The sequence below is a fragment of the Tachyglossus aculeatus genome, unplaced genomic scaffold, assembly GCF_015852505.1.
Source record: "Tachyglossus aculeatus isolate mTacAcu1 unplaced genomic scaffold, mTacAcu1.pri scaffold_108_arrow_ctg1, whole genome shotgun sequence".
Lineage (NCBI taxonomy): Eukaryota > Metazoa > Chordata > Mammalia > Monotremata > Tachyglossidae > Tachyglossus > Tachyglossus aculeatus.
Genome location: NW_024044845.1, coordinates 709,278 through 781,366, shown reverse-complemented (window position 1 = coordinate 781,366; position 72,089 = coordinate 709,278). Strand labels below are relative to the sequence as shown.

Genomic DNA, 72,089 nt, shown 5'->3' with positions numbered 1-72,089 from the left:
ATCCACATGTATATCAATATACCTGAGCAATTCAGACAAATGTTAAGTTTGGAGGGTTTCCATCTGAATTATCTGGATAACTGTGTAGACCTCTCTGTATATTTCAAGAGGATTTATCTCTGACCTGAAAACGCCAATTTATTTTTGTATGGTGCTACCTGGAAAATTCAAAATCAAATTTACTAAGCTCCCCACACTTCTCAAAAGAGATTGTATTTTTTCACAAACTATTCAATAATCAATAAGAATATTAATTAAACATCTAGAATTGCAAGAATTATAATATTAAGCTCGAGGAAGAAGACAGATAATTTCAGACTTTGGCCCTGCCCCTCAGAAGACTTAGAATCTAAACAAGGGAGGAATTGTATTTCAGTGTCTGTCTCCCCTGTAGACAGTGAACTCCCTGTGGGCAAATATTGTGTCTACCAAAGGTGTTGCATTGTACTTACCCAAGTGCTTAGAACAATGCTCTGCATACAGGAAGCATTCAATAAATATCATTGACTGATTTATTTAAAGACACAGATGGAAAAAAGGTAAAACCAGGACCAACAGTAAAAGATTACTTTTCATGCCTCATCACCTCACCACTCCTCTCTGAGCCCCCCTGTCTAAATGCAACAGTGTTTCCAATATTTTCTATGTTGAAAAGACAGAACTTGTTCCTAGGGGAGGGGAGGGAGAGGAGAACAGCCAGAATGTTCCATATGGGCTGGGACTTGAGGGTCTGAAGGACCTGGGTTCTAAGCTGGATCCACCAGTTTTTCTGCTGTGTGACTTTGGGCATGTTGATTCACTTCTCCGTGTCTTAGGTATTTCAGATGTAAAATGGGGATTAAGACTTTGAGCCCCTTGTGGAACATGGACTGTGTCCAACCTGATTAGCTGGTATCTACCCCAGCTCATAGTACAGTGCCTGGCACACAGCAAGCACTTAACAAATACCATTTAAAAAAAAGAAATTTGATGTCTCGCTGAAGAGAGGCAGGGCCCTGGACTGCCCCTATGAACCCAGTAATTTTGGTAGTGGGGGAGTGCCAAGCCCCTTGTGGAAAAGCAATTTGAAAGGCAAAATGTCACTGTGATGTAACTCGATTTCTCAAATAAATCTGAACCTGGCTTATGTTGCCCTATTGCCCAATGTAAATATAGTAGTTCTCATAGATTCCAATTATAATAATCACATAGTGCCAGAGCATCAAGGAACCCACCTATTAACATCTCAGACTCAGCAAAGAATAAACTGCAAAGAAGCAGGCATCCATTGAATGACATGATTCTCTTCTCACGGAACAAATCTGCAGGAGAAGCAGTGTGCCTAGTGGAAAGAGCCCATGTCTGGGAGTCAGAGGACCTGAGTTCCAATCCTCCATCAATCCCTGCTATGTGAACTTGAGCAAGTCACTTAACTTTTTTGGGCCTCTGTTGTCTTATTCATAAAATGGGGATTAATTAATCAATCAATCAATCAATCGTATTTATTGAGTGCCTACTGTGTGCAGAGCACTGTACTAAGCTCTTGGGAAGTACAAGTTGGCAACATATAGAGACAGTCCCTACCCAGCAGTGGGCTCACAGTCTCAGCGACTAACAAGGACTGTGTCCAACCCGACTATCTTGTATCTATCCCAGCGCTTAGTACAGTGTCTAGCAGGTAGTAACCACATAACAAATACTATATTTTTAAAAAATCTGTCCTAACTAAGGAGAAACACAAGTTTATGAAGGAGAAACAGCCAAGAAAGAAGGACGTGGTGATGGTGATACAAATGATCAGTTTCACCGGACAAATCCAGGCTTAGATGTGACAAATAATGATTTTGAACTAGAAAAGTGACTTTTGTCGCTTCGGAAATCAGGAAAATTCCCGAAGGTTAGACTCAGTTTCATGGCTGACAACTTCTTCAGGAGAGAAAGTGTGGAAAGAGGAGGAGGATTTTAGCAGATAAGCAAGCAGATTGGGTTTTGAGAATAGCAAGGACGTTTAGAAGAGCTAACATGTCAAAAAGATGATGGACATTTTAAGCCCGATTTAAAAATTCTGGGTCTTTTCAACACTGCTTAAGAGGAGTCGGGACTTGTCGGAGCCCTGGGTTGAGGGAACCTAAATGTCCAGCCCAAAAAGTTGTGCAGGTGCAAACAACAGCTGGATACCCCCACAGCTGAAAATCCATTGGACCCCTTCCCTTCCCATAGTATCTATGTTCAAGTTCATGAACGGAAATACACATTTTTATTTTAAAACTAATTAACAAAATTCCATGAGCAACCCAGAAAAGTGTCATTTGTCGCATTCTAGAATAATGACCCCATCCTATCTCGTTGTAACTTCCCAATTCAGACTTCCACCAGGAATCAACCCCTCCATCGCAAAATCACAATAGTCTACAGGCAGAAGAGCTACCAAAAATGATTTCTCATCCATCTCAACCCACATCCAACCTTACAGATGCACAAAGTGAAAGGTAGTTTTACCTGGAAAATCTTGGTCCCATTTCAGTTGTTATATGTTGCCAACTTGTGCTTCCCAAGCGCTTAGTACAGTGCTCTGCACACAGTAAGCACTCAATAAATATGATTGATGATGATTTCAGGTGAGACCAGATAAGCCTAAATTTCTCAGAAACTGTCCTTTTGAAGATGTCCCAGGAAGTCATTCCTGGGTCAAAACATTTGAAGAAAGGATTGGACCATTCATTCATTCAGTCGTATTTATTGAGCACTTACTGTGTGCACAGCACTACACTAAGCTATTGGGAAGTACAAATTTGCAACAGATAGAGACAGTCCCTACCCAACAACGGGCTTACAGTCTAGAAAGGGGAGACAGACAACAAAACAAAAGAAGTAGACAGGTGTTAATACTATCAGAATAAATAAAATGATGTCTATATACACATCATTGCTAAAATAGAGTAATAAATATGTACAAACATATACAAATACTGTGGGGAGGGGGCGGGGGGAGGGAAGGGGGCGTTGGGCAGAGGAGGAGGAGGAGATGAAAAAGGAGCATAGAACCCACATGACGGGTAACACATCTTGCCCTGGCATATTTGTTCCAAATCCATTGAAACATTGGCAAAAGTTAAGCCAAAACAGTTTCACTTGGAACCATCAGTTTCATTTGGTTTCACCATTCCATGGAAAAGTTTCAAAGCCACGGCCTTTATACCAGTTCAGGAAACCATTATTTGTGTTTAGTTTTGAATCTGTTAACTGACAATTTCTTTTTAACGGTAAAGTTACTGGTGGAAACAAACATGCAGAGCACCAAAAGGCCAACCCCTTCCTCACTCTGTTCCCTACCTGAATCTCTCTCCCCTTTAAAATATTCCAAGATACACGTCTTCCCATCTTCAAAATCTTGCTAATAATTCCCCAGGAAGCACTTTTCGGCTCCATAATTTTCCCATGGCATTTTTCACCTCTGCGGTCCTCAGAGTGTAGATCAAAGGGTTAAACAAGGGAGTAACGATCATATAAAAGACTGACACCAATTTATCCACAGAGAAGGTGGTTTGGGGTCGGGCGTATATGAATATACAGGGACCAAAGAATAAAGTGACCACAAGAATGTGGGAGCTGCAGGTGGACAGGGCTTTACGTCTCCCTTCAGCCCCCTTGGACCTCAGAGAGTACAAGATGACCACATAGGATGCCATAAGCACAACAAAACTCGAGGTACAGATGGCCCCACTGTTGGAAACGAACAGCAGGTTCGCCAAGTGAGTGTCGGAGCAAGCGAGTTTCATCAAAGGCTGCACATCACATAAATAATGATCGATCACATTGGGACCACAGAATGGTAGGCTCAGGGTGAAGAAAAGCTGGGCAGAAGAATGCAAGAAAGACACTACCCAGGCTAAGCCCACCAGAAAGCCACACAGATACTGATTCATGATGGTGGTGTAGAGGAGGGGCTTACAGATGGCCACGTAGCGGTCATAGGCCATCAGAATGAGGACTAGGATTTCCATGCAGCCGAAGAAATGGAATGCAAAGAGTTGGGTCATGCAGCCCCCAAAAGTTATGGTCTTCTTATTTGGGAGAGAGTCTACAATCAATTTGGGGGCCGTGGTAGAGGAGAAACAGGCATCTGAAAATGACAAATAGGCCAGGAAATAGTACATAGGTGATTCAAGAGTTGGGCTAGTCTTGATGGTGAACACAATGAGGAAGTTTCCAAACAGTGTAGCCAAGTAAAGTATCAAGAAGACAGCAAAGATGACGTTCTGCTTCTCTGGATCCTGGGTCAGTCCCAACAGTACAAATTCTGTAACATTGTTTGAGATAGCCATGAGTTCGCTATCCACAGAGCACCTCTGGGTGAAAACTGGTGTTCCTACAAAAATAAGAAAGAAATTTGCATGAGCGCTACCTTGGGGCTGAGGAAGGATCTTATTGGAAGGAACAGGGACTGGTTCTCCCCTATCCTGGGGAGATGGTGAACTAGTAGAGAATAGCATGGTCATGACTTTGTAAAGTGAAAGTTTCTCCTTGAGAATATTTATATTTTCATTCCAGTCTGACGTTCTCATTGAAGAGTGTTTGGAGATCCCCTAAACTTAGCAGCGTGGCTGAGAAGCAGCGTGGCTCAGTGGAAAGAGCACGGGCTTGGGAGTTGGAGGTCATGGGTTCAAATCCCGGCTCTGCCGCTTGTCAGCTGTGTGACTTTGGGCAAGTCACTTAATTTCTCTGTGCCTCAGGGCCTCAGTTCCCTCATCTGTAAAATGGGGATTAAGATTGTGAACCCCACGTGGGACAACCTGATCACCTTGTATCCTCCCCAGCGCTTAGAACAGTGCTTTGCATATAATAAGCGCCTAACAGATGCCATCGTTATTATATTATTATTAGCATGAGACAGAAATCTAGTTGCAGAAATGACTAGATCTGCAGGCCAGGGGTACAATCTGTTGTACACCTGTAGATCTGTTTCTTGGAAAATTGGTTCATGTTCTTCTCTCAGTTCACATTGTTGTTGAAATATTATTCATGTCACCCCCATTTTAATTTATGACTATTGAGCATTGTTAGAGCATGGGCCTGGGCGTCAGAAGGACCTGGGGGTCTAATCCCAGTTCTGCCACTTGTCTGCTGTGTGACTTTGGTCAACTCATTTAACTTCTCTGTGCCTCAGTTACCTCGTTCATAAACTGGGTATTAAACTGTGAGCCCCATGTGGGAAATGGACTGTGTCCAATATAATTAGCTTGTATCTACCCCAGCACCTAGTACAGTGCCTGACATTTAGTAAGCACTTAAATATCATTTTAAAAAGCAGTAGGAAGGTTCTAACCCTGGCTTCACCACATATCTGCTGGGTGACCTTGGGTAAGTTATTTAACTTATCTTTGCCTCATGTCCCTTATCTGTAAAATGAGGACCTAATACCTGTTCTCTCTCCTACTTAGACTGTGAGCCTCATGTGGGACCTGATAAGTTTATATCTACGTCAGCACTTAGTACAGTGCTTAGCACACAGGTATAACCCCAATTGTTATTACTATTATTATCATTATTATTAAGGCAGAAGAATGGATGAAGTGAATGACTTGCAGAGATTTCTCATATTTTGATTCTATGATTCTATAACTTGGTCTTCAGCTACTCAGTATAACTACTGCACACATTTTGATGTATTTGATTTTGTAAAATTATATCATTATCTGAATTGGTATTTCCCCACCCATTCTGCTTGGGAACTTCTCTCAATTTCCCAGATTGCCATTCATCACCTAAACAACTGTTTACAGTACCTGTACTGAAAGAGCCAGAAAAATAACAGAAGGAGGAGAGCTTATCAAAACTGAGTTCAGAAAGTTTCAAATGTGCTCTACAGATAAAATGAAAAGAAACAAAAAATAGATAGCCTGGAAAACTGATTTAAGGAAATAGGATTACATGAGCCACGTGCCTAATCTAGAAGTCTGTTTCCATTATTAACACCAAAGAATGCTTATAAAAATAGTGTTAAGATTGCCTTCCTTGGCATCCATCGTTATGGTTACATTTCCCTCTAATAACACATCATGGATCTATTGTCTATTGCTACAATCAATCAGTAGAACTTTATTTATTGGGTAGATACTCCGTACAGAGCCCATACAGATTGGGAAAGTGCAATCGAGTTAGTAGACACAATCTCTGCCCTCAAGGAGTTTGCAATCTATTTATGGAGACAGGCACTATAATAAATTACAAGTAGGGGGAAACAAACCGCTCAGGGTCACATACTGAGAGTTTCCAGTACTCTACCAATCTCGATTATTCATTCATTCATTCAATCATATTTACTGAGCACTAAATCATCATCATCATCATCATCATCATCAATCGTATTTATTGACTGAATGTGTGCAGAGTACCGTAATAAGCGCTTGGGAAGTACAAGTCGGCAACATATAGAGACATTTCCTACCCAACAACGGGCTCACAGTCTAGAAGGGGGAGACAGACAACAAAACAAAACATGAAGACTGGTGTCACCATCGATAGAATAAATAGAATTATAACTATATGCACATCATTAACAAAATAAATAGAATAGTAAATATGTACAAGTAAAATAAATAGAGTAGTAAATCTGTACAAATATATACAAGTGCTGTGGGGAGGAGAAGGAGCCTGCTTTTGGGTAGGGACCATCTCATTATGTTGCCAACTTGCACTTGCCAAGCGCTTAGTACATTGCTCTGCACACAGTAAGTGCTCAATAAATGCGATGGAATGAAGGAGGTAGGGCAGAGGGGGGATGGGAAGGAGGAGAGGAAAAAGGGGGCTCAGTCTGGGAAGGCCTCCTGGAGGAGGTGAGCTCTCAGTAGGGCTTTGAAGGGAGGAAGAGAGCTAGCTTGGCAGATGTGTGGAGGGAGGGCATTCCAGGTTAGGGGAAGGATGTGGGCTGGGGGTCGACGGCGGGACAGGTGAGAATGAGACACAGTGAGGAGGTTAGCGGCAGAGGGAAGGAGGCAGCAGGCTGGGCTGTAGGAGGAGAGAAGGGAGGTGAGGTAAGAGAGGGCAAGGTGAGGGAAAGCTTTGAAGCCAAGAGTGAAGAGTTTTTGCTCGATTCATAGGTTGACAGGCAACCACTGGAGATATTTTAGGAGGGGAGTGACATGCCAGAGCGTTTCTGTACAAAGACAATCCGGGCAGCAGAGTGAAGTGTAGACTCAAGTGGGGAGAGAGAAGAGGATGGGAGATCAGAGAGGAGGCTGATGCAGTAATCCAGTCGCGATAGGATGAGAGATTGAACCAGTAAGGTAGCAGTTTGGATGGAGAGGAAAGGGCAGATCTTGGCGATGTTGTGGAGGTGAGACCGGCAGGTTTTTGTGATGGATTGGTTGTGTGGGTGAGTGAGAGAGCAGAGTTGAGGATGACACCAGGGTTGCGGGCTTGTGAGATGGGAAGGATGGTAGTGCCGTCTACAGTGAGGGGAAAGTCAGGGATAGGACAGGGATTGGGAGGGAAGATAAGGAGTTCAGTCGTGGACATATTGAGTTTTAGATGGCGAGGAAACATCCAGATGGAGATATCCCAAAGGCAGGAGGAGACACGAGCCTGGATGGAAGGAGAAAGAGCAGGGGCAGAGATGTGGATTTGGGTGTCATCAGCCTAGAGATGATAGTTGAAGCCGTGGGAGCAAATGAGTTCACCAAGGGAGTGAGTGTAGATAGGGAACAGAAGGGGACCAAGAACTGATCCTTGAGGAACCCCTGACCCTTAAGGAACCCCTATGGGAGGGACTATGGGAGGGAGAGTCAAGCAGAGGCATATCCATTCCATTTCTATTTTATACAGTGGCTAGCGAGTTGAAGGCAATCTGCTACAAGTCAAAACTCACCTGTGCTGGGCAGCAGCAGCATAGTAGAGAGTTGAGGGCAGAGACCCAGATTTACTGCACGGAACGAGGCAATGTTAAACCGCTTCCATATTTTTACCAAGAAAACTCTATGGATGCACTACCAGAACGATTGTAGGTAGAGGTGGGGCATTCTGTGGGAGACGTGTCCATGGCATTGTTATGGGTCATATACAACTGGACAGCATAAGACGAAAACAACAACAGCGGGAAGCAACACAGTTTGAAGGCATGCATGTGATTAACAGATACATAAGGAGGAATACCCAAGTGCTTGGGTAAATGTGGAAGTGTTGATGTAGCTGTTGGTGGAGACATAGGCTGGAGAGGTGAGAGATTTGTCAGGGAAGGCCTCCTGTAGGAGAGATTTCAGATGTTTGAAGATGGGAAGAGCAGTGACCTGCCATATGTGAAGGGGGAGTGAGTTCTAGGCAAGAGAGTAATTATTAGCAAGAAATCAACAGCGCTATCTTGATCTCAGCTGCCTTCGACACTGTGGACCACCCCTTACTCCTCAACAGGCTATCCGACCTTGGCTTCACAGACTCCGTCCTCTCCTGGTTCTACTCTTATCTTTCCAGTCGTTCATTCTCAGTCTCTTTTGCAGGCTCCTCCTCTCCCTCCCATCCCCTTAATGTGGGGATTCCCCAAGGTTCAGTGCTTGGTCCCCTTCTGTTCTCAATCTACACTCACTCCCTTGGTGACCTCATTCGCTCCCGCGGCTTCAACTATCACCTCTATATTGATGACACCCAGATCTACATCTCTGCCCCTGCTCTCTCCCCCTCTCTCCAGGCTCGCATCTCCTCCTGCCTTCAGGACATCTCCATCTGGATGTCTGCCCGCCACCTAAAACTCAACATGTCCAAGACTGAACTCCTTGTCTTCCCTTCCAAACCCTGCCCTCTCCCTGACTTTCCCATATCTGTTGATGGCACTACCATCCTCCCCGTCTCACAAGCCTGCAACCTTGGTGTCATCCTCGACTCCGCTCTCTCATTCACCCCTCACATCCAAGCCGTCACCAAAACCTGCCGGTCTCAGCTCCGCAACATTGCCCTTTCCTCTCCATCCAAACCGCTACCCTGCTCGTTCAAGCTCTCATCCTATCCCGTCTGGACTACTGTATCAGCCTTCTCTCTGATCTCCCATCCTCGTGTCTCTCCCCACTTCAATCCATACTTCATGCTGCTGCCCGGATTGCCTTTGTCCAGAAACGCTCTGATCATGTTACTCCCCTCCTCAAAAATCTCCAATGGCTACCAATCAATCTGCGCATCAGGCAGAAACTCCTCACCCTCGGCTACAAGGCTCTCCATCACCTTGCCCTCTCCTACCTCAACTCCCTTCTCTCCTTCTACAGCCTGCCCCGCACCCTCTGCTCCTCTGCCGCTGATCTCCTCACCATGCCTCGTTCTCACCTGTCCCGCCATCGACCCCTGGCCCACGTCAAACCCCCGGGCCTGGAATGCCCTCCGTCTGCCCATCCGCCAAGTTAGCTCTCTTCCTCCCTTCAAGGCCCTACTGAGAGCTCACCTCTTCCAGGAGGCCTTCCCAGACTGAGCCCCTTCCTTCCTCTACCCCTCGTCCCCCTCTCCATCCCCCCATCTTACCTCCTTCCCTTCCCCACAGCACCTGTATATATGTATATATGTTTGTACATATTTATTACTCTATTTATTTATTTATTTATTTTACTTGTACATATCTATTCTATTTATTTTATTTCATTAGTATGTTTGGTTTTGTTCTCTGTCTCCCCCTTTTAGACTGTGAGCCCACTGTTGGGTAGGGACTGTCTCTATATGTTGCCAACTTGTACTTCCCAAGCGCTTAGTACAGTGCTCTGCACACAGTAAGTGCTCAATAAATACGATTGATTGATTGATTGATCCTTCTTGAACTTTCAAATACCCTGACTTTGCCTCTAATAATAGTGATGACATTTGTTAAGCGCTTATTATGTGTCAAGCACTGTTCTAAGCGCTGGAATAGATAGAAGTTAATCAGATCAGACACAGTACCTGTTTCACATGGAGCTCAGAGTCTAAGTATGCGGGAGGATAGGTTTGAATCCCCATATTACAGATGAGGAAACTGAGACACAGAAAGCTAAGTGAATTGTCCGAGGTCACATAGCAGGTAATTGGCAGAGCTGAAATTAGAACCTAGGTCCTCTGTCTCCCAGAACTGTGATCTTTCCACTAGGTCACATTGCTTCTCTGCTTCTCTAATAATGAGTAAGCTATCATCCATAATTTTTCCAGAACTTTCTGATTGCTTTTGGTAATTTCTGCCTTCACAACTTCCTTTAGTAACAAATTCCATATCCTTACAACTTCTCTGTGCAGTTTCTGTTTTAAGAGCAACTGATCATGCCTAAAATAGTCTTCCACTGTTTCAATGACACTGTGCTCTCTACAGTTTAAATCCTCTGAATTATACAAAATGGGATCAGCAGTTATAGTTAAGAGTTCCAAATCTTACCTTGGACTCTGTCCTCACCAGTCTCCTTGCATTAGTAACTGATCCAAGAAACATCCAGCAGTCAACAAATGAAAATTCAGGATGGTTTCCCAATTCTCGATGTGAAATCATAGAGAGAAGAAAAGAAAATTTCTGCTCTGAGAAGCATTATGGCCTAAAGGAAAGAGCTCAGGCCTGGGAGCCAAAAGGGACCTGGGTTTTAATTTTGACTTCACCAATTACCAGTTCTGTGACTTTGGGCAAGTCACATAACTTCCTTGTACCTCAGTTTCAATTAGACAAATGTATTATTTCATTCATTCATTCAATCATATTATTGAGCACTTACTATGTGCAGACCACTGTACTAAGCACTTGGAAAATATAAATGAGCAATAAAGTACAATATAGCAAGCACTGTAATAAGCACTTGGGAGAGTACAATACAAGAGAATTAGCAGACACATTGCCTGTCCATAACAAGCTCATCTATAAAATGGGAATTCAATACCTGTTCTCCCTCCTATGTAGACTATCAGAGCCTCATGTGGGATTGGTACTGTGTCTGCCTTGATTATTTTATATCTATCCGAGTGCTTAATACAGTGCTTGGCATATAGAAAGCGCTTAACAAATACCACAGTTACTATTGTTATTCTTATTGGTGATGGTGGCAAAAAGCCTTCTCAATAACTAGTCCTTTGCCACCTTCCTCAAACACAGTCCTTCACTTTGTACTTTTAAAGGCAAAGTTCTGTTCTTTGTATTCCACTGGATATTTAAAGCCATCCCTTGAATGTTCAGAAATGTGTGTGTCTCTCTGTCAGCCTCTAGGGGCTAGAGATTTCCCCAGGCAAAAGAGATTGCCAAGGAAGTCTAATAATTTATTTTCATTTGGTCAAATTCTATGGGTCTGATTATGAAAGAGGTAGATGGAAGGAACAGAAGAGGGTGCAGCTATGTTTTCCAATTCTTTTCTTGGAGCTACAAAGAGAAAATAAGAGCATGAAACTTCAAAGGCAAAGCTAAGAGAAAGAGCAGTTTTCTCCACTCAAAGTCCTCACAGTAGTTAACTCCCCTGTTTTCCTTAATGCCTGTGTCCCATCCTCAATCTCTATATTCTATCCACCTTTGAATTTCCTGAATATAAATAGCCATTCATCAAAAACTTGGGATCACAGAGGTCTTCTTGTGAGATTCCAAAGGACTTAGACAGGAGACTGTCCAAAACAGCACAGGATCTCATTTTACCTTGACTACATCACATTCCAGAGAAATAATTTTATGCTCTGTTCTTTCAGATGGAGACATTTTTTCAGCCAACTCAGGGTACAAAGCACTGCCTTGGGCATAAAAGGGCAGGTGCAACTGCCAGCCTGGGCTGAATTGGGGTCAGCAGTAATCAGTCTATCAGTGGTATTTATTGAGTGTTTACTACATGCAAAAGCACTGTTCTAAGAACTTGAGAGAGCACAATATAATTAGCAGAAATAGTCCCTGCCCATAATAAACTTGCATTCTAGAGGGAGAGACAAGGTCCCCAACTTCTGGGTCCCCTGAAATTGTTTCCCTTTCAACAGTTTTTGTCACTGAATGTTACGTTCTTCAAAAATGTTCATCAAATTATTTAAAGTGCTTTTAAATCAAATCACATTAAAAAAATAAACTTTGCCACATTAGATTTCAGATGTTAAATTACTTGATAGTTTTCTTTAAATTATTTCCCAAAGGTCCCTATGTCTTTTTCCTGCTTTAAACCAGGACTCCAAAGCAAACACATGTACACATGACAGTTACAGGCAAATCAACTTGTGAAGAAAACCCAGTTTTGCATTGAAGAGGATGACTGTACTCCTGGGGCTTTTAATTTGAACTATGACCACCTCAGCCCCCACAAGACTAAGTAAGCTGAATATCTATGGATTTGACCAGTCCTCCCAAACTTCCTAAATTCAAAGCCCATCACAGCCCTTCTGGCCATCAGAAAAGTCAAGATTCTACACACGTGGTCTGTTTAAGCACAGGTTAAGGGGGACTTGAGCACACTTTTATTACCTGAAACTTGCTCAGTAAATCATTGGCATTTATTGAGCACTTACAGAGTGTAGAGCACTGTATTAAGCCCTTGAACACTGTACTAAGCATTCACACCATTGCTATGGCCTGAAACTCTTTCCCTCCCCTATGAAATGTACCAGTCCACTAATCCCTCCTTCATTTCATCTTCTCCAGGAATCCTACCCCAAGTAAGGATCCTATGCAAGTTCTTCCATCCCAAAGCTCCTTATTGAGAGCTTATTGTGTGCAGAACACTGTACTAAGCACTTGGGAGAACATACGTCAATGCTTAATGCATATATCAATATACAGATTGGTGGTATACATTGATCTATACACACTGCTGATGTATTCTGTCTCTATATGTTGCCATCTTGTACTTCCCAAGCGCTTAGTACAGTGCTCTGCACACAGTAAGCGCTCAACAAATACCACTGATTGATTGATTCAACTACATATTAACCTCTCATTTTATACTCTTGCCATTATCAATTGCATCCTGGTTCTTCTTTCTGCTCTCACTATTGGAAAATATATGTGTCCTCCCAACTCCCCCATTACATGTATATGCTCCTAGGGGCAGTGAACGTTTGATCTGCTGCATAGTTGTCTGCACACAGTAGGATCTCAATAAATACTATTGACTGATTGATTGAGCCACCCAGTTCTGTTAAGAACTGCAGCTGCAGTTAAGCGAATAATGGGTACCTACAGAAATGCTGAGTTTATAGAAACTCAAACTGATTAGCAGAAAGTTCACCAGAGCTCATGAAAATCATGCCTCTGATAAGTCACAACTTGGCCTCTTACATGGGTGTGTGGGAGAGAGAGAAAAACTCTCCACACTTAAATCATTACCAAAAGCTTTAAAGCACTCATTCACCTGGTCCTCTCCTACCTCACCTCGCTGTTCTTCTACTACATCCCCGCCCACACACTTAGCCCCTCAAATGCCAACCTACTCATTGAATTTAGATCTCATCTATCTCATGGCCGACCTCTCGCCCAAATCCTTCCTCTGGCCTGGAACACCCTCTCTCTTAATATCCGACAGACAATTACTCTCCCCACCTTCAAACCCTTATTGTAGGTAAATCTCTTCCAAGAGGCCTTCCTTGACTAAGACCTCCTTTCCTCTCTCCCACTCCCTTCTGGGTCACCTTGACTTGCTCCTTTTATCCATCCCTGCTTCCATCCCTACAACATTTATGCACTTATCTGTAAAATTTTATTTATATTAATGTCTGTCTCCCCCTCTACAATGTGAGCTCCTTGTGGACAGGTAATGTGTCTGTTTGATTGTTGTATTTTACCCTCCTGTGCGCTTAGTACAGTGTTCAGCACACGATAAATGCTCAATAAATATGATTGACTGACTGATTCAGAAGGGAGAGAGGCACACACAGATGAATTTCTCCTGAGGGCCTTGATAAGGTCCCAGATTCCTGGAGCTCAAGATGGAGTTGGGCCTTTGATGGGTTGTGAAGAGAGACTCTCAGACCCTGGATAAGACACACATTCATTCATTCATTCAATCATATTTATTGAGCACTTGTGTGCAGAGCACTGTACTAAACACTTGGACGTACAGAGCGCCTGACCATAAGCACCAGAGCTAAATCAAGATCGAAACAACATGGAACCCAGCATCGACCTTCTTGAGCCTTGGGAAAATAGCCCAGACTTCCCATACTGGGGCTATTACAGTGGTGGCCCTGACCTACTTTCTTCCAACAGACTACTGACCCACTTCCCACAACTAATCTGTCCTTAACTCACCCTGCCCCCACAGTCTTCCTCTCTACTCTTCCCTCTGAGATTTTTTTTAAATTGTATTTCTTAAATGCTTATTAAATGTCAGGTAATATACTAAGTGCTGGGGTAGATAGAAGATAATCAGGTTGGACACTGTCCATGTACCATGTAGATCTCACACTCTAGATCCTTGAAACTGAGGCACAGAGAGGTTAGGCGACTTGCCCACGGTCACACAGTAGACACGTGGCAGAGCCAGGATTAGAACGTGGATTCTCTGACTCCCAAGCCTATGCTCTTTCGACTAGACCACCCTGTTTCTCAAAGTTTTATCAGCAACTTCAAAGTCTTTCTTCCTTCACTGGAGATTGGGAACACATCTTTCTTTCTGACTGGTCGCTTCACTTGTGGCAACCCTGAGATAAGCTTACTCTACAGGATCTCCATGGAGGAGTGGAGCAAGACGAGAACAAGCATACCATGCATCCCACCATGGAGGGACACATCTTCCCCCCAGGAGGACCCCTCCCATTAGTCTCAGCGCTAATTTTTCTGACATGGAGATGGCTTTGCTTTTTCTGTCTTGAAATTGTTAAATAAGATGGAGAAATCCAGCCTTACTTTGGAGACCATCTTGCCAAAATCAGCTTGTCTGGTCATTTTACTTCAGGCCTGGTAGAGCTACACTCATTCATTGTTCGTTTAGTCACAACTAGAAAGGGTCTCGGTAACACTTTGCTCTCCCATGCTTCTAGCATCCAAATCCTATGGACTGACTCAAATCATCCCAAGCACCCCAGACCCCCAAATGTCTTAGCTCTACTGAGCCACGTAATTCCTAATGTTAGCAAGCATTCCACTGAATCTTCAAGCCACTCACTCATGTCTCTGGTTCCCACAATAGCATGAGATTAGGATTCAAAAGTGGGTCCTGCAAGATGAGTTTGACTGTGAGAGCCATGAGGTTCACAGACTGATTCTAACTGGATTATCTTGTATCTACTCCAGTGCTTAGTACAATGTTTGGCATTGACAAATACTACAATTTTTATTACTATTGCTGTTGTTGTTTTAAGAGAGTCCACACCATGAAAAACATATTCCAAGTAGTAGAGAAGGTGAATTGAACAGCCCAGTCCTTGCCCTTTCCCTTACTTGGAAATGTCTTTAGGTCAATGCCAAAAGCTCCACACTTTGAACAATGCTCGGCACATAATAGCCGCTTAAGTAGTACCATAATTATTATCTGAGGGCCCTAGAAGCAGAATTCCTTGCTCCCCAATCCCTAACACCCTCCCTCCCCAGCCTCTCTCATCCCCTATCCCTCACACACTGCCAGGGAAAGCCCAGGGGATGATTAACAAATTCTAAGATTAATCAAGGTCACTTTCCTGGAACAGCAGACCTTGATTTGATAGACGGAATGGTGAACAGGGAGACGATTCTGATCATGAAGTCTGACTAGAGATAAAACTAAACCTAGAATCACTATTATTCACCCTGGGGTTCGCTCATCAGTAATTCATTACAAAATGGAATGGATTTTTGCAAGATCAGGAATCTTATTAACTTCAAACCATTTTTCTTAATGGTGGAGAAATGTGGGATCATCATCATCATCAGTCGTATTTATTGAGCGCTTACTATGTGCAGAGCACTGTACTAAGCGCTTGGGAAGTACAAATTGGCAACATATCGAGACAGTCCCCACCCAACAGTGGGCTCACAGTCTAAAAGGGAGAGACAGAGAACTAAACCAAACATACTAACAAAATAAAATGAATAGAATAGATATGTACAAGCAAAATAAATAAATAAAAAATAAATAGAGTAATAAATATGTACAAACATATATACATATATACAGGTGCTGTGGGGAAGGGAAGGAGGTAAGATGGGGGGATGGAGAGGGGGACGAGGGGGAGAGGAAGGAAGGGGTTCAGTATGGGAAGGCCTCCTGGAGGAGGTGAGCTCTCAGTAGGGCCTTGAAGGGAGGAAGAGAGCCAGCTTGGCAGATGGGCAGAGGGAGGGCATTCCAGGCCCGGGGGATGACGTGGGCCGGGGGTCGATGGCGGGACAGGCGAGAACGAGGTACGGTGAGGAGATTAGCGGTGGAGGAGCGGAGGGTGCTGGCTGGGCTGTAGAAGGAGAGAAGGGAGGTGAGGTAGGAGGGGGCAAGGTGTTGGAGAGCCTTGAAGCCCAGGGTGAGGAGTTTCTGCCTGATGCACAGATTGATTGGTAGCCACTGGAGATTTTTGAGGAGGGGAGTAATATGCCCAGAACGTTTCTGGACAAACATAATCCGGGCAGCAGCATGAAGTATGGATTGAAGTGGAGAGAGATACGAGGATGGGAGATCAGAGAGAAGGCTGATGCAGTAGTCCAGACGGGATAGGATGCGAGCTTGAATGAGCAGGGTAGAGGTATGAATGGAGAGGAAAGGGCGGATCTTGGCAATGTTGCAGAGCTGAGCCCGGCATGTTTTGGTGACGGCTTGGATGTGAGGGGTAAATGAGAGAGCGGAGTCGAGGATGACACCAAGGTTGCGGGCTTGGGAGACAGGAAGGATGGTAGTGCCGTCAACAGAGATGGGAAAGTCAGGGAGAGGGCAAGGTTTGGGAGGGAAGACAAGGAGTTCAGTCTTCGATATGTTGAGCTTTAGGTGGCGGGCAGACATCCAGATGGAGATGTCCTGAAGGCAGGAGGAGATGCGAGCCTGGAGAGAGCAGGGGCAGAGATGTAGATCTGGGTGTCATCAGCGTAGAGATGATAGTTGAAGCCGTGGGAGTGAATGAGGTCAACAAGGGAATGCGTGTAGATCGAAAACAGAAGGGGGCCAAGCACGGAACCTTGGGGAACCCCTAGAGTAAGGGGATGGGAGGGGGAGGAGAAGCCTGCAAAAGAGACTGAGAATGAATGACCGGAGAGGTAAGAGGAGAACCAGGAGAGGTCGGAGTCTGTGAAGCCAAGATCAGATAGCGTGTTGAGGAGAAGGGGGTGGTCCACAGTGTCGAAGGCAGCTGAGAGGTCGAGGAGGATTAGGACAGAGTATGAGCCGTTGGATTTGGCAAGCAGGAGGTCATTGGTGACCTTTGAGAGGGCAGTTTCCGTGGACTGTAGGGGACGGAAGCCAGACTGGAGGGGATCGAGGAGAGAGTTGTTGTTGAGGAATTCTAGGCAGCACGAGTAGACAACTCGTTCAAGGAGTTTGGAAAGGAATGGTAGGAGGGATATGGGGCGATAACTAGAAGGTGAGGTGGGGTCAAGAGAGGGTTTTTTTTAGGATGGGAGAGACATGGGCATGTTTGAAGGCAGCGGGGAAGGAACCAGTGGAGAGTGATCGGTTGAAGATGGAAGTTAAGGAGGGGAGAAGGGATGGAGCTAGAGATTTCATGAGATGAGAGGGAATGGGGTCAGAAGCACAGATGGCCGGAGTAGCACTTGAGAAGAGAGAGGAGAGCTCCTCTGAGGATACTGCTGGGAAGGATGGGAGAGTAGCAGAGAGTGTTGAGAGCCGGGGGGTTGGAGAAGGGGGGGAAGTGACTTTGGTGAGGTCGGACCTGATGGATTTAATTTTGTTAATGAAGTAGGAGTTCAGATCGTTGGGGGTGAGGGAAGGAGGAGAGGGAGGAACCAGGGGCCTGAGAAGGGAGTTGAATGTACGGAAGAGCTGGCGGGGGTGATGGGCATGGGTGTCAATAAGGGAGGAGAAATAGTTTTGTCTGGCAGAAGAGAGGGCTGAGTTAAGGCAGGAAAGGATAAACTTGAAATGAACGAGGTTGGCATGGTGTTTAGACTTTCGCCAGCAGCGTTCGGCAACTCGAGCATAAAAGCGAAGGAGGCGAACAGTGGCAGTGATCCAGGGAGGGTTTTATGCTGTTCAAATCACAGAGCTAGAAGGAACCTTACGTTCTCTGCTTACTGGACATATTACACACTCAATAAATACGATTGAATGAATGAATGAATGCCCTTTTGTGTAATCCCCGCCCTTTCCTGACTAAACTATCCAAAACAGATGAGTGTCTAGCAAACCCTAGGAGGGAAATATATTGTTCAGTCTTGGAAATTCAGTCTCTTTCCCTTTCCTTTCCCCTCTTTCCTCAGCTAACTTGAGTGATATACTGTGAGCCTGCTGTTGGGTAGGGACCGTCTCTATATGTTGCCAACTTGTACTTGCCAAGTGCTTAGTACAGTGCTCTAAACACAATAATCACTCAATAAATACGATTGAAAGAATGAATGAATATACTGGTAGTAGCAGGTTGTTATTTTTTGTGGGGTCTGGGGGGCTGGCTGGAGGAGGAGTTATGGTATTTGTTATGTCCTTACTATATACCAGGCACTGTATCTACCCTGTATCTTCCCTAAGGTTAAACACATCAGGTTAGACACAGTCCATGTCCCACAGGGGGCTCACAGTCTTTATCCACATTTTACAAATGAGTTTACTGAGACACGTAGAAGTTAAGTGACTTGGCCAAGGTCATCATTTCAGAATGAGCTTCTGGCTTTGGGGAGATTTTCAATGGGTTTTATATGTAAGCTATTTTAAAGAATTGTAAAAAAAATACCCAAATGCTTACGATTGGGAACAGACCTGGCTAACTGGGAAATGCACTGTATTAAGCACTTGGGAAAGTAAAAACGAATCACTAGACTAAACCTCAACCCTCAAGAAAGCTTCCAATCAAAGGGAGCAGAGAGACACAAGTTTATTTACAGTTAGGAGGAGAAAGGGAATCGAAAAGATAGATAGGATAAGCAAGTGCCAAAATAGTACAGTCCACAAAACTATATCCATTTGTGCTATGAATTGCTGCAAATAAAAAAAATACTGTAGTTTGTGGTTGAGAGGATATGACCCGATGCAAGACATACCCTTGGAGAACTCGTGATTTTCCTCAGTGTCACTAATGGACTCAACATATTTGGTAGAAAACAAACCAGAAACTTCTTAATTTGGAGGAAAAAAACGAAACAACCCAATGAAGGAAGGTTGGACTGTCCTCTCTATTGCCATTTTATTCCCTTTGCACTTCACTGTAGGTACTGAATAAGATCCCATTTCTAAACAACTCAGGGTGTGTATTGCAGTTTTCCTTGAGTCCTCTGGTGAAATCTTCACTGAGGGATAGGATAGGCCTAAGTTAATAATAGCATCTGTTCCTCTATTCCTTCAATAGCTTTTCTCAAGCAACTACTTTGTGCAAAGCACTGTACTACGGGGCTGGGAAAACACAAATATAATAATAATAACAATAATAATAACAATAATAATGGCATTCTTTAAACACTTATTATGTGCCAAGGACTGTTCTAAGCAGTGGGGTAGATGCAAGATAATTAGGTTGTCCCTCAGGGGGCTCACAGTCTTAATCCCCATTTTACAGATGAGGTAACTGAGGCACAGAGAAGTTAAGAGACTTGCCCAAAGTCACACAGCTGACAAGTGGCAGAGCCAAGATTGAAACCCACAACCACTGACTCCCAGGCCCATGCTCTTTCCCTTCGGCCACATTGCTTCTCCTGAGAATGTCTTGAGATGAGAATTAGACACAGTCCCTTCCCCTCTAGGGGCTCTCAATCTAAAAATGAGTAGGGGTAAGCATTAGTCACAGACAGTTTAAGTAAAGATGAAACAATAAAAACACAAAACAACAGCTTATTTATTGAACACCTACTGAGTGCAATGCATTGGGTTAAGCTCTTGACAGTGAACAAGAGAAATAGTACTTAGACTGGAGTTGAGAATGACATAGTGCTCTCTGAAGAGATGGTGGAATAGGAAGCTGTGGATTAGGATTGTTTCAAGTCCATCAGGGTTAGTTCATTGTGGGCAGGGAATATATCTACTGACCCTATTGTACTCACCCAAGAGCTGAGTACAATGTTTTGCGCACAGTAAGTACTCAATAAATACAAATTATTGAATCATCGGTTGTCTTCCCATCTTCCAAAGTACTACATGATAGTGTACTCGAGCAGCCCAACCCTGCATGACACTTCTCCGACACCATTTCTCTCATTTCAACTCTTCCCAGTTATAAACTGACAAGTCACAATTCACACGAGTCTAAACATTTCTAAACTGGGGAAACTATGAAAATATGCTATTCTTACTTTCTCCTTCTCAACAACTGGGATTCCTGTTAAACAGATAACAGTTAAGGGATTACAGGAAGCATTAGAGGGTCAGAGAAGAAATAATTGGAGATCTCCCAATCCAAACCAACATCAAAAACCATTACTCCACAGAAAAATGTTCATTTGCCCCTGGGAGTCACTCTGTGGCTCCATACCTTCCTCATGGCATTCTTCACTTTTGTGTTCCTCAGAGTGTAGATCAAAGGGTTTAACAAGGGAGTAACAATTGTGTAGAATACTGACACTGATTTATCCACAGAGAAGGTGATCTGAGGCCGGGTCTATATGAAATTGCAGGGGCCATAGAATAAGGTGACCACAAGAATGTGGGACCTGCAGGTGGACAGGGCTTTGCATCTCCCGTCAGCCCCCTTAGACCTCAGTTAGTACAAGATGACCGTGCAGGAAACCATGAGCATTACAAAACTCAAGGTACAGAAGCTACACTATTAGAAACAAAAAGAGCAGGTTTACAAACTAAGTGTCAGCACAGGCGAGTTTTATCAAGGGTTGAAAATCACAAAAAAAAAGATCGATTACATCAGGGCCACAGAAGGGTAAACTGAGAGTGAGTAAAAGCTGGGTAGAAAAATGCAGAAAAGACCCAAACCGGGCTATTCCCACCAAGATGCTACAGACACGCCTGTTCATGATGGCTGTGTAATGCAGGGGTTTGCAGATGGCCACATAGCGATCGTGCGACATCATAATGAGGATCAGTGTTTCCAAGCAGCTGAAGAAATGGAGGGCAAAGATCTGGGTTATACAGTCATTGAAGTAGATGGTCTTTTTCTCAGAGAGGGTGATGACGAGCAATTTTGGGGTCGTGGTGGTGGAAAAGCAGGCATCGTAGAAGGACAAATAGCTCAGAAAGAAGTACATACGAGATTCAAGAGTCTGACTGGTTTTGATGGTTACTATAATGAGTAACATAGTTGCAACGTAGAGAATTATGATCTGCTGGATCATCTGTCAGCCCCAATAAAATGAATTCTGTCACACTGTTTTTAATCAACATGACTTCTGTGCTCAGGGAATGCACCCAAATGAGAAATTCATCACCTACAAAAAGCAAATACAAGAATGAAGATGAGTACAGATTGTAGTAGCATGAGAGAAGAATTGTGGCCTAATGGAAAGAGCACGGGCCTGGGAGTCAGAGAACCTGGGTTCTAATCCCATCTCTGCCACTGGTCTGATGTGTGACCTTGGGCAAATTACTCAACTTTTCTGTGCGTCAGTTACCTCATCTGTAAAATGGTGAATATGACTGTGAATATGAATATGACTGTGAATATGATTGTACCACGTGGTACAATCTGATTCCCTTGTATCTACCACTGCTTAGAACAGTGCTTTGCACATAGTAAGCACTTAGCACCATAATACCATCATTATTATTATTATTCTCTGTGTTTTAGTTACCTCATCTGTAAAATGGGGGTGATGACTGTGAGCCTTACGTTGGACACAGTGAGCCCTATGTTGTACATTGGCTGTGTCCAAACTGGTTAGCTTGCATCTACCCCAGGACTTAGTGCAATGTCTGGCACATAGTAAACACTTGACAAATACCATTAAAAATAGGTAGCATAATGATAATAATAATTACAATTATCACTATAGCTTGATTTTATCATGTTAATCAGCCAATCAATTTCATAAGAAAACTAAGTTCAATACATATTAATTGCTACCAGGCAATTCAGCAGTGGGTTTGAATATGACTCTCCAAAAGAAAAACAGTAGAACTTTGATGTTAAAGGCTCTCTTAATAAACAACAGATGTGCAGTGACCAGGTAGACTTCAGAACTGAATGCATGCAAAGGGATGGATTAATGCTAGCAGCATTCTCTTCTCTCCTATATGCCAGTGGTCTCATAAAAAAATTGTTGGGTACAGGATCAATCAATCAATCAGTCGTATTTATTGAGCGCTTACTGTGCACAGAGCACTGTACTAAGCGCTTGGGAAGTACAAGTTGGCAACATATAGAGACAGTCCCTACCCAACAGTGGGCTCACAGTCTAAAAGGGGGAGACAGAGAACAAATCAATCAATCAATCAATCAATCAATCAATCATATTTATTGAGCGCTTACTATGTGCAGAGCACTGTACTAAGCGCTTGGGAAGTACAAATTGGCAACACATAGAGACAGTCCCTACCCAACAGTGGGCTCACAGTCTAAAAGGGGGAGACAGAGAACAGAACCAAACATACCAACAAAATGAAATAAATAGGAAAGAAATGTACAAGTAAAATAAATGAATAAATAAATAAATAGAGTAATAAATATGTACAACCATATATACATATATACAGGTACTGTGGGGAAGGGAAGGAGGTAAGATGGGGGGATGGAGAGGGGGACGACGGGGAGAGGAAGGAAGGGGCTCAGTCTGGGAAGACTTCCTGGAGGAGGTGAGCTCTCAGCAGGGCCTTGAAGGGAGGAAGAGAGCTAGCTTGGCGGAGGGGCAGAGGGAGGGCATTCCAGGCCCGGGGGATGACGTGGGCCGGGGGTCGATGGCAGGACAGGCGAGAACGAGGTACAGTGAGGAGATTAGCGGTGGAGGAGCGGAGGGTGCGGGCTGGGCAGTAGAAGGAGAGAAGGGAGGTGAGGTAGGAGGGGGCGAGGTGATGGAGAGCCTTGAAGCCCATGGTGAGGAGTTTCTGCCTGATGCGCAGATTGATTGGTAGCCACTGGAGATTTTTGAGGAGGGGAGTAATATGTCCAGAGCATTTCTGGACAAAGATAATCCGGGCAGCAGCGTGAAGTATGGATTGAAGTGGAGAGAGACACGAGGATGGGAGATCAGAGAGAAGGCTGGTGCAGTAGTCCAGACGGGATAGGATGAGAGCTTGAATGAGCAGGGTAGCGGTTTGGATGGAGAGGAAAGGGCGGATCTTGGCAATGTTGCGGAGCTGAGACTGGCAGGTTTTGGTGACGGCTTGGATGTGAGGGGTAAATGAGAGAGCGGAGTCGAGGATGACACCAAGGTTGCGGGCTTGTGAGACGGAAAGGATGGTAGTGCCGTCAACAGAGATGGGAAAGTCAGGGAGAGGACAAGGTTTGGGAGGGAAGACAAGGAGCTCAGTCTTCGACATGTTGAGCTTTAGGTGGCGGGCGGACATCCAGATGGAGATGTCCTGAAGGCAGGAGGAGATGCGAGCCTGGAGGGAGGGGGAGAGAGCAGGGGCAGAGATGTAGATCTGGGTGTCATCAGCGTAGAGATGATAGTTGAAGCCATGGGAGCGAATGAGGTCACCAAGGGAGTGAGTGTAGATTGAGAACAGAAGGGGACCAAGCACTGAACCTTGGGGAACCCCCACAGTAAGAGGATGGGAGGGGGAGGAGGAGCCTGCAAAAGAGACTGAGAAAGAACGACCGGAGAGATAAGAGGAGAACCAGGAGAGGACGGAGTCTGTGAAGCCAAGGTCAGATAGTGTGTTGAGGAGAAGGGGGTGATCCACAGTGTCAAAGGCAGCTGAGAGTTCGAGGAGGATTAGGACAGAATATGAGCCGTTGGATTTGGTAAGCAGGAGGTCATTGGTGACCTTTGAGAGGGCAGTTTCCGTGGAATGAAGGGGACGGAAGGCAGACTGGAGGGGGTCGAGGAGAGAGTTGTTGTTGAGGAATTCTAGGCAGCGCGTGTAGACAACTCGTTCAAGGAGTTTGGAAAGGAATGGTAGGAGGGATATGGGACGATAACTAGAAGGTGAGGTGGGGTCAAGAGAGGGTTTTTTTAGGATGGGAGAGACATGGGCATGTTTGAAGGCAGAGGGGAAGGAACCAGTGGAGAGTGAGCGGTTGAAGATGGAAGTTAAGGAGGGGAGAAGGGATGGAGCGAGAGATTTCATAAGATGAGAGGGAATGGGGTCAGAAGCACAGGTGGCCGGAGTAACACTTGAGAGGAGGGAGGAGAGTTCCTCTGAGGATACCGTTGGGAAGGATGGGAGAGTAGCAGAGAGTGTTGAGAGCCGGGGGGATGGAGAAAGGGGGGAAGAGACTTTCGGGAGGTCGGACCTGATGGATTTAATTTTGTTAATGAAGTAGGAGGCCAGATCGTTGGGGGTGAGGGAAGGAGGAGGGGGAGGAACCGGGGGCCTGAGAAGGGAGTTGAATGTACGGAAGAGCTGGCGGGGGTGATGGGCATGGGTGTCAATAAGGGAGGAGAAATAGTTTTGTCTGGCAGAAGAGAGGGCTGAGTTAAGGCAGGAAAGGATAAACTTGAAGTGAACGAGGTTGGCATGGTGTTTAGACTTTCACCAGCAGCGTTCGGCAGCTCGAGCATAAGATAGAAGGAGGCGGACAGTGGCAGTGATCCAGGGCTGTGGGTTAGTGGTGCGAGAGCGGCGAAGGGAAAGGGGAGCGAGTGAGTCTAGCTGAGTAGAAAGGGTAGAGTTGAGAGCAGTAATCTGATCATCAAGACTGGGTAGAGAGGAGAGGGCGGCGAGGTGGGGTGTGAGGCGCTCCGAAAGATGGGTGGGGTCCAGAGAGCGGAGATCTCTGTGAGGGAGTAATACGGATTTACAGGGGAAAGGAGTGTGAGTGAGGAGGCAGGTGAGAAGATTATGATCAGAGAGAGGGATTACAGAGTTGGTGAGGGTGGACACAGTGCAGCGGTAGGAGATGATGAGGTCGAGGGTATGACCAAGTTGGTGAGTGGGCGAGGTGGGGTGGAGGAAGAGGTTGGCAGCGTCAAGGAGAGATAGAAGGCGGGCGGCAGAGGAGTCGTTAGGGATATCCATGTGGATAACAAAACCAAACATACTAACAAAATAAAATAAATAGAATAGATATGTACAAGTAAAATAAATTAATAAATAGAATAATAAATATGTACAAGCATATATAAATATATACAGGTGCTGTGGGTAAGGGAAGGAGGTAAGATGGGGGGATGGCGAGAGGGACGAGGGGGAGAGGAAGGAAGGGGCTCAGTCTGGGAAGGCCTCCTGGAGGAGGTGAGCTCTCAGTAGGGCCTTGAAGGGAGGAAGAGAGTTGGCTTGGCGGATGGGCAGAGGGAGGGCATGCCAGACCCGGCGGATGACGTGGGGCGGGTGTCGATGGCGGGACAGGCGAGAACGAGGTACGGTGAGGAGATTAGCGGCAGAGGAGCGGAGGGTGCGGGGTGGGCTGTAGAAGGAGAGAAGGGAGGTGAGGTAGGAGGGGGCGAGGTGATGGAGAGCCTTGAAGCCCAGGGTGAGGAGTTTCTGCCTGATGCGCAGATTGATTGGCAGCCACTGGAGATTTTTGAGGAAGGATGAAGCACACTGGGAAACACATGCAAGAATTTTGCCCAAAGTGACCTCCTCAAGGTGTCAGTGCTGTGCTGTAGCACCACAGACTACCATGGAATTTTCCAGGGCTGCCATCACAGGAGCTTCTGCAGGTTTCTCTACCCAGTTGGCCAGGGATTTTCAGGATTCCTGCTGAGCCTGTCCACCACATGAGATGTCCCCTTTTCATGGTGTTTGTTAAGTGTTTACTATGTGACTAACATTATTATAAGTGCTGGGGTAGGTACATATTAATGAGATAGTTCTCTGGAGACAAACCTTCAATATTGATGGAATTAACCCAGCAAACATTCTGCTGCTTCAGCTGTTACAACCTCCAACCACAGTGAGATATCAAACTATGATAGAAACATGCAAAATGAGGGTAAAGAGATAGCCTGAAATTCGAGAATTTAGAATTCCTCACTCAATCATCATGGATGCTGGTTTCCTTCGGTAAATACAGAACTTCACAAATGAGGAAAATCTGCAAAGAAATCAGAACCAAATATTCCAGGCAGGCCCTTTCCAAGCGTCAACCCGTCACAAATAGTGACAAAGTCGGATGCCTTTTCGACCCTTAATGACAGTCTAATTATGACTCTAATCAAGCAGCGTGGCTCAGTGGAAAGAGCACAGACTTTGGAGTCAGAGGTCATGGGTTCAAATCCCGGCTCCACCAATTGCTAGCTGAGTGACATTGGGCAAATCTCTTAACTTCTCTGTGCCTCAGCTACCTCATCTGTAAAATGGGGATTAAGACTGTGAGCCCCCCGTGGGACAACCCGATCACCTTATAACCTCCCCAGAGCTTAGAACAGTGCTTTGCACATAGTAAGCGCTTAATAAATGCCATCATTATTATTATTATTATTTTCCATTCTATGAGAAGGCAAGAGCATGGCCTAGTAGAAAGAGCATGAGCCTGGGAGTCTGAGGACCTGGGTTCTTACCCAGGCTCCACCACTTATGTACTGTGTAACCTTGGGCAAGTCACTTAACTTCTCTGTGCCTCAGTTCCCTCATCTGCAAAATGGGGATTCGATACCTGTTCTCCCTCCTACTTAGACTTTGAACCTCACGTGGGACCTGATTCTCTTATATCTACCCCAGTGCTTAGTACAGTGCTTAAAACATAGTAAGCGCTTAACAAATACCACTATTACTATTATTAGGGAAGAGATAAATTCTCACCATTTTACTTCTTATAAACATAAGAAGTTTTACCCAATTCCTGCTCAATTTAAGAGTTGGGGGAATGACTAGTCTCTGTTGTATTAACATTTCTTAAAAAGCATTCCTCATTTCCTTATTTGTCTTCAAAATGAAACCCTCCTACATATCTATAAAATGGGAACAAATTATAGTCACCCTGAATAAAAATAATCTAGAAGAGCCAAACAGTATGAAGAATATTTTTACGATTTTTTAAGCGCTTACTTTGTGCCAGGGTAATCAATTTGGGCACAGTCTACATCCCAGATGGGGTTCACAGTTTTAATCCCCACTTTACAGGTGAGGTAATTGAAGTGCAAAGAAGTTAAATTAATTTCTCAAACTCACACAGCAAAGTGACAGAGCAGGAATTAGAACACAGGTCCTTCTGACTCCCGTGCAGGTGCCCAATACACGAAGCAACATTTCTTCTCCTATCTCAATTTAGTAACTAAGTTCCTGTATTCACAGTGGTCAATTGTTGTTTTTGGCTAAAAATGTCTTCACAGTACATCTATGCTCTGATATGGACTAGGGATTTGGCAAGTTTAAGAGTAAGTACGTCTTGGTGTTTTGCCATCATAACTGCCATTAAGAAATGATGTCTCCTTTCTTCAGAGGAGATAGTTTGGGAACAGAGTAGGAAGGCTGAAAAGAAGGGAGGGCTTGTGAAAATAAGCACCCACTTTTGAGAAGTTGCAGACTCTGGACCATTCACTGAGACTGGAGGATGCTGGAACAGGAAAACCTTTTAAATCAGCTATTTCAGTCCTAGCCTTTAATGACTAAACAACTAACACTGATCGAGAATTGAACTGTGTATGACAGCAGCATGCAATTCATAGGAAGGATGTGCTGGTTTAAGAAAAAGGAAGGTAGCTATTGAGTGGGAAGCATTAAAGTGCTTTCTTTTCTAGACTTAAGCTCATTGTGGGAAAGGAACATGTCTACCAACTCAGCTGCACTCTCCCAAATATAGTACAGAATAGTATTCTACACACAGTAGGAGCTCAATATATATCCCTGATTGTTTGATTGATTAATTTTCTGAAAGAATGGGGATGGCCAAAATGATCTCCAAAGCTCCTTTTTGGATTTGGACTCTCTACCTACTTACCCAGAAGAGGATAACCCTGTGTATTTTCAAATAATTATATCCTGAATTTTAGTCCACATTTTACCACAAAATTCTGGTATAGAAACCACTTCTATTTTCTCTGCTGGAGAAGAACAGTCAGAGTGAGTCAATGAGAAGCAGCCCAGCCTAGTGGAAAGAGAACAGGCCTGGGAGTCAGAGGTCCTGGGTTCTAACCCCTGGCTCTGCCATTTGTCTGTGAGGTGACCTTGGGCAAGTCACTCCACTTCTGTATGCCTTAGTTCTTTTATCTGAAAAATGTAGATTAAGACTGAAAACTACATGTGGGACATGAACTGTGTCCAATCTGATTATCTTACACACTTAGGACAGTGCCTAGCACAAAATAAACATTTAACATATACCATAAAAAAATTGTCAACAAGTGGCAACATTTCTACACTCTGAAAGGTGTTGGGTGCTCGACAGCTTCAGGATCCAGAACAAAAGGGACACATTGAAAAGATAAAATAATAATAATAATAATGGTATTTGTTAAATGCTTACTATGTGCCGAGGACTGTTCTAAACCCTGGGATAGATACAAGGTTATCAGGTTGTCCCACCTGGAGCTCTCGGGCCTTAATCCCTATTTTACAGATGAGGAAACTGAGGTACAGAGAAGTTAAGTGACTTGCCCGAAGTCACACAGCTGATAAGGGGGGAGCCAGGATTAGAACACATGACCTCTGACTCACAAGGCCATGCTCATTCCGGTCCTATGTGGGGCTTACCATCCTAAGTAGGAGTGAGAACACATAGTGAATGCCCATTTTTCAGAAGAGGGAACTGAAGTGCAGAAAAGTTGAATGACTCACCCAAGGTCACACAGCAGGTATGTGGAGAAGCCAGAATTAGAATCTATGTCCTCGCACTCTCAAACCCGTGCTGTTTTAACTAGTCCATGCTGCTTCACTAACAAAATGATGGTGAGCCTTAAAAATCCACATTATTCTCCTCCAGCCCAGTCCCCACTCATATTCCCTGGCCAACTGATGGATTTTGAATTAACTAGAGTAGCCAAGTTCTTGGAAGTCATCTCCTTAAGCACAGTGTCTCTAAGTTTGTCCAAAATAGAGTTTCAGGGGCTGGGAAAATGCATCATGAAAGAGTGAGGGGGACAAAAGGAAAAGCATTTCTGAAAATTGAGTTTAGGGAGATATTCTAATTCACTCTGCCGACCAGTAAAAAATGTAATTGTGGCAAGGTGAAAAATTTCAGATCTGGAGTCTTAGCAGTTAGCCTATCAAATCCAATAGGCTATTTGTATATTTTGTTCACCTCAAATTTTCTACGTTGCCTAATTCTTTTCGACTTCCACAGGCTAGAAAATCTGAATGATTCAGCTGGGAAGTGACGGACTTGACTTCACTGTAGAAAATGATGTTGTCAGTGCTCTTTAGTTTCCTTCACTTTAAGTAAATACTCTTATACTCTACTATTTCTCCTTTCTGTAATTTTTCTTAATCTCTCTCTCCCTGCCTTGACTATAGGCTCCTTGTGGGCAGGGATAATGTTTACCAACTTTTTCATGGTATAAGTGCTTATTATGTGTCAGACACTATTCTAATCACTGAGATAGACACAATCTAATCAGGTTGAATACAGTCCAGGTCCCACATGGGCCTCACAGTCTTATTCCCCAGTTGACAGAAGAGGAAACATAGGCCCAGAGAACTGAAGTGATTTGCCCAAGGTCACAGAGCAGATAAGTGACAGAGATAGTATTAGACCTTCTGGCTCCCAGGCCCATCCATGCTCTTTCCACTGGGTCATGCTGCTTCTCTGTTGTTCAGTACAACTCTATTATATTGAACTTTCCCAAGCACTTAAGCTCATTGTGGACAGGGAATGTGGCCGTGCATTGTTGTATTGTACTGTCCCAAACACATAATACAGTGCTCTACATACAGTAATCACTTGAAAATAGGATTGACTGACTGACTTAGAATAGCAGTCTGTGCACAATGTGCCCAATAAATACCATTGGTTGATTGATGATTGATAGAATCAAACACCTAAAGCTTCCTAATAGGAAAAGGCAGTGATTGGTGGCTCAAAGGTGAGAAGGAATCTACAGTGTGTCGTTGTTCCAAACCTAAAGTGCGGCTTGGGTTCATGTTCTCAACCAGGAAGCTGAGTGCTCAGAGTTTCAAGACCTGGGTTGAGGGCCTCTGAGAGAAGGGGAAAATCTGATGCAGCAAGGCTACAACTTTGAGGAAAGAAACTTCTGTGAGAAATCAATCAATCAATCAATCATATTTGCAGAGTGATTACTATGTACAGAACACTGTACTAAGCACTTGGGATGGTTCATTATAACAGAGTTAACACATTCCCTGCCCACAACAAGCTTACAGTCCAGAGGGAAAAAAGGTCAAGCCCATTCTGAGGTAATTGCTCTCCCTCTTAATTTAGACTTTGAGCCCCATGTGAGATAGGGACTGTATCCAACCCAATTGACCTTATTACCCAGTGGTTAGAACTGTACTTGACACATAGTAAGTGCTCAACAGATACAAAAATAAAAATACTATTATGAGATTTCCTCTACTGAGGCACTTTAAATTGGATTGGTTAGTAACTTCCCCTGTAACCAAACACAGTCCTGACTGGAGAAGAGAAGCAAGCAGTTATAAGGTAAAATACCACAAAGATGATCCAAAGCCCTGCCCACAGGTAGCTTTTATTAATGTTGTTGACTGACCAAAAATGAACATAGAATGGGACATGTGTAATCGGCTTATATCTTTATTATGCCTTGGCTCTGGTCAGTGGTTGAACTGGATGGTGGTTTAGTAGCAACGGTTTTTCTTAGGTGCTAACTCTGTACATAACACTATTCTAAATAAATAAAATCCAGACAGAGCAAATAGAAAGATGTCTGAAAACCTCACATAGGAAGGAGAAAGAAAAATGAGGGTCAGGTAAATCAAAATATTTTGAAAATATGTTTCAAATTTTCAAAAAATTCAAATATTTTTTAAAACATTCAAAATGTTTCCAGATGAGAATTTGCATCAGAATAGTATTCATTCTATTCCAGCTGTACAACTGTTTTTTACCTGGGTGCTGGTTTCATCAAAATAGTCTGAATATAATTCACTGAGAACATGTGATCGAATGGCTTCCAAACACTGAGGCCTCCTCCAGTTAATTTCTGTTTTCTTCAGGTTATTATAACCCAACTACCATTTTATCATTTCTGAGTCATAATGTAGGAGACTATCAATAGGAAAAAGTTCACAATATAAATTGTCAGCAATGACCAAAAGCCCAGAGATATGCTGAAGAGTGCATGCAAATGTCAGCAAGGGACACAAATCCTGCATAAAATAGGTGATCACACTGCGGCCACTTGTGTAACTCACAACTCCCAGAGCATTTCTGTATATATATATCTTTCATTTCCTATTACCAGAGAACAAACTCATATACATGCCCACTTTTCCTACTTCCTGCTATGTTAAAATTATTCTAGCGTTAGTCTCCTTAACAAACTCATAAGTTCTTTGAGGCCAGGGATCATATCTACAAAATCTACTGTATGACCTTAGTGCTTGATATAGTGTTCAGTAAAGAGGACTGCTTGAGTCAGGGCTTTTTTGAATCCAAGAAAGCATTAAGCATGTTTGAAGGCAAAAAGGAAAAGCAACCAGAGAGAAAGAGACTGAAGAGGATGGTAAAGATCAGAATAAGGATTAGAGTAGGGTTTTTTTAGAGGATTAAGGGGTATTAGGCGAACCTAAGACTGTATGCTCCTTTTGGGCAGGAAAAGTATCTACCAACTCTATTGTTTTGTACTCTCCCAAAAACTTAGTATAGAGCTCTGCACACAGTAAATGCTCAATAAATAGAATTGATTGATTGATTGATTGAATTGAGTCTGAATCACAGCTAGATGGGGTGGTTTCTGAAAAGAAGTAGAGACCTCCTCTTGAGAGATGGCTAGGGAGGATTAGAGAGTGAATGTTAGGGAAAGAGAGAATTTTAGGGTGAGTAGCACTGTATGAACCACTCACATTATTAATACTGCTACTACTACTAATAAATTGTTAAGCACTTACTAAGTGCCAAGCACTGTATTAAGCACCAGTATAGATAGAAATTTCAGTCTGACACAGTCTCTTTCCCAAGGGTCTCAAAATCTAAGTAACAAGGAATAGGATCCCTATTTTACAGATGAGGAAATAAAGATACAGTTTAAGTGACATTTAAGTGACTTGTTCATGGTCTATTATTTATGTGTGCATTAAGTTTTTATTATTATGGTATTTGTTAAGTGCTTACTATGTGCCAAATACTGTTATGTGTACTGGGATAGATACAAGTTAATCAGGTTGAACAGAGTCCCAGTTCCACATGGAGCTCACAGTCTAAGTAGAAGGGAGAACAGCTATTGAATCTCTATTTTACAGCTGAGGAGACTGAAACACAGAGAAGTTGTCACTTGCCCAATATGACACCTCAGACAACTGGCAGAGCCATTACTAAAACCCAGGACCTCTAACTTCCAGACCCGTACTCTTTTTACTAGGCCATGCTCCTTCCTCTATAATTACTTTGCAAGGCTGTTAATTCTGAGATCTCAAAATTGAGGCTTGTCTGTCATTCTCAACAGGAGACTCCATCACTATTCTTCAGCCAGAAATGGAACTAGCCTGCTAATTAAATCATTCTTCTAGCCTTTTGGATGAAAATTACCCATTTTCCTCAATATATTAGCAAATCTCTTGCACAGTATCCTTTTCCATCCCTCAAAATAAGAGACTTTATTTCAAACCTATTTCCCTTTCAGAAAAAAAAACATTGTTCTTCTCTACAACTTCCTAATGGCACATTTCAAAAAGTTTAGATCAAGATGTTTAACAGGCGTGTTAAAATGGTGTAAAGTACAGCCACCGTTGCATCAAAAGAGAAGGTGGCTGGTGACCGTGTATATATGAAAATACAGGGAATGAAGAAGAAGATGACAACAGTGATATGGGCACCACAGGTGGCGAGAGCTTTGTGCCTCTCTTCAGAGCTGTGAGACTTCAGGGAGCCTAAGATGACACCATAGGAGATGATCAGCAGTGAAAGGTTCACGATACAAATCATCCCGCTGTTAGCAATGACCAAAAGCCCTGGGATACGTGTCTCAGTGCAGGTGAGCTTCAACAGGGGATACAAGTCACACATGAAATGGTCGATCACGTTGGGGCTGCAGAAGGGTAACAGGAGCACGAAGAAGAACTGAATCATCGAATGCAGGAAACCCCAGCCTAGGCCAGCCCCTCCAACCCACCATAGGTCTACCGGTTCATGATGGTCACAGTGCAGAGGTTTACAGATGGCCACATAGCAGTAGTAAGTCATCATCATGAACACAAACACCTCCACCCTGGCAAAGAAATATTCTGCAAAGAACTGGGTCAGCCTCCATAAGGGATGGTTTTCCACTCCTGGAGGGAGTCTACGATCATTTTGGGGGTGATGACCGAGGAGAAGCAGGTGTTTAAAAAGGATAGGAAGGCCAGGAAGTAGTACATAGGAAAGCCAAAGAGGCTGTGGCTGGTGATGATGGTGGTCACGATGAGCATATTCCCTCCCACAATCACAAGGTACACAAGCAGAAACACCACAGATATGATTTTCTGTATCTCTGGCTTCTGAGACAGTCTCAGGAGGATGAATTCAGTCAGGTTGTTTCTACTGCCCATGATTTCTGTCTAGGATGGTGAACTCACAAAGGAGAGCCAGAGCCCTGCAAGCAACAGAGAGAACATACATCAGCCCAGGTGGTGGTGCAGCTCAATCCCCAAGGTTATGGAACTACTCTCAGTCTCGGAGTTCATTTTCATAAGGAAAATTATTACTCCATTCTTTGGGAGGAACAGGCAACAGTTTCCTAGAACGGGCATCCTTTCCAAAAGGAGGCTTTCTGTAGAAAATTCACTTATTTGGCCAGAATACTTCATGAGCGAACGTAAAATTGGATGCTAAATAAGCATCAGAAGGCAAGCAAAGCACCACTCACCTCACCAACCCCCAACCACACCTCCAGGCCCCTGGTAGCAACACTTCTGCCGCTTGCCTGCCCTGTTCCTCCACTTGCTGCCATGTTGATAAGAGGCAGCACTCCCACCCGCAGACAAGGTGGGGCAAAGTGAAGTGAGTAATGCCCAGGATCCAGCCTGTGCTCAATCAGGTGGCATGTCTGGACCCCAATTTCCTGGAAAAATAATCTGGATTCTCCAGCTTCAGGGCCCCTTAGCTTTCTACAGGCTAACTGCAGCAAAGGCTAACAAGCACCATTAAAAAAAGGGTACTAGCTAGCTGCCCTGAATATTAGTGGATGAAAATGGCAGCTGCCACCTGAGTGGGATAGGCACAGATGAATTCATTTGAATAATTTCCACCTAATATTTGATTTGCCCCTTGAATTTTCAGGTCCAGTTTTGATTGCAAGTTATTTTCTACACCTACACACACACACTAATACACACATCCACAGTCAGTCAGTCAGTCAATCGTATTTATTGAGCGCTTACTATGTGCAGAGCACTGTACTAAGCGCTTGGGAAGTACAAATTGGCATCACATAGAGACAGTCCCTACCCGATAGTGGGCTCACAGTCTAAAAGGGGGAGACAGAGAACAGAACCAAACATACCAACAAAATAAAATAAGTAGGATAGAAATGTACAAGTAAAATGAATAAATAAATAAATAAACAGAGTAATAAATATGTACAACCATATATACATATATACAGGTGCTGTGGGGAAGGGAAGGAGGTAAGACGGGGATGGAGAGGGGGACGAGGGGGAGAGGAAAGAAGGGGCTCAGTCTGGGAAGGCCTCCTGGAGGAGGTGAGCTCTCAGCAGGGCCTTGAAGGGAGGAAGAGAGCTAGCTTGGCGGATGGGCAGAGGGAGGGCATTCCAGGCCCGGGGGATGACGTGGGCCGGGGGTCGATGGCGGGACAGGCGAGAGCGAGGTACAGTGAGGAGATTAGTGGTGGAGGAGCGGAGGGTGCGGGCTGGGCAGTAGAAGGAGAGAAGGGAGGTGAGATAGGAGGGGGCGAGGTGATGGACAGCCTTGAAGCCCAGGGTGAGGAGTTTCTGCCTGATGCGCAGATTGATCGGTAGCCATTGGAGGTTTTTGAGGAGGGGAGTAATATGTCCAGAGCGTTTCTGGACAAAGATAATCCGGGCAGCAGCATGAAGTATGGATTGAAGTGGAGAGAGACACGAGGATGGGAGATCAGAGAGAAGGCTAGTGCAGTAGTCCAGACGGGATAGGATGAGAGCTTGAATTAGCAGGGTGGCGGTTTGGATGGAGAGGAAAGGGCGGATCTTGGCAATGTTGCGGAGCTGAGACCGGCAGGTTTTGGTGACGGCTTGGATGTGAGGGGTGAATGAGAGAGCGGAGTCGAGGATGACACCAAGGTTGCGGGCTTGTGAGACGGGAAGGATGGTAGTGCCGTCAACAGAGATGGGAAAGTCAGGGAGAGGACAAGGTTTGGGAGGGAAGACAAGGAGCTCAGTCTTCGACATGTTGAGCTTTAGGTGGCGGGCGGACATCCAGATGGAGATGTCCTGAAGGCAGGAGGAGATGCGAGCCTGGAGGGAGGGGGAGAGAGCAGGGGCAGAGATGTAGATCTGGGTGTCATCAGCGTAGAGGTGATAGTTGAAGCCGTGGGAGCGAATGAGGTCACCAAGGGAGTGAGTGTAGATTGAGAACAGAAGGGGACCAAGCACTGAACCTTGGGGAACTCCCACAGTAAGAGGATGGGAGGGGGAGGAGGAGCCTGCAAAAGAGACTGAGAGAGAACGACCGGAGAAATAAGAGGAGAACCAGGAGAGGACGGAGTCTGTGAAGCCAAGGTCAGATAACGTGTTGAGGAGAAGGGGGTGGTCCACAGTGTCAAAGGCAGCTGAGAGGTCGAGGAGGATTAGGACAGAGTATGAGCCGTTGGATTTGGCAAGCAGGAGGTCATTGGTGACCTTTGAGAGCGCAGTTTCCGTGGAATGAAGGGGACGGAAGCCAGACTGGAGGGGGTCGAGGAGAGAGTTGTTGTTGAGGAATTCTAGGCAGCGCGTGTAGACAACTCGTTCAAGGAGTTTGGAAAGGAATGGTAGGAGGGATATGGGACGATAACTAGAAGGTGAGGTGGGGTCAAGAGAGGGTTTTTTCAGGATGGGAGAGACATGGGAATGTTGGAAGGCAGAGGGGAAGGAACCAGTGGAGAGTGAGCGGTTGAAGATGGAAGTTAAGGAGGGGAGAAGGGATGGAGCGAGAGATTTCATAAGATGAGAGGGAATGGGGTCAGAAGCACAGGTGGCCGGAGTAGCACTTAAGAGGAGGGAGGAGAGTTCCTCTGAGGATACCACTGGGAAGGATGGGAGAGTAGCAGAGAATGTTGAGAGCCGGGGGGTTGGAGAAAGGGGGGAAGAGACTTTGGGGAGGTCGGACCTGATGGATTTAATTTTGTTAATGAAGTAGGAGGCCAGATCGTTGGGGGTGAGGGAAGGAGGAGGGGGAGGAACCGGGGGCCTGAGAAGGGAGTTGAATGTACGGAAGAGCTGGCGGGGGTGATGGGCATGGGTGTCAATAAGGGAGGAGAAATAGTTTTGTCTGGCAGAAGAGAGGGCTGAGTTAAGGCAGGAAAGGATAAAGTTGAAGTGAACGAGGTTGGCATGGTGTTTAGACTTTCGCCAGCAGCGTTCGGCAGCTCGAGCATAAGAGCGAAGGAGGCGGACAGTGGCAGTGATCCAGGGCTGTGGGTTAGTGGTGCGAGAGCGGCGAAGGGAAAGGGGAGCGAGCGAGTCTAGCTGAGTAGAAAGGGTAGAGTTGAGAGCAGTAATCTGATCATCAAGACTGGGTAGAGAGGAGAGGGCGGCGAGGTGGGGTGTGAGGCGTTCCGAAAGATGGGTGGGGTCCAGAGAGCGGAGATCTCTGTGAGGGAGTAATACGGATTTACAGGGGAAAGGAGTGTGAGTGAGGAGGCAGGTGAGAAGATTATGATCAGAGAGAGGGATCACAGAGTTGGTGAGGGTGGACACAGTGCAGCGGTAGGAGATGATGAGGTCGAGGGTATGACCAAGTTGGTGAGTGGGTGAGGTGGGGTGGAGGAAGAGGTTGGCAGCGTCAAGCGTCAAAGCGTCAGAGACGCGTCAAAGCGTCAAAGAGAGATCCACACTCACATCCTTCTCTCTCACCCTATCTCCTTCCCTCCCTCCCTCCCTCCTTTCTCTATATCTTTATTGATTTATGTCTCTCTTTTCCCTCTTCCTTGACTACGAATGGAAACACACTGAGAGAAAGAAGGAATTTAACAGGCACATTGGCATGAGGGAGAGTTTTCTCCTTACTGCCCTCATTTCAAGTCACCAACATCAGATTACCCCCTTCCAGACTGTAAGCTCGTTGTGGGCAGGGAATGTGTTTATTGTTGCAATGTACTTTCCCAAGGACTTAGTACAGTGTTTTGCATACATTAAATGCTCAATAAATACAATTGAATTGAACTGAATCAGCAGAATCCCTTTGCCCACTACCCTGCACAACTTGGCATGGAGGCCTAAGGAACTCAGAGAAAACCTTCTAATTTGCTGGAGGATTGAGCTAAGGAAGAAAATGTCTGGAAGAAGAGAAGATTGGGATTCTTGGGCCTAAGAAGTCAAGGATAAAAACAAAATATTGACTCTGCTCCAGGGCCCATTAAGGCAACACTTATTTTACCATCTATCTCCTTGAGAGTCAGTTCCTTGGCATTTCACTCACGGTCAAAACTCATCCTAGCATCTGTCAAAATGAAAACAAAGACCTAGACCCCTTTATTTGCTGTTCAGGGGTTCATTTGAATTGTAAAATTAAATGTTAGAGCAATTATTTGAATGAAAGTTCTGGGGCATTCAGGAATTTTCGAGTAGAAAACGTCTGCTTCCTCACAAAGAAGTATCAAAGTGGCCCTGGGAATTGGTTTACAGATTTTACTCCACTTAAGAATTTTACAGAAAGCTTAAAATGGTTTCCCCACATACAAATGATTTAGGTGAAGTAGCAAGTTAAAACAGTGAACTTGTTCTATTTTTCAAGGTTAGCTGTCTCCAGACAACAGGCAGCAAACTCCAATTAAGATCTTCTTTTATTTTCTTCATTTATTCCACCAAACAATACATCAGTCTAAGATACAATATCGGGGTCTTGTTCTTTCTTTCTCCTTAAATAATTCCCGAGATAATTTTAAGGAATTCAATTATAGAAGGTAGTTTGTCCTCTGAAATGAAAGGATGAACCTTCCGGGATACGGGGGGATAGACTCCATGACCACCAGTGATCACTTCCAGTTCAACAACAAAAAATAATCCTTCTCTTTCAAAATTTCAACTTGCCTCTTCCCTTCACCTTTAACAAGCAATCTTCTGCCAACTCTTTGTTCCCTCCACTTTCTCTTAGCTCCACTGACAAATTCCATCAACATTAGCCTCTTCCACGCTCACCCCCACCTTATCTGTGAAGAGGAGAAGCTGTGCATCCTTGGGGACCATGCAACGAAGGGGGGAATCAACAGAAAGTGTCAATAGAATCCTGTGGTTTCTCAAGAGCAAAACCTAATTGCCACGAAGAAGAAAAATTCCTTTGGTACATCAGCCAGTGCTTTTCACTGATGCCACCGGTATTAATTTGAAACATGCTTCCACTGTACTCAACATGATACCAGGAAGCAAATATGGCTTTATGCTCAATAAGAGGAAGGCCCCAGAAACAATCATTTCTCATGGTGAGTTATGGATTAGCAAATCACACATTTCACCCCTCAACATCACCAGATTAGTTTGGTTCCCAGATTAATGTCCTTAAAATGTGTCCATATCTTCTCTGAATTCCTATTATTTTCATGCTGTACAAGGATAAAGGAAACATGTCTTCCAACTCTATTGTACCTCCCAAGTGCTTAATACAGTCCTCTGCACAAAGTAAGCACTCAATAAATATGATAGATAATTGTTAGTCACGGTCTTCTAGACTGTGAGCCTGTTGGGTAGGGACAGTCTGTATATGTTGCCGACTTGTACTTCCCAAGCACTTAGTACAGTGCTCTTCACACAGTAAGTGTTCAATAAATACGAATGAATGAATGAAGAACGTTGGATAGACCATAGACTCATGGGCTCCACACTCACACTGACCCAAAACTGGTATCCAAACCACTAAACTCCAAGAGGAAGAAGATAGCAGCCAGGAACTCTAGCAGGCTCTAGCTAGGAATCCTGCTAGGAACCTTGCTGGAAAAAACAAATCAAACCACAAACACCAACAAACATATTTAATGGAAATAACTCAGTGAAGCTGTTGCAGGCAAGAGAAATCATCGAGTGGTGTGATGAAAATGACCCAGAAATGACAGAGCTTTGTGCAGCTTACTATGAGACATCGATGGCCCTAACGGCACCTGGCAGCATCTGAGAACTCAGACAGGAATGAAGTTTTCAGAAACCTGTTCTGTGACTTGCAAACCAAATTCAGTAACAGGAACAGGTGGTGAAATGCCTGAATGTAAGAAACTGCTACAAAATCAAAAACATCTGCACTTTGCTCAGGCTCTCCGAGACTAAGCCCCCTTCCTCTGCCCCCCTCCCCTCCTCATCGCCCCAACTTTCTCCCTTTCCTCTATGCCCCTCCGTGACCCACAACACTTGTGTTTATACTTACACATTTATAATTATAATTCTATTCATTTTTATTAATGATGTGTACATATTTGTAATTCTATTTATTTTTAATGATGCTACTGATGCCTCTTTACTAGTTTTGATGTCTATCTCTCCCTTCTAGACTATGAGTCTGTTGTGGGCAGGGATTGTCTCTGTTGCTGAATTGCACTTCCCAAGTGCTGAAGTACAGTGCTCTGCTCTGCACACAGTAAGTGCTGAATAAATACGATTGAATGAATGATTCTGTTGCTCTTTTTTTTCCTCCATATGAATAAATTTATTTTCACTCTGGGTTCTTCACAACCCGATTTGCTTGATTCCACCTCAGCGCCTAGTACAGTGCATTGCAAATAGTAAGCACTTGACAAATAAAATTATTATTGTACTTTAAATGTCACTTTAAATGGCTTTCCCCCTCCAGAGCTTCTTCATAGCATTTTTTACCTCTTCATTTCTCAAAGTGTAGATTAAGGGATCTACAGTGAAGGATCTACAGTAAAGGATTAAGGGATCTACATGGGGGTGATAATAGTGAGGCACAGTGAGGAGGTTAGCAGCAGAAGAGCAGAGGGTGAGGGCTGGATTGTTAGAAGGAGAGAAGAGAGGTGAGGTACGAGGGGACGAGGTGATGGAGAGCCTTGAAGCTGAGAGTGAGGAGGGTTTGCTTGATGCGTAGGTTGACAGGCAGCCACTGGAGATTTTTGAGGAGGGGAGTAACATGCCCAGAGCGTTTCTGCACAAAGATGATCCGGGTAGCAGAGTGAAGTATAGACTTAAGTGGGGAGAAACAGGAGGATGGGATAACAAAGAGGAGGCTGACGACCCTGGGCCCACGTCCTTCCCCTGGCCTGGAATGCCCTCCCTCCACACATCCACCAAGCTGGCTCTCTTCCTCCCTTCAAAGCCCTACTGAGAGCTCACCTCCTCCAAGAGGACTTCCCAGACTGAGCCCCCTTTTTTCTCTCCTCCTCCCAATCTGCTCCGCCTGACCTCCTTCCCCTCCCCAGAGCACTTGTATATATTTGTAGATATATTACTCTATTTATTTTTCTTGTACGTATTTACTATTCTATTTATTGTATTAATAATGTTCATATAGCTATAATTCTATTTGTTCTGACGATTTTGACACCTGTGTACATGTTTTGTTGTGTTGTCTATCTCCCCCTTCTAGACTGTGAGCCCGTGGTTGGGTAGGGACCGTCTCTATATGTTGCTGACTTGTACTTCCCAAGCGCTTAGTGCAGTTCCCTGCACAGAGTAAGCGCTCAATAAATACGATTGAATGAATGAACGAATAAAGAATGCAGTCATTTATTTGTCTATGGGGAAAGTCCACACAGGCCTCATGTACATGAAAATGTAAGGAACAAAGAATAAGACAACCACAGTGATGTGGGAGCTGCAGGTCGAGAGGACTTTGTGCCTCTTTTCCAAACTGAGGGATTTCAGGGAGCGCAGGATAACTGCATAGGAGAGAAGTAGCAAGAGAAAGATGATCACACAGATGGCCCCACCATTGCCAGCCACTGATAGGCCAATGAAGTAAGTATCAGTGCAGTTGAGTTTCAACAGAGGGTACGTATCACAGATAAAGTGGTCGATGACATTGGGGCTGCAGAAAGGCAACCGAAACATAAAGAGAGGTTGTTCCATTGAGTGCAGAAAGCCTCCTACGGAGGCAAATCCCACCATCAGTCCGCAAGCACAGCTATTCATAATTGTCATATAATACAGAGGTTTACAAATGGCCACTTAGCGTTCATAGGCCATGACCACAAGAACAAAGACCATGGTACCTCCAAATAAGTGTTCTACAAAGAGCTGGGTCATACAGTCTTTGAAGGAGATGGTTTTCTTCTCATAGAGTAAATCTACAATCATCTTGGGGGCCATAGCAGTAGAGTAAAAGACATTCCTCAAGGACAAGTAGGCAAGAAAGAAGTACATGGTGGTGCATAGATTCTGGCTAGCGATTACTGTTACCACAATGAGCATGTTCCCCACTATAGTCATCATGCTGATGATGAAAAAACACAAATAATGCTTTCTGCACCTCAGGATTCTGGGATAGTCCCAGGAGAATGAATTCAGCAACGTTGTTTTTGTATTCCATCTCTTCCTGTGGAGGAGGTCAGCTCCAAAGTGAGAGCCTGTTTACCTGCAAAAATAATAAAAATTAAAAATGAGGTAGTCTTGAATACAAACGGAGCTTCTCTTTGTAGGACTTCAAAGGTTCCATTTCTATTATCTCATTTCTTCCCTGCAAACTCTGTGGTTATTAGATGGAACTCTTTAGCTTCTTCATTTTACAAAGGGGAAAATGAGGTTTAGTGAGGTATCATAGCAACTCAGTGGCTGAATTGGAATTAGAGGGCAAATAAAAACCAGATAAAAGCCAGGACCTCGTGCAGTGTCCTTGCTGCATCAGTGAATTCACATTTAGGTAGCCAGCTCAGTCAAAACAATAATCTTTCCTGTCTCTAAGAGCGAGAAAAAATTTCCAAAAGGCAATGCATGAAAAGTTGATTTTCAAAACAGATTATCTACAATGCTATTTTGACTATCTGCACCTTGTGAACAGGGAACCTGTATACCAATTCTCTTATATTGTAGTTTCCCAAATGCTCAATACAGTGACAGGACACAGAAAATACTCAATAAATGAAATTGATTGAATTATAAATATGGTAAATGAAATACTTGTATCTGAGGTAAAAATATTCCTTGTTACGTTGCTCTAGTATTGTCATCAAACAATTCCTGAATGCTGATATTGTCCAAATGTTTTAAGATATACAGAACTTTTAATATTTTTTTTTCATTTCATTTTGCAAGTGAATAAAACAATGATGAGAAAGTAGTAATAGCGTGGATGTAATGCCCTGTTTCGGGTTTTATGTTATTTATGGAATTTGTTAAGCACTTGCTTGCTATGTGTCAGGCTGTGTACTAAGTGCTGAGATAGAAACAAGATAATTGGATTGGACACAGTCCCTATCCCACACAGGGTTCACCATCTTAATTCCCATTTTACAGATGAGGTAACTGATGCACAGAGAAGTTACGTGACTTGTCCAAAGTCACAAAGAAGGTAAATTGTGAAGTTGGGATTAGAACCCAGGCCTTCTGACTCCCGGCCCATGATTTTTCCACTGACACACAGCTTTCCTGTTAAAAAGGTTAGGAAATATATAATAAGCAGGTGACACATACCCTCCACCCTATCTCCACCCTCACCAACCCTGAAATCCCTCTTTCAGACCATAATCTTCTCACCTGTCTCCTCTCTCACAGTCCTTCCCCCTGTAAATCTATATTACTCCCCCATAGAAAGCTCCGCTCTCTCAACCCCATCCATCTTTCTCAGCGCATTACACCCCACCTCACCTCCCTATCCTCTCTACCCACTCTTGATGACCAGATTACTGCCCTCAACTCCATCCTCTCTACTCAACTCAACTCACTCACTCCCCTCTCCTTTCATCGCTCTCGCACCACTAACCAACAGCCTTGAATCACTGCCACTGTCTGCCTCCTTCGCTCTTAGGCTTGAGCTGCTGAACGCTGCTGGCTCAGGTCTGAACACCAAGCCAAAATTGTTCTCTTTAAATTTGTCCTTTCCTGCCTTAACTCTGCCTTCTGCTCTGCCAGGCAAAACTATTTTTCTTCCCTTATTGACACCCATGCCCAGCACCCCAGTTAGCTGTTCTGGACATTCAACTCCCTCCTCAGGCACCCTATTCCTCCCCCTCCTCCATTCCTCACTCCCAAAGATCTGGCCACCTACTTCACTAGGAAAATTAATACCATCAGATCTGAGCATCTCATAGTCACTCGTCCCCCTTCTCCAACACCCCCACTCTCAACCCTCTTCTCTACTTTCCCATCCTTCCCAGGAGTATCCTCAGATGAGATCTCCGCCCGCAAATGCCACCCCATCCACCTGTGCTTCAGACTCCATTCCCTCTCATCTTATAAAAACTCTCACCCCTTCCCTTCTCCCATCCTTAACTTCCATCTTCAACCTCTCATTCTCCAATGGTTTCTTCCCCTCTGCCTTCAAACATGCCCGCATCTCCCTCATCCTAAAACAACCCTCTCTTGACCCCACTGCCCCTTCCAGTTATCACACTATCTCCTTCCTACCCATCCTTTCCAAACTCTTAGAAAGGATTGTCTACACTCGCTGCCTCGAATTCCTCAACTCCAACTCTCTCCTAGACCCCCTCCAATCTGGCTTTTGTCCCCTACACTCCCTGAAACTGCCCTCTCAAAGGTCACAAATGACCTCCTTCTTGCTAAATCCAATGGCTTCTACTTTATCCTAATCCTCCTCGACCTCTCATCTGCCTTTGACAACGTGGATCATCCCCTTCTCCTCAACATGATGTCCAATTTTGGCTTCACAGACTCCGTCCTCTCCTGGTTCTCCTCTTATCTCTCTGGCCGTAGACTCTCATTCTCCTTCACGGACTCCTCATCCCCTTCACATCCCCTTTCTGTAGGGGTTCCTCAAGGGTCAGTTCTTGGTACCCTTCTGTTCTCCATCTATGCTTACTCCCTTGGTGAACTCACTCAATCCAACGGCTTCAACTATCATCTCTATGCAGAAGACACCCAAATCTACATCTCTGCCCCTGCTCTCTCTCCCTCCTTCCAGGCTCGTATCTCCTCCTGCCTTCAGGATATTTCCATCTGGATGTCCGCCTGCCACCTAAAGCTCAACATGTCCAAGACTGAGCTCCTTAACTTCCTTCCCAAACCCTGCCCTCTCCCTGACTTTTCCGTCACTGTGGACGGCAGTACCATCCGTCCTGTCTCACAAGCCCACAACCTTGGTGTCATCCTTGCCACTGCTTTCTCATTCATACCACACATCCAATCCGTTACCAACCGTACCAAAATCCATTACCAACATCGCCAAGATGCGCCCTTTCTTCTCCATCCAAACCGCTACCTTGTTGGTTTAATCTCTCATCGTATCCCGACTGGATTATTCATTCATTCATTCAATCAATCGTATTTATTGAGCGCTTACTGTTTACAGAGCTCTGTACTAAGCGCTTGTGCAGTACAAGTTGGCAACATATAGAGACGGTCCCTACCCAACAACGGGCTCACAGTCTAGAAGGGGGACACAGACAACAAAACAAAACATGTAGACAAGTGTCAAAATCGTCAGAACAAATATAATTAAAGCTATATACAAATCATTAACAAAATGAAAAGAATAGTAAATATGTACAAGTAAAAGAGAGTAATTAATATGTATAAAGTGCTGTGGAAGGGAAGGAGGTAGGACGGGGTGGATGGAGATGAGGACAGGAAAAGGGGGGCTCAATCTGGGAAGGCCTCCTGGAGGCGGTGAGCTCTCAGTAGGGCTTACAGGAGAGGAAGAGAGCTAGCTCGGCGGATGTGTGGAGGGAGGACATTCCAGGCCAAGGGAAGGACATGAGCCGGGGTCGATGGTGGGACAGGCGAGAACTAGGTACAATGAGGAGGTTAGCAGCAGAGGAGCGGAGGGTGATGGCTTGGCTGTAGAAGGAGAGAAGGGAGGTTAGGTATGAGGGGGCGAGGTGATGGAGAGCCTTGAGCCAAAAGTGAGGAATTTTTGCTTAATTCGTAGGTTGACAGGCAGCCACTGGAGATTTTTGAGGAGGGGAGTAACATGCCCAGAGCGTCTCTGCACAAAGATAATTAGGGCAGCAGAGTGAAGTATAGACTGAAATGGGGAGAGACAGGAAGATGGGAGATCAGAGAAGAGGCCGATGCAGTAGTCCAGTCGGGATAGGATGAGACATTGAACCAGCAAGGTAGCGGTTTGAATGGAGAGGAAAGGGCAGATCTTGGCGATGTTGTGGAGGTAAAACCGGCAGGTTCTGGTGACAGATTGGATGTGTGTGGTGAACGAGAGAGTAGAGTCGAGAATGACACCAAGGTTGCGGGCTTGTGAGATGGAAAGGATGGTAGTGTCATCTACAGTTACGGGAAAGTCAGGGAGAGGGCAGGGCTTGGGAGGGAATATAAGGAGTTCAGTCTTGGACATATTGAGTTATAGATGGCGGGCAGACAACCAGATGGAGATATCCTGAAGGCAGGAGGAGATACGATTACTATTACTCTATTTATTTATTTATTTTACTTGTACATATTTATTCTATTTATTTTATTCTGTTAATATGTTTTGTTTTGTTCTCTGTCTCCCCCTTCTAGACTGTGAGACTCAGAGAAGTGGCTGAGTCGGGATTAGAACCCACAACCTCTGACTCCCAGGCCCGAGCTCTTTCCACTAAACCACACCCAGAACGTTGCTCTACAAAGATAATCTGGGCAGCAGAGTGAAGACTGGTTCTTCACTGGTTCTAGACTGGTTGGGTAGGGACCGCCTCTATATGTTGCCAACTTGCACTTCCCAAGCGCTTAGTACAGTGCTCTGCACACAGTAAGTGCTCAATAAATACGATTGAATGAATGAATGAATGAATGAATGAATGAATACGAGCCTGGAGGAAGGGAGAGAGAGCAGGGGCAGAAATGTAGATTTGGGTGTCATCAGTGTAAAGATGATAGTTGAAGCCGTGGGAGCGAATGAGTTCACCAGGGGAGTGAGTGTAGATAGAGAATGGAAGGGGACCAAGAACTGACCCATGAGGAACCCCTACAGTGAAGGGATGGGAGGGGGAGGATGAGCCCTCAATGGAGACTGAGAATGAACGTCCAGAGAGATAAGAGGAGAACTAGGAGAGATGGAGTTTTTGAAGCCAAGGTTGGATAGCTTGTTGAGTAGAAGGGGGTGATCCACAGTGTCGAAGGCAGCTGAAAGGTCGAGGAAGATTTGGACAGAGTAGGACTCATTGGATTTGTCAAGAAGGAGGTCACTGGTGACCTTTGAGAGGGCAGTTTCGGTGGAGTGTAGGGGACGGAAGCCAGATTGTAGGGGGTCAAGGAGATAGTTGGCATTGAGGAATTTGAAGCAGCGGGTGTAAACGACTAGTTCTAGGAGTTTGGAAAGGAAGAGTAGGAGGGAAATAGGGCGATAACTAGAAGGGGAGGTGGGGTCAAGACAGGGTTTTTTTAGGATGGGGGAGACGTGGGCATGTTTGAAGGCAGGGGGGAAGGAACCAGTGGAGATTGAGCTGCATCAGCCTCCTTTCTGATCTCCCATCCTCCTGTCTCTCCCCGTTTCAATCTATTCTTCACTCTGCTGCCCAGATTATCTTTGTAGAGCAACGTTCTGGGCGTGGTTTAGTGGAAAGAGCTCGGGCCTGGGAGTCAGTGGTCGTGGGTTCTAATCCCGACTCAGCCACTTCTCTGCTGTGTGACTTCGTGCAAGTCATTTAACTTCTCTGTGCCTCAGTTACCTCATCTGTAAAATGAGGATTAAGACTGTGAGCCCCACCTGGAATAACCTGATTACTTTGCATCTATACCAGTGCCTAGAACAGTGCTTGACCCATAGTAAGCACTTAACAAATGTCATCATTTTTTATGTCACCCCCCCTCTTCAAAAATCACCAGTGGTTGCCCATCAACCTTCAGATGAAGGAAAAATTTCTCACTATCGGCTTCAAAACTCTTCATCACCTCACCCCCTCCTACCTCACCTTCCTTCTCTCCTTTTACAGCCCAGCCCGCATACTCCACTCTTCTGCCGCTAATCTCCTCACTGTGCCTCTTTCCTGCGTGTCCCGTTGTCAATCCCTGGCCCACGTCACAACCCAGGCCTGGAATGCCCTTCCTCCACACATCAGCCAAACTAGTTTTCGTCTTCTCTTCAAAGCCCTGCTGAGAGCTAACCTACTCCAGGAAGCCTTCCCAGACTGAGCCCCCCTTTTCCTCTGCTCCTCCACCCCTCCCCATCGCCCCGAATCCCTCCCTCTGCCCTACCCCCTTCCCCTTCCCACAACACTTTTGTATATCTGTACATATTTATTACTCTATTTTATTAATGATGCATATATAGTTATAATTCTATTTATCTATTCTGATGGTATTGACACCTGTCTACTTGATTTGTTTTGTTGTCTGTCTCTCCCTTCTAGACTGTGAGTCTGTTGTGGGGTAGGGACCGTCTCTATATGTTGCCGATTTGTACTTCCCAAGTGCTTACTACTGTGCTCTGTACACAACAAGCACTCAATAAATACAATTGAATGAATGAATGAATACCCTGCCCAGAATAATCTTACAGAAGAGTGAAGAATGTCTTTGTCAGATTCAACAAACGTATGAATTATCCATAACATACCTGAAAAATTGTCTCATACAGCTTGACTTGAAGTCTATTACTACAAAAACTCCATCAAAATACTTGAGCTCGATTTTTAATTTCCCTGGGACCTGCCATGAAAACCATGACGTTTTGCAGTTGTGACTACACAAAGAGGCTGAGAAAACAAATATTCACATAAACATATTTTAAACAGCCATACACCACTAAACACATTCAAGAGTTTTTGTTCAATTAGTTTGAATGAGAAGAGAAACATGTGACAAATTATTTGGAAAACTAAAACTCAAAAAGCAAGTCAAACTAGAAAAACATATCCTTGCTACTTCCAAGATGAGGATGTTATTTATCTAGCTTTGAGTAGCTTAGGTGGAAAACTACTTTTGATAGATAAGCACATAAGTTCTTGCAAATGGAAGGTCAGGCTCTCCCTGCTTAAACAGAACTATTTTAATAATATTTTCTTAAGCCATAAATCTTTCCCTGTGGACTGAATTTTTGGTATTGTCTTGGAGACCATGCTATCAGACCTAATACAGGAAGAATGCTTACATTTAACCTAATACCTTCTTGTGCCATGATGGTGATTTAGGGAATACCTCTCATCCATAGCTCTCAGAGATCACAAACAGCAGAAAAGGACATTTTTAATCTCTAGTGTTAGACATCCTTTCTTTTAACCCTGAGAAGCTTTCAGAAAATTATTTTCACCTCTAGGGCAAACTCCATGAACATCCAAGAGTCTGGTGAAGACCGTATCTCTAATGGCAACAAATCTTCTTTCTCACGAAGGTTTGCAAAAACAAATGACTAAATTGGATTTTACTTGGAACAAACATGCATGTCCCTATTTGGGGGATTTGAACTATCTTGGGAAATTTCACTTCTGTTTCCTTGAAGAGCACTTTATAGAAAATGTTCACTAGGAGGTGTACACCATGATATGAATGACCTTAATGCATTTTGAACAACAACAACAAAAACAGAGTTTCATCATTCTCGCAGTCCTATTTCTCCACTGGCTGAATTCACTGAGGAGTTTCTCAGTGCCCATGAAATTTGCTACCTTCTATTCCATCCTGCTGCGGTGTAACATCTGCAGAGATTCTTCAAGGATGAATGCATCCATAGGCCAAGCAGATGTGAAATAAGCAACAAGTTATTTGGCTAGGGACACGTGCCCAATTTTGGCCTGTTACCTCCTTACAGGATTTCTGATTGGGCAAACTATTTTCTATTTCCTAACTAGGCATTTGAAGGTGCACTAAACTGACCCCGATAAAGCAACAGCAGCTGAACTTTCAGTACTTCATTCAATGACATTTAATGAGCGTTTACTGTGTGCAAAGCACTGTACTAAGCACGTAGGAGAGTACAATACAATAACCAACACATTCCCTAACTATAACAAGTTCACAATCTAGAGGAAAGTGAAGGAATATCTTTTATATTTCCATAGCAGTGAAATCCAGTATTTCTTCAATCAATTCATTAATAACATCTATTTAGTGTCTGCTGTATACAAAACAATCAATCAATGGTATTTATTGAGCATTTACTTTGGACAGCACATTGCGCTAAGCACCTAGTAGAGTACAATATAGTTGGTTGACATGATCCTTAATATCAAGGAGCTTGCAATAGAGCGGGAGAGACAAACATTAAAATAAATTACAGGTAAGGGAAGCAACTGAGTATAAGGATATATATATATATATATATATATATATATATATATATATGTATATATATATATATGCATATATATATATATATATATATATATATTTGCCATGGATGTGTGAGTACAAAGCACTGTATGAACCACTTGGAATAGTAAAATAATTATCAATCAATCAATCAATCAATCAATTGTATTTATTGAGCGCTTACTATGTGCAGAGCACTGTACTAAGCGCTTGGGAAGTACAAATTGGCAACACATAGAGACAGTCCCTACCCAACAGTGGGCTCACAGTCTAAAAGGGGGAGACAGAGAACAGAACCAAACATACCAACAAAATAAAATAAATAGGATAGAAATGTACAAGTAAAATAAATAAATAAATAAATAGAATAATAAATATGTACAACCATATATACATATATACAGGTGCTGTGGGGAAGGGAAGGAGGTAAGATTGGGGGGATGGAGGGGGGATGAGGGGGAGAGGAAGGAAGGGGCTCAGTCTGGGAAGGCCTCCTGGAGGAGGTGAGCTCTCAGCAGGGCCTTCCCGGGAGGAAGAGAGCTAGCTTGGCGGAGGGGCAGAGGGAGGGCATTCCAGGCCCGGGGGATGATGTGGGCCGGGGGTCGATGGCAGGACAGGCGAGAACGAGGTACAGTGAGGAGATTAGTGGTGGAGGAGCGGAGGGTGCGGGCTGGGCAGTAGAAGGAGAGAAGGGAGGTGAGGTAGGAGGGGGCGAGGTGATGGAGAGCCTTGAAGCCCAGGGTGAGGAGTTTCTGCCTGATGCACAGATTGATTGGTAGCCACTGGAGATTTTTGAGGAGAGGAGTAATATGCCCAGACTGTTTCTGGACAAGGATAATCCGGGCAGCAGCATGAAGTATGGATTGAAGTGGAGAGAGACACGAGGATGGGAGATCAGAGAGAAGGCTGGTGCAGTAGTCCAGACGGGATAGGATGAGAGCTTGAATGAGCAGGGTAGCGGTTTGGATGGAGAGGAAAGGGCGGATCTTGGCAATGTTGCGGAGCTGAGACTGGCAGGTTTTGGTGACGGCTTGGATGTGAGGGGTGAATGAGAGAGCGGAGTCGAGGATGACACCAAGGTTGCGGGCTTGTGAGACGGGAAGGATGGTAGTGCCGTCAACAGAGATGGGAAAGTCAGGGAGAGGACAAGGTTTGGGAGGGAAGACAAGGAGCTCAGTCTTCGACATGTTGAGCTTTAGGTGGCGGGCGGACATCCAGATGGAGATGTCCTGAAGGCAGGAGGAGATGCGAGCCTGGAGGGAGGGGGAGAGAGCAGGGGCAGAGATGTAGATCTGGGTGTCATCAGCGGAGAGATGATAGTTGAAGCCGTGGGAGCGAATGAGGTCACCAAGGGAGTGAGTGTAGATTGAGAACAGAAGGGGACCAAGCACTGAACCTTGGGGAACCCCCACAGTAAGAGGATGGGAGGGGGAGGAGGAGCCTGCCAAAGAGACTGAGAAAGAACGACCGGAGAGATAAGAGGAGAACCAGGAGAGGACGGAGTCTGTGAAGCCAAGGTCGGATAGCGTGTTGAGGAGAAGGGGGTGGTCCACAGTGTCAAAGGCAGCTGAGAGGTCGAGGAGGATTAGGACAGAATATGAGCCGTTGGATTTGGCAAGCAGGAGGTCATTGGTGACCTTTGAGAGGGCAGTTTCCGTGGAATGAAGGGGACGGAAGGCAGACTGGAGGGGGTCGAGGAGAATGATAAGAATTATAAGAATGATAATCAATCAATCAATCAATCGTATATATTAAGCGCTTACTGTGTGCAGAGCACTGTACTAAGGGCTTGGGAAGTACAAGCTGGCAACATATAGAGACAGTCCCTACTCAACAGTGGGCTCACAGTCTAAAAGGGGGCGACAGAAAACGAAACCAAACATACTAACAAAATAAAATTAATAGAATAGATATGTACAAGTAAAATAAATAAATAAATAAATAGAGTAATAAATATGTACAAACATATATACATATATACAGGTGCTGTGGGGAAGGGGAGGAGGTAAGATGGGGGGATGGAGAGGGGGACGAGGGGGAGAGGACGGAAGGGGCTCAGTTTGGGAAGGCCTCCTGGAGGAGGTGAGCTCTCAGTAGGGCCTTGAAGGGAGGAAGAGAGCTAGCTTGGGGGATGGGCAGAGGGAGGGCATTCCAGGCCTGGGGGATGACGTGGGCCGGGGGTCGATGGCGGGACAGGTGAGAACGAGGTATGGTGAGGTGATTAGTAGCAGAGGAGCGGAGGGTGCGGGGAGGGCTGTAGAAGGAGAGAAGGGAGGTGAGGTAGGAGGGGGCGAGGTGATGGAGAGCCTTGAAGCCCAGGGTGAGGAGTTTCTGCCTGATGTGCAGATTGATTGGTAGCCACTGAAGATTTTTGAGGAGGGGAGTAATATGCCCAGAGCGTTTCTGGACAAAGATAATCCGGGTAGCAGCATGAAGTATGGATTGAAGTGGGGAGAGACACGAGGATGGGAGATCAGAGAGAAGGCTGATGCAGTAGTTAATCAATCCATCGTATTTATTGAGCACATACTATGTGCAGAGCACTGTACTAAGCACTTGGGAAGTACAAATTGGCAACACATAGAGACAGTCCCTACCCGATAGTGGGCTCACAGTCTAAAAGGGGGAGACAGAGAACAGAACCAAACATACCAACAAAATAAAATAAATAGGATAGAAATGTACAAGTAAAATAAATGAATAAATAAATAAATGGAGTAATAAATATGTACAACCACATATACATATATACAGGTGCTGTGGGGAAGGGAAGGAGGGAAGATGGGGGGATGGAGAGGGGGACGAGGGGGAGAGGAAGGAAGGGGCTCAGTCTGGGAAGGCCTCCTGGAGGAGGTGAGCTCTCAGCAGGGCCTTGAAGGGAGGAAGAGAGCTAGCTTGGCGGAGGGGCAGAGGGAGGGCATTCCAGGCCCGGGGGATGACGTGGGCCGGGGGTCGACGGCGGGACAGGCGAGAAGGAGGTACAGTGAGGAGATTAGCGTCAGAGGAGCGGAGGGTGCGGGCTGGGCAGTAGAAGGAGAGAAGGGAGGTGAGGTAGGAGGGGGCGAGGTGATGGAGAGCCTTGAAGCCCATGGTGAGGAGTTTCTGCCTGATGTGCAGATTGATTGGTAGCCACTGGAGATTTTTGAGGAGTGGAGTAATATGCTCAGAGCGTTTCTGGACAAAGATAATCCGGGCAGCAGCATGAAGTATGGATTGAAGTGGAGAGAGACACGAGGATGGGAGATCAGAGAGAAGGCTGGTGCAGTAGTCCAGACGGGATAGGATGCGAGCTTGAACGAGCAGGGTAGCTGTATGGATGGAGAGGAAAGGGCTGATCTTGGCAATGTTGTGGAGCCAAAACCGGAAGGTTTTGGTGATGGCTTGGATGTGAGGGGTGAATGAGAGAACGGAGTCGAGGATGACACCAAGATTGCCGACTTGTGAGACGGGAAGGATGGTAGTGCCGTCAACAGAGATGGGAAAGTCAGGGAGAGGGCAGGGTTTGGGAGCGAAGACAAGGAGTTCAGTCTTGGACATGTTGAGTTTTAGGTGGTAGGCAGACATCCAGATGGAGATGTCCTGAAGGCAGGAGGAGATGCGAGCCTGGAGAGAGGGGGAGAGAGCAGGGGCAGAGATGTAGATATGGGTATCAACAGCGTAGAGATTATAGTTGAAGCTGTGGGAGCGAATGAGTTCACCAAGGGAGTGCGTGTAGATCGAGAACAGAAGGGGACCAAGCACTGAACCTTGGGGAACCCCCACAGTGAGGGGATGGGAGGGGGAGGAGGAGCCTGCAAAAGAGACTGAGAATGAACGACCGGAGAGATAAGAGGAGAACCAGGAGAGGACGGAGTCTGTGAAGCCAAGGTCAGATAGCGTGTTGAGGAGAAGGGGGTGGTCCACAGTGTCGAAGGCAGCTGAGAGGTCGAGGAGGATGAGGACAGAGTATGAGCCGCTAGATTCGGCAAGCAGGATGTCATTGGTGACCTTTGAGAGGGCAGTTTCCGTGGAATGTAGGGGACCGAAGCCAGACTGGAGGGGATCGAGGAGAGAGTTGTTGTTGAGGAATTCTAGGCAGCGCGTGTAGACAACTCGTTCAAGGAGTTTGGAAAGGAATGGTAGGAGGGATACAGGGCGGTAACTAGAAGGTGAGGTGGGGTCAAGAGAGGGTTTTTTAGGGTGGGAGAGACATGGGCATGTTTGAAGGCAGAGGGGAAGGAACCAGTGGAGAGTGAGCGGTTGAAGATGCAAGTTAAGGAGGGGAGAAGGGATGGAGCAAGAGATTTCATGAGATGAGAGGGAATGGGGTCAGAAGCACAGGTGGCCGGAGTAGCACTTGAGTGGAGGGAGGAGAGCTCCTCTGAGGATACTGCTGGGAAGGATGGGAGAGAGGCAGAGAGTGTTGAGAGCCGGGGGATTGGAGAAGAGGGGGAAGTGACTTTATGAAGGTCGGTCCTGATGGATTTAATTTTGTTAATGAAGTAGGAGGCCAGATCGCAGGGGGTGAGGGAAGGAGGAGGGGGAGGAACCGGGGGCCTGAGAAGGGAGTTGAATGTACGGAAGAGCTGGCGGGGGTGACGGGCATGGGTGTCATTAAGGGAGGAGAAATAGTTTTGTCTGGCAGAAGAGAGGGCTGAGTTAAGGCAGGAAAGGATAAACTTGAAGTGAACGAGGTTGGCATGGTGTTTAGACTTTCGCCAGCAGCGTTCGGCAGCTCAAGCATAAGAGCGAAGGAGGCGGACCGTGGCAGTGGGGTGCCAAGAACCGTACTAAAAACTGGAGTAGATGCAATCATTCATTCACTCATATTTATTGAGCGCTTACTGTCTGCAGAGCACTGTACCAAGCGCTTGGGAAGTGCAGGTTGGCTACATATAGTGACAGTCCCTATCCAACAGTGGGCTCACAGTCTAGTACGTATGCATGTGGGTCGGGCCTGGGGAGAGCGTGGCGAGCGGGCCAGGCCAGCCCCGCCTGTGGTAGGATGGCTCAGTGCACAGCTCCCCGAACGGACACCCCTTCACGTGCTCTTCACATGGCCGGCCCAGGCCGGGGAATGTTCATCTTCACAACGACACACCTGAACAAGCAGACTGTGAGCCCACTGTTGGGTAGGGACTGTCTCTATATGTTTCCAATTTGTACTTCCCAAGCGCTTAGTAGAGTGCTCTGCACATAGTAAGCGCTCAATAAATACGATTGATGATGATGATGATGAAGCAACTAGTGGGCTGCCCCAGTCGTGGCAGATTCTGTCCCCTGGTGTCCGTTTTTCTGAGATTGCCTCCTTTTTGCCATGGAATATAGAGTTTCCTTATCTCTCTCTTTCTTCCCCTACCTCTATCAGTCTCTCTCAGTCTCTCTCACCTGGGGTTAATTTTTTTTCCACCCTGAGATAAACATTTCTAAAACCTCCTGGGGGGATTGCATTTTAATTTTTCCAGCCTCATTCAGTACCAGCCCCGTACTTTAATCCACAATGTCTTAAATTCTTATTTTTTTATGGTCTTTGTAAGGTGCTTACCATACAGTGTAGGGATTTGAGATATAACTGATAATGGGAGACCCTCAGTAACTTGTATATATATTTGTACAGATTTATTACTCTGTTTATTTTACTTGTACATGTTTACTATTCTATTTATTTTGTTAATGATGTACATATATGTTGCCAACTTGTACTTCCCAAGCGCTTAGTACAGTGCTCTGCACATAGTAAGTGCTCAATAAATACAATCAATAAATCAACCAATCAGTAGCATTTATTGAGCACTAACTGAGTACACGGGACTGTACTAAGTGACTGGGAGAGTACAACACAACAATGTAACAGACACATTCCCTGGGAAAACTGAACTTACAGTCTAGAAGGGAAGACAGACATTAATATGAATCAATGAATTACAGATATTCATTCATTATTTCAATCGTATTTATTGAGCGCTTCCTGTGTGCAGAGCACCGTACTAAGCGCTTGGGAAGTACAATTTGGCAACATATAGAGACAGTCCCTACCCAACAGTGGGCTCACAGTGTACTTGAGTTCTGCGGGGCTGGGTCTGGGGATGAATGAGTGGACCAAGTCAAGAGGAAAATGAAAGCTTAGTCAGGGAAGGCCTCTTGGAGGATATGTGCCTTCAATAAGGCTTTGAAAGTGGGGAGAGTAAATGTCTGTTGGATAGGAAGAGGGTGGGAATTCCAGGCCAGAGGTAGGATATGATGATCAATCAATCAATCAATCAATCGTATTTATTGAGCGCTTACTATGTGCAGAGCACTGTACTAAGCGCTTGGGAAGTACAAATTGACATCACATAGAGACAGTCCCTGCCCAACAGTGGGCTCACAGTCTAAAAGGGGGAGACAGAGAACAGAACCAAACATACCAACAAAATAAAATAAGTAGGATAGAAATGTACAAGTAAAATAAATAAATAAATAAATAAATAGAGTAATAAATATGTACAACCATATATACATATATACAGGTGCTGTGGGGAAGGGAAGGAGGTAAGATGGGGGGGATGGAGAGGGGGACGAGGGGGAGAGGAAAGAAGGGGCTCAGTCTGGGAAGGCCTCCTGGAGGAGGTGAGCTCTCAGCAGGGCCTTGAAGGGAGGAAGAGAGCTAGCTTGGCGGATGGGCAGAGGGAGGGCATTCCAGGCCCGGGGGATGACGTGGGCCGGGGGTCGATGGCGGGACAGGCGAGAGCGAGGTACAGTGAGGAGATTAGTGGTGGAGGAGCGGAGGGTGCGGGCTGGGCAGTAGAAGGAGAGAAGGGAGGTGAGGTAGGAGGGGGCGAGGTGATGGAGAGCCTTGAAGCCCAGGGTGAGGAGTTTCTGCCTGATGCGCAGATTGATCGGTAGCCATTGGAGGTTTTTGAGGAGGGGAGTAATATGCCCAGAACGTTTCTGGACAAAGATAATCCGGGCAGCAGCATGAAGTATGGATTGAAGTGGAGAGAGACACGAGGATGGGAGATCAGAGAGAAGGCTAGTGCAGTAGTCCAGACGGGATAGGATGAGAGCTTGAATTAGCAGTGTAGCGGTTTGGATGGAGAGGAAAGGGCGGATCTTGGCAATGTTGCGGAGCTGAGACCGGCAGGTTTTGGTGACGGCTTGGATGTGAGGGGTGAATGAGAGAGCGGAGTCGAGGATGACACCAAGGTTGCGGGCTTGTGAGACGGGAAGGATGGTAGTGCCGTCAACAGAGATGGGAAAGTCAGGGAGAGGACAAGGTTTGGGAGGGAAGACAAGGAGCTCAGTCTTCGACATGTTGAGCTTTAGGTGGCGGGCGGACATCCAGATGGAGATGTCCTGAAGGCAGGAGGAGATGCGAGCCTGGAGGGAGGGGGAGAGAGCAGGGGCAGAGATGTAGATCTGGGTGTCATCAGCGGAGAGATGATAGTTGAAGCCGTGGGAGCGAATGAGGTCACCAAGGGAGTGAGTGTATATTGAGAACAGAAGGGGACCAAGCACTGAACCTTGGGGAACCCCCACAGTAAGAGGATGGGAGGGGGAGGAGGAGCCTGCAAAAGAGACTGAGAAAGAACGACCGGAAAGATAAGAGGAGAACCAGGAGAGGACGGAGTCTGTGAAGCCAAGGTCAGATAACGTGTTGAGGAGAAGGGGGTGGTCCACAGTGTCAAAGGCAGCTGAGAGGTTCGAGGAGGATTAGGACAGAGTATGAGCCTTTGGATTTGGCAAGCAGGAGGTCATTGGTGACCTTTGAGAGCGCAGTGATGATGATGATAATGGTATTTCTTAAGCACTTACTATGTGCCAAACAGTGTTCTAAGTGCTGGGGTGGATACAAGGTAATCAGGTTGTCCCACGTGGGGCTCACAGTCATATTCCATATTTTGAAGATGAGGTAACTGAGGCACAGAAAAGTTAAGTGGCTTGCCATGGCGAGGACATGGGTGAGAGGTTGGCAATGAGATAGATGAGATCGAGGTAGAAAGAGAAGGCTGCATTAGTGGAATGAATTGTGTAGGCTGGGTTGTAGTAGAAGAGTAGCAACGTGAGGTAGGTGTATATTAAGGGCAAGGTGATCATGGACATTAAAGCCAATGGTAAGAAGCTTTACATTACCACAATGTAAGCAGATCTGACACAATTCCAGTCCCATATAAGGCTCCCAGTGTAAGAGAGAAGGAGGACAGGAATCTTATTCCCATTTTTACAGATGAGGAAACTGAAGCCCAGAGAAGCTAAGTGGGAAGTAACGTGGCCTAGAGGAACGATCACGGGTTTGGGAGTCAGATGAACTGTGTTCTAATCCTGTCTCTGCCAGTTGTCTGCTGTGTAACCTTGGATAAATCATTGAACTTCTCTGAATCTCAGTTACCTCATCTGTAAAATGGGATCAAATCCTACCCCCTACTACTTAGACTATGAGCCCTATATGGGATATGGACAGAACCAGTGCTCCGTATAGTGCCCAGAGCTTCGTACAGTGTCCAGCTCTTAGTACAGTGCCTGGCACATAGTAGGCACTTAACAAATACAATAATTATTGTAATCAGGTATCCACCCAGTGCTTAGTAAAGTGCTTGGCATATAGTAAGTGCTCAATAAGTACCACAAAAATAGTGACTTGCCCAAGGTAACACAGTAAGTGGAAGAGGGGTTTAAACCTCTTGTCCCTTGACTCCCAGACCAATACTCTTTCCAATAGGTCATTGAAATGAAAAATGAAAATGAAAATAAAATGAAAACACATGATCCCTGCCCGCAACAGTTTACAATTTAAATTACAGATGAGACCAAGTAATAGAGTATATAAGATATGAGATACTTCCCAAGGTAATATCTCACATAGAAAAATAAGTGATGCTGTTGTTGGTAGTGACACTTGGTATCCTTTGATGTGAAAGGGCTACCGAAGGTCATCATTAAGCCTTTTGCAGGTATTTTAATTCTCCAAACGATGGATATCAAACAATCTGGACAATTTAACTAACATTTTTGGTACCCTATGAGATTGCTAAACTAAATCTGGATTGGGTTTGGAGAGGTAACATGGTGTAGTAGAAGGACCACAGGCCTGGGAGTCAGAAGACATGAGTTCTAATCCTGCCACTGACACTTGTTTGCTGTGTTACCTTGGGCATGTTGTTTAACTTCATAGTGCCTCAGTTTCCTCAACCACAAAATGGGGGTTAAATACCTGCTCTCCCTCCTACGGAATGTGAGCCCTATTTGGGACAAAAACTGTCCAACTAGATTATCTTGTGTCTATTCCAGGGCTCCGTACAGCACTTAGCATATAGTAAGTACTTAACAAATACCACAGTTTTCATTATTTTCATTATTTTTCTAATAATTATTATTGCATTTAGTGATGGTAAGCATCCTACATCATGTATAGCAACAATAATCTGCATAGTTTTCAGGTTTCACTGTCAAAGAGTAATATTGTCCATCAGGAGCTCTGTTTGTGTTGGAGTATATTCAAGATGGGTTTTGTTTCATATGAAAGTGGGTGGCTATTTAGGTGTTTAAAAAGCTGAAGCAGGGCCCACTTGGGCAGGCCTGGGCTGCCCAGTGACTGATTTTCCCACTTCCAGGTGGTTTCTATGGTTTTTCTCCCTCTTTCTTCATCACAGAATGCTGGCTCTGCTGCATCAAGTCTATCCAAATCCCAATAAAAATCTCTCTTCTTCTTCACAGATAAAGTCATTACTCTGTCACCCTGGACACAATGATTTCACTTATAAGTATATAATCCTGAGTGTTCTCCCATTTACCACAATTATCTGTTTTTCCTTCTATTCTTACCTTAAGAGGATACCAATTACCACTAGAATGTACTGAAAGCAGCCTTTTAATCAATGAATAGGAAGACTTAAGCACGTACAGGAAATGACATTCATTGTTCTGACAATTCAGAATACATTAAAACCTTCAAGTACAGTTCTTTCAGAAGAGATTATGCCACAGTGATTTTCCTTAAAGCGTCTGTAGAACCCGCTGGTTCCTTCCTTCTCCCACTGAAAGAAACAACAACATAATTCTCAGAAAGTGATTCATTTATTTCCTGAAGTCATTATTTGGCTCTATAACTTCCTCATGGCTTTTTTCACCTCCACACTTCTCACGGTGTAGATCAAGGGGTTTCACATGGGAGTAATGACAACATAGAATACGGCCACTTCTTTATCCATGGGGAAGGTGGAGGTAGGACCCATGTAGGTGAAGATACAGGGAATGAAGAACAGCGTGACAACCATGACGTGAGAGCCACAGGTGGAGAGGACTCTGTGCCTTCCCTCTGAACTATAACTTTTTAGGGATTTCTCTATATGTTGCCGACTTGTACTTTGGACGTGTGCTCTGCACACAGTAAGTACTCAATAAATACGATTGAGTGAATGAATGGATGAAAGATGGCCATGTAGGAGACGACCAGCATAGGGAAACAGATAGTGCAGATCAGGCCGTTGTTGGCAGCCAGCAACAGGCCCACGACGTAGGTGTCTATGCGGGTGAGTTCCAACAAAGGGTACATGTCCCAGAGAAAATGGTCAATGACACTGGGACCAAAGAAGGGCAGCCAGAATAGGGAAGTGAATCTGAATTACTGAATGAAAGAAGCCCATTACCCAGGCCACCTCCAGCAGTAGGGCACACACCTGCCAGTTCATGATGATCAAATAGTGCAAGGGTTTGCAGATGGCCACGTAATGATCAAAGGCCATCACAATCAGAAGGATGACCTCTGTCCCTCCAAAGAAGTGTGATTAAAAAGGGCTGGGCCATGCAGCCATCACAGGAGATGACTTTCCTGGCACAAAGGCTGTCTACAATCATTTTGGGAGTAGTGGAAGAGGAGTAGAAGGTGTCTAAGAAAGATAGATACTAGAGGAAGTAGTACATGAAATACAAGAAGAAGAAGCGTGGCTCAGTGAAAAGAGCCTGGGCTTTGGAGTCAGAGGTCATGGGTTCAAATCCCGGCTCCGCCAATTGTCAGTTGTGTGACTTTGGGCAAGTCACTTAACTTCTCTGGGCCTCAGTTACCTCATCTGTAAAATGGGGATTAAGATTGTGAGCCCCCCGTGGGACAACCTGATCACCTTGTAACCTCCCCAGCGCTTAGAACAGTGCTATGCACATAGTAAGCGCTTAATAAATGCCATAATTATTATTATTACATAGGGGAGCAGAGATTCTGGCTGGCCTTGATGGTTATGACCACAAGTAGGTTTCCCAAAAAAGTTACAGGGTAGATAATTAGGAAAAAACAAATAAAAGTTTCGGCAACTCTGGATTCTGGGTAAGTTCCAAGAGAATGAATTTGGTCACATTGTTCCTTTTTCTCATCGATTCAGTCTTGGTGATGAACAGGCCAGTAAGCATGCACGAAAAGATAAAGATAATTAAATTTCTTTAGCACTGTTTTTTTTTCCCTTGGAATCCAAGATACTTTATTTCTACTACCTAATATTTCACTCATTTTTGAAACACCTTGGTCCCATTTCACAGAAACAAAATCAAGCCAAGTAACTTGTATAATACCCCACCCTCTGCCAAGGGTTATCAATCAATCACTGGTATTTACTGAGTGCTTACTCTGTGCAGAGTGCTGTACTAAGCGCTTAGACTTGCTGAATCCAGTAGTCTTTCCACTTAGTTCAGAGCTTATCAACGAGCGTGGCTAGTACCATTGGTAGCATTTCATTTGTATTTTCACCCTTTAGTCACCCCCTTCCCCCAGCCCCACAGAACGTATGCATCTATCTGTAATATATTTATTTATAATTAATGTTTGCCTCCCTCTCTTGATTGTAAGCTCACTGTGAACAGTGAACCTGTCTACCAAATCTGTTGCATTGTATTTCCCTAAGCACTTAATAGAGTGCTTGGGTACGGGCTTGGAAGTTAGAGGTCATAGGTTCTAATCCCAGCTCTGCCACTTGTCAGGTATGAGAACCTGGGCAAGTCACTTTAGTCCTCTGTGCCTCAATTCCCCCATCTGTAAAATGGGGATGAAGACTGTGAGCCCCATGTGGGACACCCTGTTACCTTGTATCTACCCCAGCACTTAGAACTGTGCTTAGCACAAATTAAGCACATAACAAATACCATCATAAACATCATTATCATCAGTGCTCTGCACACAAAAAGTGCTCAATAAATGTGATTGATTGATTTCACAGCACACTGGAGTACCCAACAGAAGCCATTTTGCTTATTGGGGGATGGTCAGAATAATAATAATAATAACAATAATAATAATAATAATGGCATTTGTGAAGCACTTACTATGTGCTAAGCATGGTTCTAAGCACTACGGTAGATACAAGGTAATCAGGATGTCCCACATTGTGCTCACAGTCTTAATCCCTATTTTACAAATGAGGTAACTGAGGCACAGAGAAGTTAAATGACTTGCCCAAAGTCACATGGCTGGCAAGTGGCAGAGCCGGGATTAGAACCCACAACCTCTGACTCGCAATCCCGTGCTCTTTCCACTAAGCCACAAATAGGCTTGCTGAATTGTTTGCTTTAGAAAACTCTTGTCTCTTTCTAGTAGACAAGGGGTACTTGCTGTTGGGTTAGGTTTATTCCCTCCTTTCACTCTGAATGCCTCCAATGGCACATGTTAAGACAACTAAACATTCCTCTTTCAGATAATCCAGCTTCTGTGTTTCCACTAAAGAGAGACTCCCTTATAGGTAATGGGATCTATTGGCAAGAGGAAGCAAATGGCCAAACAATTCCTGCAAAGGTTCATAATCCATAAAACTACAATCTCTGTGCTTTTTTTTTCAAAATAAGCAGTTTATTGAATTAAGGATATTGGATCCTCTTTCTTGTCCTATTATCCATCAATCATTCAATCAATGGTATTTATTGAATGCCTAGAGTGCTGTATTCAGTGCCTAGGAGCATACAATATAATAGAGATTGCAAGCTCGTTGTGAGTAGAGAATGTGTCTGTTATACTGCTATATTGTACTCTCCCAAGCGCTTAGTATAGTACTCTGCACATAGTGAATGCTCAATAAATATGATTAACTAACTGACTAGAGTAGGTAGACCTGATCCCTGCCCACAAGGAGCTTACAAAATGGAGGGGGAGGCAGACATTAAATTAAATGATGGATATGCACAAAAGTGCTGTGGGGCTGGGATGAATTTCAAAGTGTTTAAAGGGTAGACACCCAAGTGCAGGTAATGCAGAAGAGAGGGAAAATTGGAGAAGTGAGGGCCATCGTCAGGAAGTCCTGATTTTAGAAGAGCTTTGAATATGGGGGGAGTAGAGCTCTCAGAAACAAGGACAGTCACCACAAGAAACAGACCTGGGAGTTTACTATCTTCCTTCCTGTTATATGTTTCTACTAAATACCCTCTTGGGCTTCTGCATCCCAGAAGAAAACATATGGAAATTGGGGCTTTTAGTTCTCTTCCTTTAAAGCATTCCCCTTGCCCCTCCCCACTTCCTGCTCTCCCTCTTAAATAATTCTCTACTCCTTAGGTTCCTTGTATCCTATATCCTGCATCCTTTCTCTCAAACCTCCAATGCCCACCATTTACAGAAATCACTCAATCAATCAATGTATTGAATGCCTACTGTCCTGGTTCTCCGCCTATCTCTCTGGTCTCTCAGTCTCAGTCTGTTTCGCAGGCTCCTCCTCTTCCCTACATACCTTAACTGAGGGGATCCCTTAAGGTTCAGTTCTTGGTCCCCTTCTATTCTACATCTACATCCACTCCCACTCATTCACTCCCATGGCTCCAACTACCTACCATCTCTATGAGAATGATTCCCAAATCTACCTCTCCAACCCGGATCACTCTCCTCTGCAGTCTCATATTTCCTCCTGCTTTCAAGATATCTCTACTTAGAAGTACCACCGACACCTCAAACGTAACATAACCCAAACAACAATCTTCCCACCCAAACCCTGTCCTCCCCATGACTTTCCCATCACTACACACACCACCACCATCCTTCCTGCCTCACAAACTCACAACCTTGGTGTTATCCTCGATTCAACTCTCTCATTCAACTCACATATTCAATCTGTCACTAAATCCTGTAAGTCCAACCTTTACAACATCGCTAAAATCTGCCTTTTCCTCTCCATCCAAACTGCTACCACGTTAATCCAAGCACTATCCTATCCCACCTTGATCACTGTAATCGCCTTCTTGCTAACCTCCCTACCTCCCATGTCTCCCCACTTCAATCCATACTTCATTCTGCTGCCCAGATTATTTTTCTACAGAAACATTCAGTCCATGATTCCCCACTCTTCAAGAACCTCCACATGAAACAGAAACTCCTTACCATCAGCTATAAAGCACTTAATCACCTTGCCCCCTCCTACCTTACCTTGCTACTCCCTACTATAACACAGCCCAGACACTTCATTCATCTAATGCCAACCTACTCACTCTACCTTGATCTCGTCAATCCCATTGCCGACCTCTTGCACACATTCTGCTTCTGTTCTGGATGCCCTCCCTCTTCATATCCAAATGACAATCACTCTCTCTACCTTCAAAGTCTCGTTGAAGGCACATCTCCAAGAAGATTTTCCTGAATAAGCCCTGATTTCCTCTTCTACCACTCCCTTCTGTGTCACCTTTGCATTTGGATTTGCATCACTCCCTCAACCTCACAGCACTTATGAACACATCCATAATTCATTTATTTATATTGTCTGTCTCTCCCTCTAGCCTATAAGCTCGCTGTGGGTAGGGAATGTATTTTTAACTCTGTTATATTGTACTCTCCCAAGCGCTTAGTACAGTACTCTGCATACAACAAACACTTAATAAGTGTGGTTGATTGATTGGTTACTGTGTGCAGAGCATTGCACTGAATGCTTGGGAGAGTACAAATATGGGCAATATTTCTGAAGGGCCAAATATAAATGCAGTGAAAAAGGCATTTTTGAGCATCTGCATACATCTGAGATTTCCAATAGAAACACATAACTGGTCCCTGGAGTCGTTTCAAAACTGGTTTTGGATTTGGGACAAATTAGGTCAATTCCTAATTTTATTTACAGTTTTATGGGGCTTATTGGTGCCCTAAATATGTGGTTTTTCAATTAGCTGCCTTGATAATGCGCATGAAGGAGAAATGGACATTCATATGGACTTTACAGTCTCCAGATGTGATCATCATTAGAGAAAAATCCTGACCAATAAAAGGTAGAATAAAATTCCTTTCAATGAGATGAAAAGAAGTCATTGAAGCAATGATCAACCAGAATGGAAGAGATATATTTGTTAAATGTGTAATATTAAAGTGGATAATTTCCTGTGATGCTTGTAGTATTGTCCCCCAACCTCAGTAGCTCATTTGATAAACTATTTAGTTAGTAGCTCGCAAGATATTCCCTCTCAGAGACACACTTATGGATTAACAGCTGCATCAATTGCTCTCCTGTGCTATCAATATTTCACTCTGAGCCCAGCATCATTTTTTTAATGGCATTTGTTAAGTGCTTACTATGTGCCAGGTACTATAGTAAGAGCTGGGGTAGATACATGGTAATCAGGTTGGACACAATTTGTGTCCCACAGTGGGCTCACAAGCTTAATCCCCTTTTTACAGATGAGGTAACTGAGGCACAAAGAAGTGAAGTGACTTGCCCAAGGTCACACAGCAAGCTAAAGGCAGGGCAGTGATTAGAACCCAGGTCCTTCTGACTCCCAGATCTTTGCTCTTTCCATCAAGCCACACTGGTTCTCTGAAATGTTGATCTTTCTAATATATTGTTCTACCACATCTCTCCACTCCTCAAAAACTTCCAATGGTTTTCCAGTCCTCTCCACACAAGTAGGAACGCCTAATCTTTGGCTTTAAAACTCTCAATAAACTCTGTCCTTCCTACTTATCCATTCTCTTTTCCCACTGCACCAAACTAGAACTTTTCGCTCCTCCCACCCAGTGCTTCATTCTTGTCTCTTCTGCTAAGGATCGTTTTCTTTTGTTTTTCTCTCTGCCTGGAGCTCCCTCCCTCTGCAAATCCTACAGAGTTCCCCCCAACACCCCGCCACTTCCTCAAACTTCCCAATTAGAAAGTGCTACTGAAATCATATCTCCACAAAAGAGATCTACTCTGATTAATTATTTCCTCTGCTCAGGCTATATTTCCTTCGACTGCCACTCAGCACTTCCATGCCATCCGAATATCTATAAACTCAAGCGTCCAAAACACTTATGTCTATATCTTACATAATCAATTATTCAAGCATTAATTCATGGACACATCCCCTTTTGCTCTTTCCTCCTCTCTCTACATTATTCATTCATTCGTTCAATCGTATTTATTGAGTGCTTACTGTGTGCAGAGCACTGTACTAAGCTCTTGGGAAGTACAAAATCGGCAACATATAGAGACGGTCCCTACCCCACAAGAGGCTCACAGTCTAGAAGAGGGAGACAGACAACAAAACAAAACAAATAGACAGGTGTCAATACCAACAGAATAAATAGAATTATAGTTATATACACATCATTAATAAAATAGAGTAATAAATATGTACAAATACATACAAGTGATGTGGGGAGGGGAAGGGGGTAGGACAGAGGGAGGGGGGTAATGGGGAGGGTAGAAGGAGGAGGAGAGGAAAAAGGGGAGCTCAGTCTGGAAAGGCCTCCTGAAGGAGGTGAGCTCTCAGTAGGGATTTGAAGGGAGAAAGAGAGCTACTTTGGCATATGTGTGGAGGGAGGGCATTCCAGGCTGGAGGAAGGATGTGGTCCAGGGGTCGATGGCGGGACAGGTGAGAACGAGGCACAATGAGGAGGTTAGCGGCAGAGGAGTGGAGTGTGTGGGCTGGGCTGTAGAAGAAGAGAAGTGGGGTGAGGTAGGAGGGGGCGAGGTGATGGAGAACCTTGAAGCCTAGACTGAGGAGTTTTCTCTGGATTCGAAGGTTGATAGGCAACCACTGGAGATTTTTTAGCCAGGGAGTAACATGCCCAGAGCGTTTTATACAGAGATAATCCGGGCAGCAGAGTGAAGTATAAACAGAGGCGGGGAGAGACAGGAGGATGGGAGATCAGAGAGGAGGCTGATGCAGTAATCCAGTCGGGTTAGGATGAGAGATTGAACCAGCAAGGTAGCAGTTTGGACGGACAGGAAAGGGCGGATCTTGGCGATGTTGTGCAGGTGAGACCGGCAGGTTTTGGTGATGGATTGGGTGCTTGGGGTGAATGAGAGAGCGGGGTCACGGATAACACCAAGGTTGTGGGTTTGTGGGATGGGAAGGATGGTAGTGCCATCTATAGTGACAGGAAAGTCAGGGAGAGGACAGGGTTTGGGAGGGAAGATAAGGAGCTCAATCTTGGACATGTTGAGTTTTAGATAGCAGACAAACATCCAAATGGATATGTCCTGAAGGCAGGAGGAGATATGAGCCTGGAGTGAGGGAGAGAGAACAGGGGCAGAGATGTAGATTTGGGTGTCATCAGCGTAGAGATGATAGTTGAAGCCATGGGAGCGAGTGAGTTCACCATGGGAGTGAGTATAAATACAGAACAGAAGAGGACCAAGAATTGACCCTTGAGGAACCCATACAGTAAGGGAATGGGAAGGGGAGGAGGAGCCCTCAAAGGAGACTGAGAATGAACAGCCGGATAGATAAGAGGAGAACCAGGAGAATACAGAGTCTGTGAAGCCAAGGTTGGATAGCGTGTTGAGGAGAAGAGGGTGGTCCACAGTGTCTAAGCGGGCTGAGAGGTCGAGGAGGATTAGAAAAGAGTATGAGCCATTGGATATGTCAAGAAGGAGGTCATTGGTGGCCTTTGAGAGGGCAACTTTGGTGGAGTGTAGGGGATGGAAGCAAGATTGGAGGGGATGCAGTAGAGAACTGGAGCCATGGGAGCGAGTGAGTTCACCAAGGGCGTGAGTATTATTTCAGTATTTCAGTATCTGTTTCAGTATCTGAGTATTACTTCAGTATTATTTCAGTATCTGTTTCCCCTGCTAAAATGCAAGCTCCTTAATGGCAAGATTCATGTCTACTAATTCGATTGTACTCTCTCAAGTGCTTAGTACAGAACTATGAACACAGTAGATGCTCAATAAATTGTTCAATTTACAGTATCCTGATTTCTCCAAGATGAAAACAAAGTGTGACTTTTTTGCTTTAGAGGAGTGATTAAAGACCCATTAAAGACTCACTTTCTGTGCCTTTGTAGATGTGGATTTCTTCCTCTGTAACCTGTTCACCCAACTCCAGCAATGGCCTGCTCCAGTTACAGTCCCCTTGAGGTAGAACAGACACAAGCCTAACACGGTTAAGCGAAAGGAACTGGGCGTCCACTCCATTCCAGCCACAACCATGTTTCCCAGCTTTGTTTCCTTACCACCGCCAAAGATACAAAATCTTAGAAACTAGAAAAGCACCAGGTCTGAGATTCCATAAGATCCCACATGGCTTCTGGATAAACCTAAATTTGACCTAAGATCTCTTTTCTTGGAGTAAAGCCCGGATTTAGAGCAGCAACGAATTTTAGTCTAATTTCCTTTGATTGCCAATCTTTCTGTACAATATTAGCACAAGATCCTCCTCTCAGAACATCTGGATATTTTATGAAGGAGGACTTCTAAGTGCATTAAAAACGAAGTGACTTCTCCAGGTCAGTCAAAAGAGTATATGTTGCCCAGACTGTGACAAACGTCTCTGCCTGACTCGATTTGTCTATCCTTGCTTTAGGTCTGCCCTGAAGCCGGTTCATTAGGTACACTGTTTCTCCTCTCACATTTAAGATGGATTCTACACATATTCAGGAACCTCATAACGGTCTGTCTAATCAGCCTCATGGGAATATGATCATTCTCTCTTTGCCCAAGATGATGCCAAACTGAATTTTGCTTTAGAAAAATGAGTATAGCTACAGGGAAGGAAAAACACATTTTCACTGCATTTTAATCCCAAAACAGAAATCATTTCCATTCCTCTTATGACTATCATCAAATTGCCAGTCACCAGAACCTTACAACCAAATGTCCCCTGGATTTGGTTTTGGATTTGGAGAAGATAACTGAGAAAATTTTTCAGATAATTTTGGAGGGAAATTTTACAGCTCATTTGTTTATGTACTTCACGTAAAAGAGATTGCTCACTTGCTTGCCTGACTTTTACATCTTTGATTTCATACATTTGGCAAGTGGAGACAGCATCAGTGGGCACTTTAGGTTGGTAAAGTTGTTAATAGACAAAAATTAATCAATGGTATTTATTGAGCACTTCCTCTGAGCAGAGCATTGTACCAAGTGCTCGTTAGAGTAAAATATAACAGAATTGGTAGTCACCTTCACTGCCCACAACAAGCGTACAATCCAGAGGACAAAAGAGTTGAATCTGACAAATACAATGTTCCCTTAGAAAAATAGTCTTTGTTACATCATGGCAACGGGAAGCGAAATTATCAGTTCAGAAAACAAAAACAAAGATGAAGAGAGCACAGGTCCCACTAAAACTAATCCACTTCAGGTTTATTTAACATTCGGTCCTATTATGTTGGAATCCACTTGGTTTTACTGAATGTTCTATTTTGTTCTCAGTTTAACAGATATCTCTTTAAGTTCAGGCAAAGTTGGGCTTGCACTCCAACCTTGCTTTTCTGCTTGCCTGATTGGCAAGAGTCTTTCTGACAGATAGTTTTGTCCAAATTCACGAGTCCTATTCCTGGATGTTCTCTGTTCCATTCCCAAACCTACCCAACCGCTGGCCCCCTGTGACCACATTTTGTTGGGAAGGAATATTTCACACCCATAGAGAACCTTTCTTCAATGGCTTTTCATGGATTTAGCCAAAATTAATACATTACTTCTGACAGAATGCATGGATAAAAACATTATCCACCAATGCCAGCTCTTCTCCATTGAAGGTCTATGTAGATAACATCCACTTAAGAATGGGAATCAGTCAGCAGTAGAGATGGTGTCCATTCAAGTGGCCTTTCAAAACCCACAAGGCTCCAGCTCATTTGGGATCTTCCTGAAGACTTCATTTTCCTATTCCTAATGCCAACCTTCTCATTGTACCTCGATCTCGTCTTCGACCTCTCGCCCACATCTCACCCCTGGCCTGGAATGTCCTTCCTCTTCATGCCCAATGGGCAATTACTCTCCCCTTCTTTTAAGTCTCATTGAACGTACATCTCTTCCAAAAAGCCTTCCCTGACTAAGCCGTCCTTTCCTCTTCCACTTCATTTTGCATTGCCCTGACTTGCTCCCTTTATTCATCTTCCCTCCCAGCCCCACAGAACTTACATACACATCTGTAATTTTATTTATATTAATGTCTGTCTCCCCCTCTAGACTGTAAGCTCACTGTAGGCAGGGAATATGTCTCATAATGTTATATTGTACTCTCACAGGCACTTAGTAATAGAGCACCACACACAGTAAGCACTTGATCAATATGATTTACTGACTGGTTGACATCACATCCCATATGCCTTGGTCAAAAGAGGTAAGAAGCTGCAGAGTTGTTTTTTTCTTTTGTTTTGTAATGTTTTATTTTTTTAATGGTATTTTTTAGATGTTTACTGTATGCCAGGCATTCATTCATTCATTCAATTGTATTTATTGAGTGTTTTCTGTGTATAAAGTGCTATACTAAACTAAGCACTTGGGAGAGTACAATATAACAACAGACACATTCCTTCCCCACAACCAGCTCACAGTCCAGTGGTGGAGACAGACATTAATATAAATAAATAAATAGATAAATTTAAAAATGAATGAATAAATCACGGTATCTACAGGCCCTGTAATATGTGCTGGGGTAATTACAAGCTAATCAGGTTGGATACAGTCCATGCCCCACGTGAGGCTCACAGACCTAATCCCCATTTTATAAATGAGGTAACTGAGACACAGAGAAGTGACCTGCCCAAAGTCCCAAAGCAGACAAGTGGCAAGGTCAGGTTTAGAACCCAAACCCTACCAGGTTGCTTCAGATTGCATTCTAGAACTTGGAAATCTTCCAAAGGAATTATCAACTCATTAGCAAGATGTTAATCATCCCCTCTAACAAGATGTAGGTCAGTCAGACAGGGGAGCCCAGGCACATCTATTATCCAGTCATATACCTCTTAGGCAAATAGCACTGCCCCTCACCCGCTCCTCTGTCCGTTATGCACCTGCAGCTGGTCAAAGACCTAACATCATTTCAACACATTCCAACACTTGTCTGCTGTGGTACTTTGGGCAAGTCACTTCACTTCTCTGAGCCTCAGTTACCTAATCTGTAAAATGGGAGTTAAGATTGTGAGCCCCACATGGGACAGGGACAGCATCCAACCCGATTTGCTTATATCCACAATAGTGCTTAGTACAGTGCCTGGCATATAGTGAGCACTTAACAAATATCACAATTATCATTATTATAACTATTTCATATGTATCCTGCTGGGGATACCGTGGGGGCTATGCCCTTTCTGGGACTCGGTATTGAATGCAAGAACTGACAAGTATGACCTGGCACCAGGATCAGTGGGAAGGAGGAATTGGGCTCTTGAGATATTGATGGCAACATCAGGAGATATGCTACAAAGAACTAGAGGTAGCATGTCGAGCAGGATCTAAAATTTGGAAAGCGCATTTGTAAGAAAATTTTGAAATCGAAGTTTACAAGTGAAGTTTGATTCTTCCCCTCTTGCTGGAAAGAACATAACTCTTCCTTCTATCCCTCTTCGTCTCTATAGGAGGTTTGTATTTGGTTACTTCAGAGAACTGATTGTCCACTTCACAACTAGCAGTTCTGGCTGCTTGCTGGCCAAAGCAAGGCCTCTCAAAAACCTGATAAATCAGTGAGGTGAAAGGCTAGGTCTGGGGCATTTTGGGGGAACTAGGGACAGCCGCAGCAAATCACCACAGCTCTAATGCTACCTATTTCCCAGCCTGAATCATTCCCCCAAGGGAGGTAGAAAGAATTAAAAGCATTTCAGCATCACTGAGCCCAGGTTTAGGGGGAGGGGAGGTGTTGTCCCCTACTGCCTTGTGACAGCTACCGAACATGGAGAAGACTTGACTTCCTTGACTAGACTTTTGGATCACCCATTCTCTCAATCAATCAATAAATCAATCAAGCAATGGAATTTATTGAGTGCTTACTATGTGCAGAGCACCGTTCTAAGCACTTGGGAGACTATAATACAAGAGAATTAGAAGGCACATTCCCTGCCCATAATAAGCTTATCGTCTAGGTGGGGAGACTGACATTAATATGAACATGAAACTTGGGAGAGAAGGGTTACAGTGTACTTGTCTGCATTTATGATCTAGTTATTTCAGTGTCCAGCATCTTTTTGATCAATAGTGGGGAAATGTCTTCTCAGAAAATCAACAGAAAATCTCTTTTAACAAATTTCTCTATATACCAATAAATTAATTTCGTACTGAGACATTTATGGTTGATAACCGGTCACTGTTCTGCACCATACGTCTTTTCCATGAAGCTTTTAACTTCTGAATTTCTTGGAATGTAGATTTAGGGGTTAAGCATGGGTTTTATAACAGAATAAAATACTGCTGTCACCTCATC

At 44.5% G+C, this 72,089-nt stretch overlaps 2 protein-coding genes and 3 pseudogenes across 2 annotated transcripts; all 5 read right to left on the bottom strand.

Moving 5' to 3' along the window:
• Nucleotides 1-3,362: 3,362 nt before the first annotated feature.
• On the bottom strand, nucleotides 3,363-4,337 carry LOC119922566 (olfactory receptor 4C11-like). The gene has a single exon (XM_038742321.1). The coding sequence runs from the start codon at nucleotides 4,302-4,304 to the stop codon at nucleotides 3,363-3,365; it is 942 nt and encodes a 313-aa protein (XP_038598249.1). The 5' UTR covers nucleotides 4,305-4,337.
• A 6,891-nt stretch (nucleotides 4,338-11,228) lies between these two features.
• On the bottom strand, nucleotides 11,229-21,259 carry LOC119922545 (olfactory receptor 4C11-like). Its single transcript, XM_038742309.1, has 5 exons — nucleotides 20,831-21,259; nucleotides 20,446-20,571; nucleotides 20,267-20,292; nucleotides 13,097-13,128; nucleotides 11,229-11,314 (listed from the first exon to the last, which is right to left on the bottom strand). The coding sequence occupies exons 1-5, from the start codon at nucleotides 21,257-21,259 to the stop codon at nucleotides 11,229-11,231; spliced, it is 699 nt and encodes a 232-aa protein (XP_038598237.1).
• An 11,516-nt stretch (nucleotides 21,260-32,775) lies between these two features.
• LOC119922544 lies at nucleotides 32,776-33,626 on the bottom strand (annotated as a pseudogene).
• Nucleotides 33,627-40,025: 6,399 nt separating this feature from the next.
• Nucleotides 40,026-41,742, bottom strand: LOC119922573 (annotated as a pseudogene).
• Nucleotides 41,743-41,783: 41 nt separating this feature from the next.
• Nucleotides 41,784-60,380, bottom strand: LOC119922543 (annotated as a pseudogene).
• Between the last annotated feature and the right edge of the window lie 11,709 nt (nucleotides 60,381-72,089).

Excerpts from the sequence above, each read along its gene's own strand:
- LOC119922566 (XM_038742321.1), bottom strand. The coding sequence starts at position 4,304 with ATGGCTATCTCAAACAATGTTACAGAATTTGTACTGTTGGGACTGACC.
- LOC119922545 (XM_038742309.1), bottom strand. The coding sequence starts at position 21,259 with ATGATCCAGCAGATCATAATTCTCTACGTTGCAACTATGTTACTCATT. Across the intron at positions 20,293-20,445 it reads TGAAGAATGCCATGAGGAAG|GAATCCCAGTTGTTGAGAAG; the intron begins GTATGGAGCCAC and ends TCTGTTTAACAG. Across the intron at positions 11,315-13,096 it reads TAAACTCAGCATTTCTGTAG|CTCCAAGAAAAGAATTGGAA; the intron begins GTACCCATTATT and ends TTCTCTTTGTAG.